Raw genomic sequence first — 72,089 nt, 5'->3', positions numbered from 1 at the left:
AACTTTTGTGTACCAAATAGCTAGCGTTTTCTCTGTCCCTACTCCACACAGGATCCTTTCCCTACAGTGACAGAAGAAAGAATGTAAAATGGCCACCGGATCGGGTGTATTTATAGGTTAGGGGGAATGTCCAAGTGTCCATGAGCTGTCATGTCTCAATTGGTTGTCCTGTAACACATGATAAACGTGTCACGAAAGGTTAAAGTTCTTGTATACATTAAACACGTAAGTCCGCCGGGGCGAACGACGGAAAAAGGCGTTCGAACCCGCGGACGGCGAAAGTCGGAAATTCGCCGCGAAACGACCGCCGGGCGAACCGTTCGGCCATCACTATCAAGGAAGGGGTTTCACCCACAAAACACGTATATTGATCCCCCATGATGGGAGATAGCATATGTTGACACACTGTGTGCATCTTCCAAATTTGGCTTTTCTAAAAATATAAAAGTGTTTTTGAAAATTTAAAAACGATGCTAGCTAGTTTGGGGTGTTTCAGACTCTCCCCAAAACATCAATGATTTTTTGTTGATGTTGATGTTTTTCTGTATATTCTCTAAATCGCGATTGCATCCCATTGTCTCCCCAATGAGGATCTGGGCACTTTCACTGGTAAAATGCGATTCTTCTTCCACATCACCTAAAAAAAATAAAATAATAAAAAACATCATGTATAATTATGCAGACATACATTGATTAGCTTATCTGAAGCTGTGGTCTCCGACACTCATCTGTTGTGGTGACAATTTTGCCAATTTCAACAATCTCTCCTTCCTCCTCCTCTGCTTTTGGTGTTGGTATTTCCCCTTCTTTGGGAGGTGTGGGGTCCCTGGTGTCCTCAGACATCCCAAGTCTTCTCTCCCCCTTACATGAGAATGTAAAAAAGGAATACTTAGCATACAGAGGGCAGAAATAGGAATATAAAACATTGCTTGGAAGTGTCGTACAATTGTGTTTTTTGGCAGAGTTCAAAGGTGAAAACATTATTTTTGACACTGTCTAAAGCTGGGATACTTACCTGTAGTGTGAACAAATGTAGTCAAGTGCAAGTTGGCAAAACATCGTTTTTGGAGTGGACTAACGAACAATGTTTATTACGAACGATTGAACCCATGAACATGAAAGTGGCCATTTTAAACTGTACATTAAATTAAAGCACATGGAGCAGTATGCAAGCAATAATAATAATATGAACAATAATTACTTACTTTTTTGAAGAACTCGCTTGATCCTTCTGTACTGATCATGCTCCCTCAGTTTCAGGTCTGACCAGCGTTTTCTCAGTTGATCCTTGGATCGTCGTACCCCAAAATCCTTCTGAAGACTCTTCACAACTTTAGTCATGATTTTGGCCTTTCTGATATTTGGGTTTGGGTAAGGTCCATACTTCCCATAAGAGACGACGAACTTCCGATGGGATGTTTCGCGAACGTGAACTGCGAACGTGGCCAAAAGTTTGTGAACCGCAAAGTTTGACTTCAATGTCAGGAGAACTTTAAAAACCTACAGGCCATATTTTCAGCCACAAAATACTTACTAGCTGTGCACACATAGTCCCACCACATGGCCACTGTCATAACACATGTATGAAGTGAATCTAGGATCGACAACTACAAGCATTCTTTTTTTATTTGTGAAATTTTGACAATTCAGGACTCAGGAGTGCATGAAGGCAATGGAGGAGAGGAAAGGTCAGGGTAGGCTAAGAAGTGGGTGCAGGAGATGATCACCAGCACTGTGATATAGAGCACTGACACCAGCACCGTGATAGAGTGCACTGACACCAGCACTGTGATATAAAGCACTGACACCAGCACCGTGATAGAGTGCACTGACACCATCTCCAAGATAGAGAGCACTAAACACCAGCACCGTGATAGAGTGCACTGACACCAGCACTGTGATAGAGAGCACTCACAAAAGCACCGTGATAGAGTGCACTGATACCAGCACCGAGATAGAGAGCACTGACACCAGCACCGAGATAGAGATCACTGACATTAGCACTGTGATAGAGTGCACTGACACCAGCACCGTAATATAGAGGACTGACACCAGCACCGTGATAGAGAGCATTGACAACAGCACCATGATATAGAGCACTGACACCAGCACCGTGATAAAGAGCACTAACACCAGCACCATGATAGAGTGCACTGACACCAGCACCGTGAGAGCACTGACACCAGCACCGTGATAGAGTGCACTGGCACCAGCACTGTGATATAGAGCACTGACACCAGCACCGTGATAGTGTGCACTGACACCAGCACCGTGATAGAGTGCACTGTAACCAGCACCGAGATAGAGAGCACTGACACCTGCGCCATGATAGAGTGCACTGACACCGCCCGGTGATAAAGAGCACTGACACTAGCACCGTGATAGAGTGTACTGACACCATCACGAGATAGAGAGCACTGACAACAGCACCGTGATAGAGTGCACTGACACCAGCACCGTGATATAGAGCACTGACACCAGCACCGTGATATAGAACACTGACACCAGCACAGTGATAGAGAGCACTGACACCAGCACCGTGATAGAGTGCACTGATGCCAGCACTGTGATAGAGTGCACTGACACCAGCACCGTGATAGAGTGCACTGACACCAGCACCAAGATAGAGAGCACTGACACCAGAACCGTGATAGAGTGCACTGACTCCAGCACCGTGATATAGAGCGCTGACACCAGCACCGTGATATAGAACACTGACACCAGCACAGTGATAGAGAGCACTGACACCAGCACCGTGATAGAGTGCACTGTAACCAGCACCGTGATAGAGAGCACTGACACCAGCACCGTGATATAGAGCACTGACACCAGCACTGTGATAGAGTGCACTGACACCAGCACCGTGATAGAGTGCACTGTAACCAGCAAAGAGATAGAGAGCACTGACACCTGCACCATGATAGAGTGCACTGACACCGCCCGGTGATAGAGAGCACTGACACTAGCACCGTGATAGAATGTACTGACACCATCACGAGATAGAGAGCACTGACAACAGCACCGTGATAGAGTGCACTGACACCAGCACCGTGATATAGAGCACTGACACCAGCACCGTGATAGAGAGCACTGACACCAGCACTGTGAGAGCACTGGCACCAGCACCGTGAGAGCACTGACACCAGCACCGTGATAGAGAGCACTGACACCAGCACCGTGATATAGAGCACTGACACCAGCACCGTGATAGAGAGCACTGATGCCAGCACTGTGATAGAGTGCACTGACACCAGCACCGTGATAGAGTGCACTGACACCAGCACCAAGATAGAGAGCACTGACACCAGCACCGTGATAGAGTGCACTGACACCAGCACCGTGATATAGAGCACTGACACCAGCACCGTGATATAGAACACTGACACCAGCACAGTGATAGAGAGCACTGACACCAGCACCGTGATAGAGAGCACTGACACCAGCACCATGAGAGCACTGACACCAGTGCCGTGATAGAGTGCACTGACACCAGCACCGTGATATAGAGCACTGACACCAACACCGTGATAGAGTGCACTGACACCAGCACCGTGATATAGAGCACTGACACCAGCACCAAGATAGAGAGCACTGAGACCAACACCGTGATAGAGTGCACTGACACCAGCACAGTGATATAGAGCACTGACACCAGCACCGTGATATTGAGCACTGACACCAGCACCAAGATATAGAGCACTGACACCAGCACCATGATATAGAGCACTGACACCAGCATCGACATAGAGAGCACTGACACCAGAACCGTGATAGAGGGCACTGACACCAGCACCGTGATAGAGTGCACTGACACCAGCACCGTGATATAGAGCACTGACACCAGCACCATGATATAGAGCACTGACACCAGCATCGACATAGAGAGCACTGACACCAGAACCGTGATAGAGGGCACTGACACCAGAACCGTGATAGAGTGCACTGACACCAGCACCGTGATAGAGTGCACTGTAACCAGCACCGAGATAGAGAGCACTGACACCTGCACCATGATAGAGTGCACTGACACCGCCCAGTGATAGAGAGCACTGATGCCAGCACTGTGATAGAGTGCACTGACACCAGCACCGTGATAGAGTGCACTGACACCAGCACCAAGATAGAGAGCACTGACACCAGCACCGTGATAGAGTGCACTGACACCAGCACCGTGATATAGAGCACTGACACCAGCACCGTGATATAGAACACTGACACCAGCACAGTGATAGAGAGCACTGACACCAGCACCGTGATAGAGTGCACTGTAACCAGCACCGAGATAGAGAGCACTGACACCTGCACCATGATAGAGTGCACTGACACGCCTGGTGATAGAGATCACTGACACTAGCACCTTGATAGAGTGTACTGACACCAGCACGAGATAGAGAGCACTGACAACAGCACCGTGATAGAGTGCACTGACACCAGCACTGTGATATATAGCACTGACACCAGCACCGTGATATAGAGCACTGACACCAGCACCCTGATAGAGAGCACTGACACCAGCACCGTGAGAGCACTGACACCAGCACCGTGATAGAGAGCACTGACACCAGCACCGTGATATAGAGCACTGACACCAGCACCGTGATAGAGTGCACTGACACCAGCACCGTGATAGAGTGCACTGTAATCAGCACCGAGATAGAGAGCACTGACACCTGCACCATGATAGAGTGCACTGACACCGCCCGGTGATAGAGAGCACTGACACTAGCACCGTGATAGAGTGTACTGACACCATCACGAGATAGAGAGCACTGACAACAGCACCGTGATAGAGTGCACTGACACCAGCACCGTGATATAGAGCACTGACACCAGCACCGTGATAGAGAGCACTGACACCAGCACTGTGAGAGCACTGACACCAGCACCGTGAGAGCACTGACACCAGCACCGTGATAGAGAGCACTGACACCAGCACCGTGATATAGAGCACTGACACCAGCACCGTGATAGAGAGCACTGATGCCAGCACTGTGATAGAGTTCACTGACACCAGCACCGTGATAGAGTGCACTGACACCAGCACCAAGATAGAGAGCACTGACACCAGCCCCGTGATAGAGTGCACTGACACCAGCACCAAGATAGAGAGCACTGACACCAGCACCGTGATAGAGTGCACTGACACCAGCACCGTGATATAGAGCACTGACACCAGCACCGTGATATAGAACACTGACACCCGCACAGTGATAGAGAGCACTGACACCAGCACCGTGATAGAGAGCACTGACACCAGCACCATGAGAGCACTGACACCAGTGCCGTGATAGAGTGCACTGACACCAGCACCGTGATATAGATCACTGACACCAACACCGTGATAGAGTGCACTGACACCAGCACCGTGATATAGAGCACTGACACCAGCACCAAGATAGAGAGCACTGAGACCAACACCGTGATAGAGTGCACTGACACCAGCACAGTGATATAGAGCACTGGCACCAGCACCGTGATATTGAGCACTGACACCAGTGCCAAGATATAGAGCACTGACACCAGCACCATGATATAGAGCACTGACACCAGCATCGACATAGAGAGCACTGACACCAGAACCGTGATAGAGGGCACTGACACCAGCACCGTGATATAGAGCACTGACACCAGCACCGAGATAGAGTGCACTGACACCAGCACTGATACCAGCAACTCGCTGCTGGGCACCAATAATATGACACCGCTCAATCTCTTCAAACAGGATGGTATGGACATATAGTACGGTGTGCTTTTTTTGTACAGGGAAGTGAGTCAAATGTAAAAAGGTCTGTGTGCTTGATTAAATAAATCGTTTTTATAGAGATATACATGGTCTACTGATCACATGTGTTGAATTTCTCCGAGATCCATGCCTCATTCATTTTAATAAATGTGAGGTAGTCAACGCTGTCCTGAGCTAGGGGAGTGCGCTTATCGGTCACGATCCCCTCTGCTGTACTGAACATCCTTTCGGACAGGACACTGGACGAGGGGCAAGCCAACAGTTCCATTGTAAAATTGGGCAAGCTCTGGCCAGAGGTCAAGCCTGCATACCCAGTAGTCCAGGGGTTCATCACTCCTCAGAGCGTCCACATCGGCCGTTAACCCGATGTAGTGGGACACCTGTCGGTCTAGGCGTTCCCTGATGCTGGATCCAGGTGAGACCTGTCGATGGGTCGGCTAAAAGAGTGACCTCATATCAGAAGTCACCAACACATCTTCAAACCGCCCTCTTCTTGCAAGCGCTGTTGGATTGGTACCCACAACTCTTTCTCTGGGAGTGGGAATTCCTCCTCTGCCAGTGCATGCAAAAGCAGAATGCAGCATTTCTCGAAGCAAGGCCTGGAAGTGCTCCATTCTGACAGCCCTCTGTGAAGGTGGTAACATTTCCACCATTTTGTGTTTGTACCGGGTCTAAGTACGTTGCCACCCAGTACTGGTCCTTGACCTTTATGCTTTTTATACGGGGGTCCCTGTTAAAACACTGGAGCATGAAGGCCCCCATTTGCACTAAACTGGAAGCGGTGTGGTGGCCTGGCTCCTGCTCATTATCCAGGATAATGTCGTCCTCCTCGTTCTCCTCTCTCCATCCATGCACAACAACAGGGATCCCAGAAAGGTTTAAAGCATGCTCTTCTTGCTCCTCCTCATCCACCCTGGCACCTTCCTCTGACTCCTCTTCAGACTCCTGTTGTTGACTTGTCTCAGATAGATTAGCTCCCCCTGGGAATTTATCCAGCATTGCGACTTCCTCATCTTCCTGCTCCTGCTCCTCCATGGCTTGATCAATTACGCAATGCACACTCCATAAAGAAGGCATAAGGTACCATGTCACCACTGGTGCGGTGAAAAAAAAGCAAGCTCCTCAGAACCTGTTCTGCCGCAGAGTTCGTACAGGTAGTCGTTAACTGCACATTTCTGCTGGAGCAGTCTATGAAGCATATAGAAGGTTGAGTTCCATCGCGTTGGGCAATCGCAAATAAGATGTCTGACCGGCAGATTGTGTCGCCACTGAATGTCAGCAAGGTGAGCCATGGCCATGTAAGTTCTTCTGAAATGGGCCGAGATTTTCCTTGCCTACCGCAAGATGTCCGGGACCCCAGGGTATTTGACAACGAATCGCTGCACGGCCAAGTTTAAGACGTGTGCCATGCATGGCACGTGTGTAAATTTGCCCTGTTTAAATGCGCTAAGCAGATTGGCACCGTTGTCACACACCACTTTACCAACTGTCAAATTGAGCGGTGTTAGCCACTGATCTGCCTGTGAACACAAAGCTGAAAGGAGTGCAGGGCCAGTGTGGCTCTTGGCTTCCAGGCACAACAGATGCAGCACAGCATGGCAACGTCTTACCTGGCATGTCGAATAGGTTCTGGGGAGCTTGGGCGGCGCAGTGGAAGAGACGCTAGCAGCGGAAAAGGAGGAGTCAGCCGAGGAGGAGAGGGAGGAGGATGGAGTAGGAGGAGGAGAAGAAGAGCCAGACCTGCATGCAATCCGTGGCGGTAAAACAAAATCAACATGGGTGCCACGGGTTACATGCTTGATGGCTTTCAGAAGGTTCACCCAGTGGGCAGTTGAAGTTATATACCTTCTCTGGCCGTGTTTGTGAGGTAGTCAACACTGTCCTGAGCTAGGCGAGTGCGTTTATCGGTCACGATCCCCCCTGCTGCACTGAACGTCCTTTCTGACAGGACACTGGATGAGGGGCAAGCCAATAGTTCCATTGCAAATTGGGAAAGCTCTGGCCAGAGGTCAAGCCTGCCCACCCAGTAGTCCAGGGGTTCATCACTTCTCAGAGCGTCCACATCGGCTGTTAACCCAATGTAGTCGGACACCTGTCGGTCTAGACCTTCCCTGATGCTGGATCCGGATGAGACCTGTCGATGGGTCGGCTGAAAGAACGACCTCATATCAGAAGTCACCAACACTTCTTCAAACCGCCCTTTTCTTGCAGGTGCTGTTGGATTGGTACCCGCAACTCTTTCTCTGGGAGTGGGAATTCCTCCTCTGCCAGTGCACGCAAAAGCAGAATGCAGAATTTCTCGAAGCAAGGCCTGGAAGTGCTCTATTCTGACACCCCTCTGTGACGGTGGTAAAATTTCTGCCATTTTGTGTTTGTACCGGGGTCTAAGTACGTTGCCACCCAGTACTAGTCCTTGATCCTTATGCTTTTTATATGAGGGTCCCTGTTAAAACACTGGAGCATGAAGGCCCCCATTTGCACTAAACTGGAAGCGGTGTGGGGCCTGGCTCCTGCTCATCATCCAGGATAATGTCGTCCTCCTCGTTCTCCTCTCCCCACCAACGCACAACAACAGGGATCCCAGAAAGGTTTAAAGCATGCTCTTCTTGCTCCTCCTCATCCGCCCCGGCACCATCCTCCTCTGACTCCTCTTCAGACTCCTGTTGTTGACTTGTCTCACATAGAGTAGCCCACCTGGGAATTCATCCAGCATTACGACTTCCGCAACTTCCTGCTCCTCCACGGCTTGATCAATGACATGACGCAATGCACGCTCCATAAAGAAGGCATAAGGTACCATGTCACTGATGGCGCCATGGCTGCGACTGACCAGTTTGGTGATCTCATCAAATGGCTGCAGAAGTCTGCATGCGTCGCGCATGAGCAGCCACTAGCGCGGTGGAAAAAAACAAGCTCCCAGAACCTGTTCTGCCACAGAGTTCATACAGGTAGATGTTAACTGCACATTTCTGCTGGAGCAGCCTATCAAGCATATAGAAGGTTGAATGCCATCGTGTCGGGCAATCGCAAATAAGACGTCTGATCGGCAGATTGTGTCACCGCTGAATGTCAGCAAGGCGAGCCATGGCTGTGTAAGATCTTCTGAAATGGGCTGAGATTTCCTTGCCTGCCGCAAGATGTCCTGGACATTTACATACATTGACTTGCCACTGAACATGGCATATAGCTCTGGGATGCCTTTCTGTGAGAAATACTTCCTTGCTGGGACCTTCCATTGTGGTGTTCCAATGGCTTTAGGGTTTGTCTTGTGTCGTGTCTTGCAGAGAATATCCATAGTTTCCTCCCTCTGTTCATCGATAAGTACAGGGAGCTGCCCTGTCTGTGGCAAGCTACGCATCCACACTACAATAACAAATTAAAGAGGCAGGCAGCGATGGAGAAACTGGTTGAGTTTGTGAAGCTGGTGGTCCCCAGAGCAGATATCAACTATTTAAAAACTAAAATTGGTGGCCTCAAGAGTACATATCTGAGGGAGCGCAAGAAGGTGCTGCAGTCCATGCAAACTGGAGTTGCAGCAGATGATGTTTATGTCCCCAGGCTGTGGTATTATTACAGGCTGCATTTTCTGTCAGACCAGGCCGGTGTCAGGGAATCCCTCTCTACCCTTCCTTCCACGCGTCCTTCTACGCTACATTCCACCCCTGCTGAGTCTTCCGACGCCCAAACTAGGCCTTCCACTCAGCAAGAACTTGAGGAGCCCAGCTTGAGCCAGGTATAGTATTGTTCTACATATTTTGGGAGTAAAAATGAATGATGTTAATTCGATTTTTCCTCACTAATTGCTGATTTTATAAAGTGTTTCACATATCAATAGAAAGTAGTGGCCAAAACCTTTGGGCCAAGAATGAAAAATGCTGGGCTCAGAATGATAGTCTTTTGTATTTGTTAACAATTTGCAACAGTCTTGAGCTTAAAATTGTGTGCGTGTTTGATGATCCAAAAACTAAAACAATGTCCCTTTTTCGTACACAGGAACACATCTGCCAGGAGGAGGGTGTGGAATTCAGCAGCCAGGAGGTGGCTGTGGAATGTGGCAGCCAGAAGGAGGTAGGGGTAAGCGACAGCCAAGCAGTGGGCAGGCGGAGGAGCCTTACTGAATCCCAAGTCCCTCCCCTCCGCCTTCCACACAAAAGGGCCAAAAAGGGGGGGAATGTGGAGGAGTCGGCTCTGAAGCTCATCGGGGAGGCTTCAGCGGCCCTCAAAGCCACCCCCACATATCAAGAGGTGTTTGCCGCCTTGGCTGCTTGCAAACTCCAGCAAATGGAGGAGGGGCAACACCTCTTGTGTGAGGAGCTCATCATACACACCCTCAACAAGAGGTTGTTGGGCCAAATCACACAAGCAACACACTTGTGTGATTTGGATCATGCTCCTCCTCCTCCTTCTGCCACACCTCCAGCATCAGAGCCACAGCCTGGAAGGAAGTGTGGAAGGAAGACCAGAGAGTGATAACGTGAGGTTCAGTCTGGTCTGACAGAAGATGCAGCCTCTTGTAGAACCACAGCCCGGATTTCTTGGACTTCAGGACCAGACTGCTCTCCCTCAGAGAGCCCTCTGCCCACCAATTTTTGCGTTTAAATAGTTGATGTGTGCCCTGGGGGCCAAAGGCTTCACTAATCTCCCCAGTTTCTCCAGCGCTGCCTCCCTCTTTGTTACGGACACCTAAATAAAGGTTTTTTTTGGTTGAAGAAATACTTGCGTATGTGTTTTACTTCAAAAAGGACAGTTTATTTGTGAGTAGGCAGGTACATTTCAAAAATACAAAGTCAAATTAATAACAAGGGGCACCAACACCAAACAACCTCATCTAGATTAAAAAAGAAAACAATAAAATAAAAAGATAATAATGGTGTTGTGGTAAACTGACACACAAAATACAACAAAAAAACTGCGAAGATGAGCAAACTGTCAAAAAAGGAGATGTTGATTAAAAAAAAAACAACCACCAAATTTAAAAACAACAAAAAATAAAACATGATTGGGGAGATGTGACAAATTAAAATATTGTATTCATGAAATGAGTGAAAAGAATAAAGAAACAAGTTTGGGAGAAGTGTGTGTGAATATGAGCAGCAAAACAACTTCATTCTTGTAGCATTGTAAAGAAAAAGAGAATGTGCTGCATTAAAGAATTTTTAACATTGCAGCGTGACGAATGTGTTATATTGATTATGAGCGGTAGTTTTGCCTGACCGAGCGCTTCCGTCTCAGAATTTTTATTATGAGCATGCGTGGCACCTTGTCCGTCGGACTAGGCTACACACGATTGGAACTGACGCTATCAGATCATGTTGTCAGAATTTTTTTTAGCCAAGCTCTCAAACTTGGTCCATCGGATATTCCGACGGAAACAGTCCGATGGAGCCCACACACTGTCGAATAATCCGACAAACACAGTCCGATCGGACATTTTCCATCGGAATATCTGACCGTGTGTACAAGGGCTAACACACACTTTATTTCCCCTTAAAATCAGGGGAAAATCGTGGGTGCGTGTTGTGCCGCATACACATGATCAGACCTCCGCTTCAAAGACTGGCGGATTGTCCTCCGGACTAAGTCCGCCGGTCTTTGCAGCGGAGGTCGGCCGGACTTTCCGAACGAGTGGACTTGCCCACACACGTCCAGACTTTTCCCGCGGACTAGGTCCGGCAGACAATCCACCAGACTTTTGAAATGAACGGACTTGCCCACACACGGAGTAAAGTCCATTCATTTTGAACGTGACTCCAGGTAGACGGGACTAGCGAAGGAAGTCAATATCGCCACCTCCATCGGCGAGATTGACACCTTGCTAGCCCGTCTCCTGGTATGGATTTTAAGGGGAACCCCTACGCCAAAAAAATGGCGTGGTGTCCCCCCAAGGTCTATACCAGACCCTTATCCGAGCACGCAAACCGGCCGGTCAGGAAAGCGGGTAGGGACGAGCGAGCGCTCCCCCTCCTGAACTGTACTAGGTCGTGTACCCTCAACATGGGGTGTGCTTTGGGGAAGGGGGGCCCTGTGGCCGGGGGGCCCCCACCCCAAAGCACCTTGTCCCCATGTTGATGAGGACAAGGGCCTCTTCCCGACAATCCTGGCCGTTGGTAGTCGGGGTCTGCGGGCGGGGGGCTTATTGGAATCCGGGAGCCACCTTTAATAAGGGGGCCCCCAGATGCTGGCCCCCCACCCTATGTGAACGAGTATGGGGTACGAAGTACCCGTACCCATTCACCTGGGGAAAATGTGTTAATAAAAAAACACAACACAGGTTTTTAAAGTAGTTTATTAGACAGCTCCGAGGGTCTTCTTCCTTCTTCGGGGGCCTTCTCACCGGGCTCCTCCGCTATCTTCTGCTCTTTTGCTGCTCTTTTGCTAGAGGAGGAGCCCGGCTTTCTTCTTTGTCGCCGCCGTCCGGGGGTCTTCTTCCAACTTCGGGGGTCTCCTTCCGGTTTCAAAATTGTGGCCATTGGAACCCCACAATGGCAGGTCCCACAGAAGGGCATCCCAGAGCTATATGGCCATGTTCAGCAGCAAGTGAATGTATCTCTTGCACACAGTGTCGGTGCCAAGATACATCTGACCACAGACACGTGGTCTAGCAAACACGGCCAGAGAAGGTATATAACTTCAACTGCCCACTGGGTGAACCTTCTGACAGCCATCAAGCATGTAACCCGTGGCACCCATGTTGATTTTGTTTTACCGCCACGGATTGCATGCAGGCCTGGCTCTTCTTCTCCTCCTCCTACTCCATCCTCCTCCCTCTCCTCCTCGGCTGACTCCTCCTTTTCCGCTGCTAGCGTCTCTTCCACTGCGCCGCCCAAGCTCCCCAGAACCTATTCGACATGCCAGGTAAGACGTTGCCATGCTGTGCTGCATCTGTTGTGCCTGGAAGCCAAGAGCCACACTGGCCCTGCACTCCTTTCAGCTTTGTGTTCACAGGCAGATCAGTGGCTAACACCGCTCAATTTGACAGTTGGTAAAGTGGTGTGTGACAATGGTGCCAATCTGCTTAGCGCATTTAAACAGGGCAAATTTACACACGTGCCATGCATGGCACACATCTTAAACTTGGCCGTGCAGCGATTCGTTGTCAAATACCCTGGGGTCCCGGACATCTTGCGGTAGGCAAGGAAAATCTCGGCCCATTTCAGAAGAACTTACATGGCCATGGCTCACCTTGCTGACATTCAGTGGCGACACAATCTGCCGGTCAGACATCTTATTTGCGATTGCCCAACGCGATGGAACTCAACCTTCTATATGCTTCATAGACTGCTCCAGCAGAAATGTGCAGTTAACGACTACCTGTACGAACTCTGCGGCAGAACAGGTTCTGGGGAGCTTGCTTTTTTTTCACCGCACCAGTGGTGACATGGTACCTTATGCCTTCTTTATGGAGTGTGCATTGCGTAATTGATCAAGCCATGGAGGAGCAGGAGCAGGAAGATGAGGAAGTCGCAATGCTGGATAAATTCCCAGGGGGAGCTAATCTATCTGAGACAAGTCAACAACAGGAGTCTGAAGAGGAGTCAGAGGAAGGTGCCAGGGTGGATGAGGAGGAGCAAGAAGAGCATGTTTTAAACCTTTCTGGGATCCCTGTTGTTGTGCATGGATGGAGAGAGGAGAACGAGGAGGACGACATTATCCTGGATAATGAGCAGGAGCCAGGCCACCACACCGCTTCCAGTTTAGTGCAAATGGGGGCCTTCATGCTCCAGTGTTTTAACAGGGACCCCCGTATAAAAAGTATAAAGGTCAAGGACCAGTACTGGGTGGCAACGTACTTAGACCCCGGTACAAACACAAAATGGTGGAAATGTTACCACCTTCACAGAGGGCTGTCAGAATGGAGCACTTCCAGGCCTTGCTTCGAGAAATGCTGCATTCTGCTTTTGCATGCACTGGCAGAGGAGGAATTCCCACTCCCAGAGAAAGAGTTGCGGGTACCAATCCAACAGCGCCTGCAAGAGAAGGGCGGTTTGAAGAAGTGTTGGTGACTTCTGATATGAGGTCGTTCTTTCAGCCGACCCATCGACAGGTCTCACCCGGATCCAGCATCAGGGAAGTTCTAGACCGACAGGTGTCTGACTACATTGGGTTAACAGCCGATGTGGACGCTCTAAAAAGTGATGAACCCCTGGACTTCTGGGTGGGCAGGCTTGACCTCTGGCCAGAGCTTTCCCAATTTGCAACGGAACTGTTGGCTTGCCCCTCATCCAGTGTCCTGTCCAAAAGGGGCCTTCATGCTCCAGTGTTTTAACAGGGACCCCCGTATAAAAAGCATAAAGGTCAAGGACCAGTACTGGGTGGCAACGTACTTAGACCCCGGTACAAACACAAAATGGTGGAAATGTTACCACCTTCACAGAGGGCTGTCAGAATGGAGCACTTCCAGGCCTTGCTTCGAGAAATGCTGCATTCTGCTTTTGCATGCACTGGCAGAGGAGGAATTCCCACTCCCAGAGAAAGAGTTGCGGGTACCAATCCAACAGCACCTGCAAGAAAAGGGCGGTTTGAAGAAGTGTTGGTGACTTCTGATATGAGGTCGTTCTTTCAGCCGACCCATCGACAGGTCTCATCCGGATCCAGCATCAGGGAAGGTCTAGACCGACAGGTGTCCGACTACATTGGGTTAACAGCCGATGTGGACGCTCTGAGAAGTGATGAACCCCTGGACTACTGGGTGGGCAGGCTTGACCTCTGGCCAGAGCTTTCCCAATTTGCAATGGAACTATTGGCTTGCCCCTCATCCAGTGTCCTGTCAGAAAGGACGTTCAGTGCAGCAGGGGGGATCGTGACCGATAAACGCACTCGCCTAGCTCAGGACAGTGTTGACTACCTCACATTTATAAAAATGAATGAGGCATGGATCTCGGAGGAATTCAACACATGTGACCAGTAGACCATGTATATGCATAACTCTATAAACTATTTATTTAATCGAGCACACATAACTTTTTTCTACCTTTGGCTCACTTCCCTTGTACAAAAAACGCACACCGTACTATATGCCCGTACCCTCCTGTTTGAAGAGGTTGACCGGTGTCATATTTTTGGGTCCCACAGCGAGTTGCTGGTATCAGTGCTGCTGTCAGTGCTCTCTATTTTGGTGCTGATGTCAGTGCTCTCTCTCTATCTCGGTGCTGGTGTCAGTGCTCTCTATCACGGTGCTGTTGTCAGTGCTCTCTATCACGGTGCTGGTGTGGTGTCAGTGCTCTCTATCATGGTGCTGGTGTGGTGTCAGTGCTCTCTATCTGGATGCTGGCGTCAGTGCTCAGTCTCTATCATGGTGCTGCTGTCAGTGCTCAGTCTCTATCACGGTGCTGGTGTCAGTGCTCAGTCTCTATCACGGTGCTGGTGTCAGTGCTCAGTCTCTATCACAGTGCTGGTGTCAGTGCTCTATCTCTATCATGGTGCTGCTGTCAGTGCTTAGTCTCTATCACGGTGCTGGTTTCAGTGAGGGAGATAGCAGCGGAGAACCTCCGGACCACCGCAGTGGAGCCCTGCATAGGTGGGGGTAAGGGCCGGACAGAGGGAGGGGCTCAAGCACAGGTTGGCACACTGGGACACTGTCACAGGACTGTGCTGCCCTGACTGTGGGACTGATCATTTCCTGCACCCACTTCATGGCCTGCCCTGACCTTGTCTCTCCTCCATGGCCTTCATGCGCTCCTGAATTGTCAAAATGTCACAGATAAAAAAAGAATGCTTGTCGTTGTCAATTCGAGATTCACTTAATACTTTTGTTATATCAGTGTCCATGTGGGACTATGTGTGCACAGCTAGTAAGTATTTTGTGGCTGAAAATATGACCTGGAGGTTTTTAAGGTTCACCTGCCATTAAAGTCAATGAGGTCCGCCGCAAACTTTGCACTTAGTGAACTTTTGGCCACCTTCACGGTTCGAATTACGTCCCGTCAGAAGTTCGTCCATCACTACAGAAGACACAGGCTGTTGTAGTACCACAGCCTGGGGACATAGATGTCATCTGCTACTGTTCCTGCTCTGTGGGATTCCTGGACCATGTTGTGCTCTCTTATTTTATTGACTACGCAAGATCCCAATTTTGTTGGCCACTGACCTGATGTGTGTCCTGGGGGACAAAAGGCTTCACAAACTCCAAAGTGTCTCCAGTGTTGCCTTCCTCTTTATTTTGTTTTAACCATAATAAATGGACATTTAATTTTCCCCAAAAGATGTAATATGTGTTTTTATTCCAAAACGACAGTTTGTTTGTGAGTAGGCAGGTACATATCAAAAGACTATGGAGGTTATTTACAAAAGGCACATTCATTTTGCAATACAAGTGCTAACTACAAGTGCAAAGTGCACTTGAAATTGCACTGCAAGTGCACTTGGAAGTGCAGTCGCTGTAAATCTGACGGTAATATATGAAATGAGGGGAAGCTCTGCTGATTTTATCATCTAATCATGTGTAAGCTAAAATGCTGTTTTTTGACATTTCATTGCATGTGCCCCTCGGATCCACAGCGAATGCACTTCCAAGTGATCTTTCTGAGCAATTTCAAGTGCACTTTGCAGTTGTAGTACTAAATGAATTTGCCTTTTGTAAATAACCCCCCTATGTCAATTTAACAAGGGACACCAACCTCATTAATGTTCATAAAAAATACAATGTTATTGTGGTAACTTGAAACTCCATAAAAAAATATTTAAAAAAATGGAAAGCCCTAGATTTTTGTGTTTTTTTTTTTTGGTATTTGAAAAAAAATATATTGTTGGAATCTAAAATGATAAGGGCCGGTTCACACTGCGAGCCGCGGCGAGGCGTCTCCGACTTCCTCGCCGCGACTTGCAGGGGGGGTCAGCGGCGACTTGCAGAGGACTTCTGCATAGAAGTCAATGCAAGTCGCCCCCGAAGTCGCCCCGAAGTAGTACAGGAACCTTTTTTCTGAGTCGGAGCGACTCGAGTCGCTCCTCTCAGAACGGTTCCATAGCACTGTATGGGGGCGACTTGCGGGAGCGAGGCGAGGCGAGCCGTGTCGCCTCGCCTCGCGTCGCAGTGTGAACCGGCCCTAAAAGATGAGTCTAAAAAAGAATTGTAAACATTATTTATGGAGATGTGACTTTGAAAAACTAGAATATTAGTCATGAGATGAGGATAAATAATAAAGAAAGACGTCTGTGATAACTCTGTGTGAATATAAGCAGCAAAGCAACTTCATTCTTCTAGCATTATAAAGAAAAGAATGCACTGTATTAAAAGATCAAAGATCACAGAATTAGCAGCGTGAGGAATGTGCTAGCTTCAATACGAACAATAGTTTTACCAGACCGAGCGCTTCTGTCCTGTACTTGCTTCTGAGCATGTGTCATTCCGCTAGAAAGCCAAGTCCGGCGGATAATTTTGAGTCAAGTCTTCTTTCAAAGTCGCCGGACTTTTGGGAAGAAAAAGTCTGCTCGAGCCCACACACGATCGAATTGTCCGCCGGATAGTCCGATCGTATGTATGCGGCATTACTCAAAGCCCTTGTACACACGATCAGACATTCCGATCACTAAATCCGTTGGATAATTTCCGACGGATTTAGTCTGGAACTGGTGTTGCATACACACGATCGGACACAAAGGGTACGTTACATCAGAGGGGGGCGGGGTCACCCATACGTCACTGGGGAACCCCATGGCTTCCCTCACCAGCGTCAGAGGGGGTGGGGTCAGGTGACGGTTGGCACGCCCTCCTAATATAAGAAACGTCAGCGCTGAGATCCCCGCAGTGTCTCCGCAGTGGATACAGAAGACAGATGCATGTATGGACAGCGCTGGACTGTGAGATCCCCATTCGCTGGATCAGATCAGCCATCGCGGGGGCGTGGCATGGCCGAGCACTGAGATGGATGCGTGAGAGTACCGCTCCTGCTGCTGACTCTCTTTTATCAGCTTTGTCAGTGAGATTCCGTAAAAATTACGGGCCAGAACGATGGGGACAGCATCCCGGAATGCCTCGACGTCGAGGTCCCGGTCACCTCGAGGACATTCGGGTGGAAATACTGAAAATATCCCCGAAATGTTCCCATCACAGAGAGGAAACATAGCGCCTTCCCGCCACGTCCACTCCCAGCCAGCTTCATCACCTCAGCCGGATACGATCCTAGTTTCACGGGAGACTTCACAGACGATCTCCGTAAATCGAGATTTGTCCCCACAACAACCGGTTAGTATACAAGACTTGAGGTGCATAGCGGCGGACATTAAGGACACGCTGTCGGCCGCCATAGCAGACCTACGTGTCGACATCTATGCGCTCACGGATAGAGTCCTGGAAGTGGAAAAAATCTCCGCACAACATGACAACGTGCTCCGCAAAGCCACCAGAAAGATCGATCACCACACACTGCAGCTGCGGGAGACTCAACGCCACATAGAGGACCTCGATAATCGTAGCCGCCGCCACAACATTAGAATCAGAGGATTGCCGAAAAGCATTGACCCGGACATCTTAGAACAGGAGGTAACGTCTCTCTGTAACTCCCTACTGAACAGGCCTAGAGAAACTCGTATCGAAATGGAGAGAATACATAGGGCCTTATGCCCCAAAGGCAAGGAGACTGACCCCCTTAGAGATATCATTTGCTGTATTGTTGACTACAGGCTGAAAGAGGAGATCCTACGACAAGCGAGAGGCCAACCACAAATACAGCACAGAGGTGTACCTATTCAGATCTTCCAGGATTTATCTTCCATTATGTTACAAAATCGCAGAGACCTGAAACCCCTGTTGGAAGTCCTACGTACACATGGCATACAGTATAGATGGAAATTCCCCTTTGGACTTTCTGCCACACATAGGGGGAAATCAGCGATACTGAGATTGCCCGAAGACTTACGACAATTCTGCCGTACGCTTGACATTCCACTAGTGGAGGTGCCTAATTGGTACGCAGACTTCCGCATCTATTCGACAAGAAGATCACCTCCGCCACCAGAAGAACAAATGGACGTGCATGAACCGAGACCTCGTAGACGGCGATCAACTTCGGGTAACGGAACCCACTCCTCTCGCCACAGGGACAGGCCTGATTATAGTCCGGAAGAATCTCCACGCTCTCCAAGGGCTCGTAGAGACTACTGATCAGGACTCTGACGGCACTTATTCCAGGAGTCAGGTTTAGATTCTTTTGACACTGTGCTATCGAATGGAGTTCTCAGGTTCTCTGTGTCCTACGCTGGTTTGTATCGCTAGTTAAAAGAGGGAACGTTTCACTTTCTATGGTTGGCTTGTTTGCCCAAAGTTAACTAACAATTTTACTGGACTTTCGGGAATGGCTACACGGAAATATTAACCGCTTGTCGAGCACTACGAAAAAAAAGATAAATCGATTCACTGTCCCATAGAAGCCCTACTCCTCCGTACTCAAACGACCTACTGAATGGCTTACCATGGAAACGCTGGCGACATTTTGAACACTGCACGGATTCCCTCATGCCCAGCATAGGCGGACTTGGATTCGATGTAAGTTGCACGGACTTTCCTAAGGTCTACGTACAGGTTAAACAGACTTGCCTTTCGTCCCATCCCCGAGAGGTTCGGACGCCGAGACTCATCGTAGCAAATATTTGGAAACCTTTCCGAAGTCAATCACATGCCACCTGGTTTGTCGTCCTGTTAGTTTTGTCGACATCCCTTCTCCATTGAACTGGTTCATAGGCTACAACTAGACTTTATAGAAATAGATGATAAGTGTGAGAAGGCGTTCAACAGGGTGGCCTGGGACTACTTATCCGCTACATTACAAATGTTGGGGTTCCCAACACACTTCCAACAGATGGTAGAGACACTATATTCCTTTCCCACAGCAAAAGTAAGGGTTAATGGTTGCCTGTCGGACGCCTTCTCCGTGTCGAACTGAACTCGTCAGGGGTGCCCACTATCGCCGCTAATTTTCATTCTTACCCTCGAACCCCTCTTACGAAAGCTTAGAGAGAATGCTGATATAAAAGGCATCAATATTGTACATAAACAATACAAAATAGCGGCATATGCCGATGATATCCTCCTGTTCCTTTCAGACCCGATCGTTACTCTACCAAACATATTAAAAGATTTCGCACTTTTCAACAAATTATCCAATCTGCAAATTAAATTTTCAAAATCAAAGGCTCTTAACATTTCCCTCCACTTGTCCACAGTAGATCAATGTAAACTGAATTTTCCATTTAGCTGGGAAACCAAAGCACTCACATACCTAGGAATCCAATTACCTTCCTCATTGGATAATCTTTACGACTTTAACTACAAACCGGTCCTACAGTCCCTACAAAGTGATCTTAACAACTGGACGAATGGCAAGTTCTCCTGGTTTGGCCGTATAGCCATTATAAAAATGAATATTCTACCTCACATTCTATACATAATGCAGACTGTGCCGATTAAACTTCCCACATCATTTTTCATGGCATTCAAAAGATTATGCAGGAATTTTATTTGGGCCTCGAAATCCCCAAGAATAAGTTGGGACACACTGGTGCTACCTAAAGCTCTAGGAGCTCTTAGTTTACCAGACATTCGTAGATATTATTCGGCATGCCACCTCACAAGAATTATCGACTGGCACGTACACAAAGATTCGAAAGATTGGATAAATTTGGAGGGCTCATTCGACTCCACGCCAGTAGTACACTTACCATGGATCCCAATAGGAAACATACCAAAAACCTATTCCACGCACCCGCTGACGGGAGCATCTATATGAGTGTTTAGAGACGTAGCTAAACAGCTGCGATGGAATCCATCCCCAGGTCCGATGACCCCATTGACTGACAATCCAGATTTCCCACCGGGGCTCTCTCTGAGAAATACATTGGGAGATTCCTCTAGGCAGATCATGAGAGCCTCACTATTAGTTAAAAACGACAACATCCTCTCATTTCTAGAGATGTGCGAGTCCCTCCCTGACCATGCTATCCCATTCTTTAAATGTTTGCAACTTAGACACTTCTTTCATAGTGCTGTTCACTTATCACATTTGGAGTAGAAATCTGAACCCATTCGAAACTTTGTGTATGGGTACACCACCCCTCCGGCATCTCATTTCAGAGGTATACTCACTACTGTTTAGAGACCACAACCCCAAAGACCTGCTAGCAGTTTGCCACTGCAAAGAGACCTAAACATAGATCTCACGACCGGGAAGTGGGAAATGCTCTTTCGTAATATCCATAAGAGCTTGGTTAATGTATCTGCTCAAGAAAACTCTTTTAAAATTTATGCAAGATGGTACCGAACACCAGACATTCTACATAAATTCTTTCCTTCAGTTTCTCCACTGTGTTGGTGATGCGGCCAAGCACCAGGAACATTTCTGCACATTTGGTGGGAGTGTACGCTAATTAAATCTTTGTGGGAAAAAATTCACAAAATTATCTCAGAAATTTCTTCGAGACCGCTCGACTTTACGCCAACGCAATTTCTACTAAATTATGCTTCCACACCATGCACAAGTTTCAAGAAAACGATCGTACCACATCTGTTAAATGCAGCTAAACAATGTAACCCAATACTCTGGAGGTCTACAACACCTCCAACGGTGACAGACTGGGTTACACGGGTAGAAAAAATTTCTGAGATGGAACAATTAATTCATCAGGCTCACGACACCCCTTCTAAATATACCACACTATGGATGTGTTGGATACACTTTAGAACCTCACCGCAACTCGGTGACCATATCCTAACAACTTGAGCTTTCTCTAACCTTCACCTCCTATTAGGGTAGTACTTGTTCAACGTTTTGAAATGAAATACACTGGGAAATGCATTTCTGGTTATCAGTTCAGGACTGTATTTCTTAGGGTTTGACTGTATGTATCCGAGCACCTAGGGGAACTTCTATATCAGGCGAATGATCTGGGATGAAAGTGTGCCCGCCATTAACGTTTGAGACCACGTAGGAACTCGTACTATAACTCAGACCGTAACATGTAACTCGAATAGCTGTATCTCGGCTCCCTCTGTACAGCAAGCTCCCGTAAGGGGTGCAGAGGTCGAGTTGGGAATATCTGATTATGCACTTTCACATAGGTAGTCTCACATTCTATAGTTATATTACCCGTTCCAAGCAGTATTCGCTTTTGTCCTCCCGTATCTATTAATAAGCTTCAGTCCCCTTCGATAGGACGTTCTAATAAATAAAGGTTTATTAGAACAATATTATAGGACTTGCTATTGTTTTCTTTTCTCTAGGTCTCTCGCTCCTACACAGTGTTTAAGGTTATGATGGCAATATACAGAGTGCTATTGTGATATGTTTAATGTATGTACACAAATGTAATCTCAAAACCTGTTAATTGTACTGATTTATTGCACTGGTTTTTGTTACTGAAATTATCTAATAAAATTATATTGGAAAAAAAAAAGATCAGCCATCGCTGGACCCCGGAGAGATGATCATCCGTCGCTGGATAGCAAGAGTGGATTACCACCACTGGAATCTTTTTTTTTATTTTTAATAAAGGAATTTTTCAAAAGTGTGTTTGTCTTATTTAAACATTTTTACACTTTCTTTGTGAAATGGTAGGGGTACATTTGTACCCCCTTACCATTTCAAACAGGGGGGGGGGGCGGGATCTGGGGGTCCCCTTGTTAAAGGGGGCTTTCAGATTCTGATAAACCCTCCACCCGCAGACCCCCACAACCACCGACCAAGGTTGTGGGGATGAGGCCCTTGTCCACACCAACATGGGGACATGGTGCTTTGAGGGGTCACAGACCCCCAAAGCATCCTGCCAATGTTGAGGGCATGTGGCCTGGTATGGTTCAGGAGGGGGGGCGCTCTCTCATCCCCCCCTCTTTTCCTGCGGCCTGCCAGGTTGCATGCTCGGATAAAGGGTCTGGTATGGATTTTTAGGGGGACCCCACGTCAATTTTTTTTTTTTGACACGGGGTTCCCCTTAATATCCATACCAGACCTGAAGGGCCTGGTAATTGAATTTAGGGGAACACCCATGCTTTTTTTTTTATCAATGAATGAATTGTTGGCTAATACAGAGAACACTCATTGAGTGTTCTCTGTATTACGGGAGCCGACAATGGAAAGTGATTTTAAAAGACTTTTTTTCCTTGCGAAATGACACTTTGTGCAGGGACAGTTCTAAGCACGGAAAACATGCGCCCCTTCACAGGCATACTATAGATACCCCCCAGGTACGAAATTTAAAGGATTACTACACTTTTACTGTTTCACTTTAATCATTATTAAAATCACTGCTCCTGAAAAAACTGACGTTTTTAAAACTTTTTTTTGCATTGATCCATGTCCCCTGGGGCAGGACCCGGGTCCCCAAACACTTTTTAGGACAGTAACTTGCATATTAGCCTTTAAAATTAGCAGTTTAGATTTCTCCCATAGACTTGTACATGGTGTTCTGGCTTTTCGAATTTGCCGCGAACAGTCCAAATTGTTCCCTGTTCGCTGAAAAGGCGAACAGGCAATGTTTGAGTCGAACATGAGTTTGACTTGAAGCTCATCCCTACTTATACACACTGAATTAACGCATGACCTGCCAAATTTGACAAATGTTTGTGATATCTCAAAAAGTGGCACTGGGACATGTCCAAAGAAAAGAAGATGACCTCCACCTACCCAACTACCAAATAATAAGGGCTGGGGCCCCCTGGCACAAAGTCACAGAAGCTATTCCTGTCCTGAAAGAAATAGCCAAAATATGCTTAAAAGGTCCAGACCCTGTTTGGCCAACAAGGGGGCGGCAATGAAGTATGCATTTGTGTCACAGTCTGGAGTCAGGCCCAGATGCCAATAGCTATAGCAGCAGAGCAGGTATTCGCACAGGTCACCCTGGCTGATGACAAGGGTTCACCTGAGGTGCGGGGTCTAAGCACTAACTGGTATTCACCAGAGCTCCTGAAGGTGGAGATGGGCTTTGCTGCGTGTTAGTGCCAGGTCGCGGTCCTCAGGATAGCCCCACCAGGAGGTGAGCAAGCCGGGGTCTGGTAGCATATATAGCAGGTAGGGATCAAGCAGAAGCGTAGTTGAGAAACAAGGCAAAAGTCGGTAACAAATAGTTGCAGGTTGGGATTCAGCAGAAGCGTAGTCCAGGAACAAGCCAAATGTCTGTAACGAATGGTAGCGAGGATACAGTCGCCAGCAGGAGAGACAGGAGCAAGATATTGGCTGGTGAAGGCACAATATTCTGGCAACCAGGAAGTACAGAGACATGGCTTAAATCAGGAAGTTCATGGGAGGAGCAAAGGGTGCAAGGTTCAAGGAAAACAAGATTCAAGACAAAGTCATTCAAGGAATTGTCCAAGGAGCTGTCCAAGGAGCTGTCCAGCATTCCAGGTGGCTCAGTGTGACGGACTGGGGTTTATATGGTCACAAAACAGACACCCCAAAGCAAAGTACATATTCATTTTTTTTTATAGTTCTAAGTATGTCCCTTCTATTCTATTAATAACCAGTAGATGGCAGAGAAGGTACACAAACAGAGTCTATATAAGGCCACACACCATGTGACTGGAAATTAAACTACTTCCAGCCATAAAGTCAGTGGTCATATCTCATGCTGTTTGTGTGATTCTTTGCAGGTATGTACTCTAAATTGTTCCTAATCTGTATTAACCTGTCATAGAAAGATTCCTAAACATCTTGAGCAGATGCAGAAAAAGTCTCAGCAGATTTTATGCTATAGTTTTGCTGTAATTAGAAGTTTAGAACAGCATGTGTCAGAAACAAGTGAAAAGTGCATAAGAACATGAAAATACTGCATTAGTCAGAACAAATGTCTATGATAAACACTAAACCTTTCTAAATAGGTATATTTAAACCTGATTTATTGGAAATTGCATAGATTTATAGAAGCACATGTTTTCTGTTATTTAATATAGAAAAAAACCTATTGTATGTAAAGCTTATGTATTGCATCATACAGACATGCAATGTGCACCATCTAGTGGTTAAAAAAGAGTACTACCATGATAATATTTGTATTAAAGCAATACATTGCTAGTATGATTATTGCACACTTAAAGTGTACCAGAGAGATAAAGATAATTATCTATAACACTGAATAACAGGGATATATATGTTATTAAATTTAGTAATGTTCATTGTTATAACTACGTTTTAAAATACTTTAGTTAAAATCGGTATTATATATATTGTTAATGGTTATAAACATGTGACTATAAAAATGTAAAAGATGTATTGTTATGTAAAAATTAAACTACTTCCAGCCATAAAGTCAGTGGTCATATCTCATGCTGTTTGTGTGATTCTTTGCAGTCCATGCCAAGCTGATCACCTTATCTCATCGCGTCTACAATCATCGGCTCTCTTAATTCACATTTTGAGGCCGGTAACATTTTGGGGGCTCGTGTGCCGGGATTCGTTGTGTTACCAGTGAGAGGGAAGCGCGAGACAAGCGTGAGCCTGCTACAGAGCTACAAGGAGAGTCGTGAGAGTCGTCTGCCTCGTGAGTGCAAGTCTTCAGATTGCAACAGAGATGGCGTCTCCTCATCGTGCGCTGATGTGGGATATCCGGAAACAAATTCATCTGCTTAATGAAGAACAGCTGCATAGCCTCGCTATTACGCTGGGAGATGAAAGAGACGTGGACGTTCCATCAGTGACTGGTACCAACGAAATGGAACTTGTTGAATTTATTAAAGACTACTTGAGAAGTGATCAGCTGGAAAAGTTGGAAGATCAAGGTATGTCTTACCTACTCATCATCCAAGACAAGATCAATGAACTAAAACTTAACAGAGGAAAGTACACCAACTGTGGACATTGCAACCGCTGCAAAAAAAATAAGTAGTGGGACTGCAAGGACTGAACAGGTATCGGAGGTGGTGAGATTAACTGATGTTGTTGCTTTATTGCCACGTAGAGAATTTAAAATGCATGGTGGTGTAATTTCAGATCATGGTTCGGACATGAGTTACAGTAGCGTGTGCAGACAAATTGACGAGGGTCTAACAGAAAAATTCCCTGAATCTGAAATTATACGCACAGTGTTGAGAATAATCAAACCTGGTAATTTTAAAGATATGTTGACTGACAAAGATGATCTTACTGTTGCTGAATTGAAAAGGTTTTTGAAGTCACATATGAGAGAACGAAGTGGTAATGAGTTATTTCAGGACCTTAGCAATGCTACCCAGCAAGAAAGAGAAACAGCACAACAATTTGTTTACAGGCTAGTGGGGTAAAAACAAAAAGTTCTGTCTACATCACAACATGATAGGCGAGAGCTTAGCTATGACAAAAAACTGGTGCAAGGCATATTCCTTCATACACTCTATCAGGGACTAAATGAGAAAAATTCTAATGTTAGACGAGATATCAAGCCTTATGTGTCTGATTTGACAGTAACGGATGACTTTATCATAGAGCAAGTCACCAGATCAGTTGATGAGGAAACAGAAAGGCAGAGACGCTTAAACAGTGCTCCTAAACATAAACCTCTTACTGTTCATTCATCACAGACACCAGGGAATAGTGAAAAAGACACCTTGCAAAAGAGAGTTGAGGGAGATGTTAGAGTAAATCACACTGCATTAATGGAACTAACAACACAGGTCTCTGCTCTCACAAAGAACCTGGAAAAGATGATGAAGCTAACTCCTATTGTTGGAAACCAAATGACTAAGCCACTAACCAATGTTCAAGTTCCAGATACAACTCACTGCAAGCCCAGGTGTGATGTTTGCATTAAATGAGAGAGTCAGAACTGCTACCATTGTTTCTACTGTGGTTGGACAGGACACAGAGCGGTTGATTGCTTGAAGAAAAGAAGGCAGTCAGGAAACGGCAGACGGTCACTGGGAAAGGGACAACCAGTGACCACCTCAAATGATCTGTCCCATGCTAAGGTAAACAGGGTATTCACCCACCGGTCAACTAGAACACTCCCAAAAGAGAATGGATTCTCCAAACAACACGTAGCACAATTAATTGGAGGAAAATGCCTACTGTCATGTCGGATGAATGGTGTACCGGTTGACATGTTGATGGATACAGGAGCTCAGGTCAGCATTGTCGGGAAGGCATGGTTAGAAAAGTTTCTACCCAGCGTCTCCATTAGGCTCATACAAGATTTACTTTGTGATGACAACTTATCCATTACAGCTGCAAATGGTTCTATCATTCCATTCAACGGGTGGATTGAAGTCTGCCTGGAATTCGAAAGTAGTGGACATGGAAACTCAGCCATTTATGTGCCAATGCTGGTGAGTGACTGCTGTAATGACAATCCAATTCTTGGGTTTAATGTTATCGAAGAATTGATCAGAGAAAACCGTGACCGACCAAACAGCACCCAAAACCTGACTATCTTGCTGAGTGAAGCTATGAAAGTAAGACAGAATGTAGCGAATAACATTGTCAATGCTGTCAGTCAAGCAACTGACCCAGGAGAAATATTCGATAGTCGTATGGTCAAAGTGGGGAAGAAGGGACTCCAGATTAAAGGAGGCGAGCTCTGTGAAGTCAAATGTAGAATTAGAGCGTGGCCGAAAGGAGGAATCATGCCATTTGAACCACTTCCCGAATATCCAGTTGAGGAAGGACTTGAACTATTTCCTTCAGTGGTAGATGTGCCAAATGGGTTCTCTAAACTGGTGAAGATACCTATACTGAACCGTGCTCAACATGACATCTACCTTCCACCCAGAACAGTATTGGGTACCATTTCTCCAGCAGCTGAGATTCTACCATTGTCTCCAAACAAAGACGATGGAAAGGGAATTGACCAGAAGAAAAGGGTGTTTCATGTAAACCAGTTGAATCAAGTGGACACTGGAAATCAGCTACCCACTAACAAATCTGTTAAGTGGCACCCACCTGTCAATTTGGAAGATCTCTCAGAAGAAGAACAGGAGATAGCGAGACAAATGTTATATGATGAGTCAGATGTCTTTGCTCGAGATGAGGGAGACATAGGATGCATCCCTAACCTGAAACTGAGGATAAATCTGAAAGATGAAACTCCTGTCCAGAAACGCTACAATTCGATACCGAAACCCCTATACAAAGAAGTGAAAGAATATATCCAAAACCTTCTTGACCGAGGTTGGGTAACAAAATCTTCTTCCGCATACTCATCACCAGTTGTTTGTGTTCGAAAGAAGGACAGTAGCCTACGACTATGTGTTGACTTTAGGGAGTTAAACCGAAAGACTATCCCAGATAGACATCCACTACCCAGAATACAAGATCTGCTGGATAGCTTAGGAGGATTTACGTGGTTCTCAATCCTGGACCAGGGTAGTGCGTATCATCAAGGCTTTGTGCATGAAGACTCCAGACATCTGACGGCTTTCAGCACCCCCTGGGGACTCCTGGAGTGGAACCGTATTCCATTTGGATTAACAAATGCCCCAGCAGCTTTTCAGAGATGCATGGAGAATGTATTAGAGGGCATCAGAGACAAATGTTGTTCTCCATACTTGGATGACGTACTTTGCTACTCCAAAACTTTTCAGGAGCATGTCAATGATATTAGGCAAGTGCTTAGTCGAATGCGTGAGCATGGTATCAAACTTAGACCGAAGAAGTGTGAACTCTTTAAACGACAGATTCGATACCTTGGACGAATGGTGTCAGAAGAAGGCATAAAAATTGACCCAAAAGATCTTGAAGCGGTATTACATTTGAAAAGGAAAGAACCAAAAACAGTGGGAGGAGTCAGATCTTTGTTAGGATTCCTGAGCTACTACAGGTCCTTCATTCAAGATTTCTCTCGACTTGCTAAACCACTGTATGAACTTTTGCAGAACACTGAGAAAGAATCTGCTACATCCATCCCCAAAAACAATCGGAGGGAATCTACAAAGAAAAACGGGAACAAAGCACAAGTGCCATCTAAAACACTGATTCAATGGACACCCAAACATCAAGCTGTAGTATCCAGACTGGTGGACATGCTAACCAATCCACCAATTCTAGCATACCCTGATTTTGATTTACCCTTCGTCTTACACACTGATGCTTCCAATGAAGGCCTAGGTGCTGTACTATACCAACGACAAGGAGAAAAACTTCGTGTTATTGGGTTTGGCTCCAGAACATTGACTCCAGCAGAGCACAATTACCATCTTCACTCTGGTAAACTTGAGTTTTTAGCTCTCAAGTGGGCAGTCTGTGACAAATTCAGAGATTACTTGTACTACGCTCCAACATTCACCATTTACACAGACAACAACCCATTGACATATGTATTGAGTACTGCCAGACTGAATGCGGTGGGTCATCGCTGGGTTGGCGAGTTGGCTGATTTCCACTTCGATATCAAGTACAGGCCAGGTAAACAGAATGCAGACGCAGATACACTGTCACGATTTCCGGTGGAACTCACGAAGAATCTGAGTGAGTACACAGAGCTTGTACCATCTGAGGTTGTGTCAGCTATGTGGCAAGGGAGCAAAGCTGTTGACGAAGAAGAGGCATTATGGGTGGCTTCATTGACTCTTCACTCAGAAAGTGATGTGGCCGAAGAATTGCTGAAAGGACAGACAATCTGCCCAATGACTCAGGAGAATATCAGAGCATTACAACAAGATGATACCAACATTAGAGAAGTGGTCTGGCTTAAGGAGAACGACTGGATTCCAAACCACAAAGAAAAGGAGAGTATGCCCAGCAAAACAAGACGTTTGATACATGAATGGAATAAACTCAGAGTCGATGAAGGAATCCTCTACCGACACTCTGGAACCCGAAAACAGCTAGTTCTACCAGAAAAGTTAAAACCATTGGTCTTAAAAAATCTTCATGATGACATGGGTCACATTGGTACTGACAAGGTAACCCACCTAGCACGTGAACGATTTTACTGGCCATTTATGCAAAAAGACATTGATGAATATGTGCTGAAGAAGTGCAGCTGCATCAAACAAAAGCGTCCAAATATCACCGAAAGAGCACCTATGGGTTCGATTACTACCAGTTCACCTTTGGAGTTAGTATCCATTGATTATCTTCACTTGGAGAAAAGCAAAGGAGGATATGAGTATATACTTGTAATAGTTGACCATTTCACACGCTTTGCACAAGCGTATCCAACTAAGAACAAATCTGGAAAAACGACGGCAGAAAAGATCTTTCAAGATTTCATACCACGTTTTGGCTATCCAGAGAAACTCCACCATGACCAAGGAAGAGAATTTGAAAACAACTTATTTCAGACATTGCAACGATTGGCAGGGATTTCTCATTCAAGAACTACTCCATACCATCCACAGGGTAACCCAGTGGAGAGACTGAACCGTACTTTGTTACAGATGCTTCGCACCTTAGAGGAAGAGAAAAAGTCAGATTGGAAATAACATCTTCCACATATGGTTCATGCATACAATTGCACCAGGCATGAAGCCACAGGATACTCGCCATTCTTTCTATTGTATGGAAGATCTCCTCGTTTGCCAATTGACCTAATGCTCAACCTAAATTTGGAAAAGGAATCAGAAAGTCAACCAATATTTACTCAGAAATGGGCATCTAGAATGCAAGAAGCTTACAAAATCGCATCCGAGAATAGCAAAAAATCATCTGCTAAAGGGAAGAAGTACTATGACAAACAGATAAAAGGAGCACCTCTTCAACCGGGTGATCGGGTCTTAGTACGAAATCTCTCTGAAAGAGGAGGACCTGGTAAACTTTGTTCATACTGGGAAGAATCAGTACACAAAGTGGTAGAAAGAATCAAAGATGGGCCTGTGTACAAAATTCAGCCTGAAAGTGGTAAAAAGACTATTCGAGTACTGCACAGAAATCTTTTACTACCAGTAAATGACCTACCAATTGAAGGACACATTCCAAGAGTACCGATGAAACAAAGACAATCAAGTAACAGAAAGGATACCAGAATGGATGTGGACCAGGAGGAGGAATGTTCAGATGAAGAAAGATGGTATTATCCTTATATACCAAAGACTACAGAAAGTCATGATTGTGTTGTGTCTCAACCAAACTCTCAAAACGTACAGAAAATCCCATTAAGAGTTTCTGCTGAAGAGTTCTATCCTACAACTACCACACCCAATCTTGAACAAGAACAAAATGATGGAACAGTAGTTGGCGACCAAATCTGGGCTACAGATATGGTGGGACTAGACACTGCAGAATTACCCTCATTAAGTCAAGACTTACCTGTGAACCAAGATATGCAAATGGAAAATGATGTTGATGGAGAAGACTCAACTCCTGTCAGAAGATCTACCAGACAACCTAAGCCTAAAGAGATCTTTACATATGACACACTAGGTCAGCCAAGATACATACCAAGTCAGATTCACACCATACAAACTCACACAATGCTAGCTACTCCCAGGACATGCCAGGTAGTTAACGTAGCTCCTTGGTGGCAACAAGTAGCTATTTGGGTTACTTAAATCACTAAATAGTGTTCAGATACCAATTGAGTTTAATGTCGGGAGCCATTAACTGAAGGAGGGGAGAGTGTGAGGGACTGGGGTTTATATGGTCACAAAACAGATACCCCAAAGCAAAGTACATATTCATTTTTTTTTATAGTTCTAAGTATGTCCCTTCTATTCTATTAATAACCAGTAGATGGCAGAGAAGGTACACAAACAGAGTCTATATAAGGCCACACACCATGTGACTGGAAATTAAACTACTTCCAGCCATAAAGTCAGTGGTCATATCTCATGCTGTTTGTGTGATTCTTTGCAGGTATGTACTCTAAATTGTTCCTAATCTGTATTAACCTGTCATAGAAAGATTCCTAAACATCTTGAGCAGATGCAGAAAAAGTCTCAGCAGATTTTATGCTATAGTTTTGCTGTAATTAGAAGTTTAGAACAGCATGTGTCAGAAACAAGTGAAAAGTGCATAAGAACATGAAAATACTGCATTAGTCAGAACAAATGTCTATGATAAACACTAAACCTTTCTAAATAGGTATATTTAAACCTGATTTATTGGAAATTGCATAGATTTATAGAAGCACATGTTTTCTGTTATTTAATATAGAAAAAAACCTATTGTATGTAAAGCTTATGTATTGCATCATACAGACATGCAATGTACACCATCTAGTGGTTAAAAAAGAGTACTACCATGATAATATTTGTATTAAAGCAATACATTGCTAGTATGATTATTGCACACTTAAAGTGTACCAGAGAGATAAAGATAATTATCTATAACACTGAATAACAGGGATATATATGTTATTAAATTTAGTAATGTTCATTGTTATAACTACGTTTTAAAATACTTTAGTTAAAATCGGTATTATATATATTGTTAATGGTTATAAACATGTGACTATAAAAATGTAAAAGATGTATTGTTATGTAAAAATTAAACTACTTCCAGCCATAAAGTCAGTGGTCATATCTCATGCTGTTTGTGTGATTCTTTGCAGTCCACGCCAAGCTGATCACCTTATCTCATCGCGTCTACAATCATCGGCTCTCTTAATTCACATTTTGAGGCCGGTAACATCAGCAAGCAGAGTCACTGCCAGACACACCAGAGGTCCCAGGTTGAAGCCCAGGTCCTAACAATTTGGCTTCAGAGAGGGGAGCATCAGGAAAAGGCAACAGAAGAGTATGCCAGGGTTTGACGAATGTGGTACTGACCAGCTGGTTTAAACCAACACCAGGCACCATGCCTTGCCAGGCTCCAAGAATCTGATGCTGGTGCCGACCCCTGATTGCTGTGTCTTGTGAGAATACAGATGTAACAGAAAAGGCTGGGGGAGCCAAACCAGTTGATTGGCCAGAAATAACCGAAACCCTGGGCCAGAAGCGCAACTCCCCTACCTTGGGAACCGCAAAAGGCCAGCTATAGCACTGCCGTGAACTCCAAGCTGATAACCAATGCAAAAGGAGACCTGAGAGCATGTAAGATATGTCACAAAGAATATGACCCACAATGGGAAGACTGTTGAGCACAGCAGGAGGGCTACTCTTCTGGATCACCTGAGGATGGCTTAAAAGAGTGCACAGAAAATAAAGAAAAGCCTGTCAGAGGCCTTCAACGAACATGAAATGCTGAGCCGGATACCCCCTCAAAGTACTATGGGCCAATACAATCTGGAAGAGGCAAAAAACAAAAACAAAAGCAAATAGGGACTGGATAAAACCCGACAGGACTTTGCAAACCTAACTCGTAAAGCCTGGAAAACATCCCAAGCAGTATCATGAGCCTACCTGGTATTCAAAATAAAAACTAGATGATCAAGGCTGCTGCGTCAGCCAAATGGGAACCCAATGCCTCACAAACGCTGGAACTGAAGAGAAGGTGTGACGCCGGGATCTGCAATTGAGACCTGGCCTAGACACTGAGAGGTTTCCAGAATCCACCAAAAACCCCTGAGCCAGTAGCAGCTGCTGGAGCTGCAATGGCTGACTAACCAATGCTACCATACTATTACGTGCGAGGTAACAGTAACCTAAATAGCTGGTTTACTGAGCCAAAGCTGGAAAAAAGAACCCCCTGCGTTGAAACTGCCAGAGCAAAGAGTTGAAGCTAGCTACGTGTGAACAATGAAGCCTTGGGATGGTCCCGGTTCTTAGAGAGGGTGAGCTACCGAGCTCAGACACCCCCCCCCCCCCCAGAGAAGAAGGGATAGAAGCGAAGTCTCCTATATCCGCTGCTAGAGACATAGGGAAAGACAATTAAAACAAACACCTCAATCTATTAACCCATAGATGCGATGGTTAACCTGCAGTGGAAGAACATAGATAACCCTACTATGAAAACAATCAGAGAACATAACGGACGACCAGCTCATGACATAACAACACCCCTGGTACCTGACAAGTATGAGGATGTGGGTATAGACCAAGCTCCGACCCCCCCAGCTGGAGAAGGAGGGATAGAAGCGAGGTCCCCAACATCTGTCACTTGAGACATGGGAAACGAGAGTAACATGGGAAAATTGGAGAAGCATGGAAAACTACAGAAACCTGGGAAAATGAGAGAAACATGAAACGTGAGCTGGCATAGAAAACAAAAAATTGCATGAGAAACGTTAATTGCATGAGAAGTGTGGAATTGTACAAAATATTTAAGCAGCGTAAGAACAGATGAGGAGAGTTTCCACTGAACAAGCCAATTAAAAACGATCACCTCAATCTGTTACACCCATAGACGTGATGGGTAACCTGCAGTGGAAGAACATAGACGACCCAGCTGTGTAAAAATGACCAGAGAAAATAACAGACAACCAGCTCATGATAAAACACCCCTTTGTACCTGACAACTATGAGGATGTGAGTGCAGACATGACAAGACCAACAGCGCATGAAAGTGAACCTAATGACAACACCCCCTACTGTATGCAGTAAGGGAGCCCGAGCAACCTGCAGCACTAAGACAGGAAATTGAAAACGAAGATCTCAGGGCTAGGATACCCACAGACCGTGGTGGGTAGTAGTAAAGGTGTAATGGTGAACGTGTGACGTATGGAAAACAGGCGAGAAGATTGTGAGACAACAATCAATTAAAAACGTAACCTCAGCCCAAATGGATCTGTAGACGTGACAGATCATGGATGTGAGCACTAGCTAACGGAAATGTAGCGAACGAAAGGCAATAACATGAAATGTGAGCAACATGGGAAACTAAAAAAATCTAAGAAAGGTAAGAAAACACGGTAAATGGCAGAAATATGAGGAAAGGTAAGAAACAAGGGAAAACATAAGAAACAGGGGAAAACACAACAAACGGGGGAAAACGCGACAAACAGGGGAAAACACAACAAACAAGGGGAAACATAAGACATAAGAGAAACATGAAAATACGGGAAACTTAAGAAACACGGGAAACATAAGAAATGGCATGAGAAGCGAAAACATTGCATGAGAAACCAAAAACTGCATGGGATACCAGAAATATAAATTGCATGAGAAAGTACCTTGCATGAAAAATATAAATAACGTGAGAAACCGTCAATTACATGAGAACACCAATTGCATGAGAATTGTACCTTGCCTGAAAATGGCACCCTGCCTGAGAATCATACCTTGCATGAGAAACATGAATACCTGAGAAACATAAATAACATGAGAAACGTAAATTGCATGAGAGGTGTAAATAGCACAAGAACCGTAAATTGCATGAGACGTAAATGACATGAGAACCGTAAATTGCCTGAGAAACCTTAAACTGTCTGAGAAAACCGTAACCTGCTTGAGAAAACATAAACCTGCCTGAGAAAACTGTAAACCTGCCTGAGAAACTGAAAACTGAGCAAGAACCGCAACAGAACCCCAAATACTTCCCCTCTGAAGCCCAGCGTGAGCACTGGGAGGAGTGAGTGGGGCGAGCGGACGCCCCCCCCACGCTGCCCGGTGAGCAGGAGGAGCAATCGTGCGGCCCTCCCACGGATGAAAAACAGACGATGCGACAAACCCTGGCGGGCCTGGTCATCTCCACTGTACACACGTGTACACATGGCCGGACAGGACAGAGAGCCACCAGACACAGAGGGACAGCGCAAGTAGATGCATTGGCTGGTTCTGTGTGTGGATCCAAGTTGGGCTACAAGTCAGGTAGGGAGTCCAGAAAAGGGGGGTCTCATGCCTGAGGACTCACATGGGCCATGAGGCAACATCTGAGTACACAATGTTGCTAATTCCTACCCGCTACATGTATATATGATAGCGGTTTTGGGTGTGGGGTTTCAGGTCGTGTAAAGCCAGGTAGGGAGTCTGGAAAAGCAAGAAATACCAATGAGCCGTCCTCAGAGAGAAGAACCCTGAAAGCCCCATTCTTAAGGACTCTAATGGGTCTCCACTTGAGCCAGGCTGAAAGAGATTAACAAGCTTGCATGCTCCACTGCTACACTATGTTGCTAATCCCTACCTTTTACATGTTTGTACTCGGAGCAGGCGACCAAATCCTTCCCCTCCCCCTGGCAGCAACACCGGGAGAAGGAGGCGGGAGGGAGAAGTGGCTCCCCCAGATCCACCAGGCAGACAAACCCCCCCTCCTCTGGCAGAAGCAGGGGACCGAATCCTCCCCCCGGGAGAAACACCTGGAGAAGGAAACGAGTGGGAGAAGTGGCTCCCTCGAGGAGACAGGAGCCGCCAGGCAGTCAAACCCCCCCTCCCCCCAGCAGCACGCCGGGAGAAGCGGGCGGGTGGCAGAAACAAGCGGGTGCCCTCTCGTGGAGGCAGACGAGTCGTCACGAGAGCCAGCAACCACGATGGGAGGAGGCAAAGGAGGGCAGGCTTTATGCAGCCTGACTCCTCCTACAAACACAGGCGGACCTGTGGTCAGCCTTACACTTGTCACTTTAAACAAGCTCCGAGTAGGAGTCTCAAGTAGTGCTGAATCCTGCTAGCAGCTTGTTTAAAGAGAATCAACATTCCCATTAGGATCAATTTCAACAAATTGGAGCTGAATGAATAAAAGCTTCAACAAAGCTTAGGTGTACCAGATCGCAAGCAATCCAGCTACAAGTTTGAAAATGACTTGCTAAGCTATTGCCAGGCTTCAAAAGTTTGTTGCACAATTGCAGCAAGTCCACATTGCATAACTCTAGATCAACTTTTTTTGCAAACATTCTGCAAGTTCTATTTCCGATATGTTGTGCAATCAGGGCAGCCATCAGAAATTTTTGGGCCCCTTACACAGCTTTAAGCCTGCCCCCCCCCCGACCCTGACCACCAACATTCCCCAGGGCTTGCCCACGGGCCATCCTACTGAATCTGGCACACCGGTCATGTCACCTGTATGCCCTCACTCCCTTCGCAATCCTGTATATATATCAGCATCCCACCCCCCACACACCTGTATATATGTCAGCCCCCCCACACACTTGTATATATGCCAGACTCCCCACACACAAATCTGTATATATGACAGCCCCTCACATACACAAACCTGTATATATGGCAGCCCCTCACATACACAAACCTATAAACACATAAGGCTTTGGCCCCCTCCCTGTACACAAACAGCCCCCTCCTTTTCCCTCACAGCCCCTACTTGTAAAGAAGGTCTTCCTACCTAGTCCCAGCCCCTTTTCACAAAGCTGACATGTTGCTGAAAAGCATAGTACAAATCATACGAGGGGTGCACATACACATAGTAGCCAGAGGTGGCAGTAAAGAGCTCAATGTCTGAGCTCAGTGACACGAGAACAGCAAAAGCTTTGGAATTGTTTGTGTAATGCACGGCTCCCCTTCACCCATCCTGCCTTCTTCTGGTCCGGACGGGCCCCTTGGATCCCAGGGGCCCCTTACATTTGTGACTGCTGTAGCCCCCTGATGGTGTGCAATAGTCATCTTACCACAGGGGTCACAGTGACTTGCAGAGCACTTGCTGTAGACTCACTACTGCAAGTTTGCTCATGCTAAACACTTGATATGCAATTTTGCTACAAATTGAAAAAGTGGCAACTAGAATTTGTGCTTCACGAGTTCTGCAAGTGCACAACTTGCCAGTGAGAATGTACAGCAAGTTAACAAGACTTACAATTCAACACTGCCACACATTTGTGCAAGTTACCCTTGCTATCTGGGGTTTTGACAGTCTTTTTAACACACAGAGATTTATATTTGTTGACGCACCAACTAGAAATAAAGCGTTACTACAGTGTACGCAAGTGGCCTTGGGATAACGCAGCCAAAGATTTGAACAAGCACCTAAAGAAAACGACACAGTTAAAATTGGAGGATATTGGTGGGGGCGTGGCCGGATGTGTGACGCAAGAGAGCGAGATGTGAGTGGAGGAGCGTGCGTATCTCCTCTATCCCATCTTCGGTGCAACCTACCGGACCAGAGGCTGCCGGAGATTGCTGGAGCAGCTGGAGCAGGCTGCAGCCCAGGCAGCACGGCACGGCACTTGGAGCACCTGGAAAGGCTGTTTTTCATCCCCCCTTTCCTCTGCTTTGTGGGCAGCCGCCTTGGGTGGTCTGACGGGATGAGCAGGGAGCTGGAGGGAAGACCCTGAGAAGCTAAGCGAAGCTATAAGGGATGTCAAGCTACTCATGTGCTGGCAGCGGCAGTGGCAAAGATAAGCAGTGAGAGCAAATTTGGAGGAAAAGGCTATGGACACAGGTGATATGAGAGAGGGAACAACCGGAGTTCATTTGACCGGTGAGTGACTTTTCATACATCTAAAAAGCATATATCTGCTACCCAGAGAAAGGGATGAGAGCTGGTGCTACAGGAAAGCTCTAAGCTGTTTGATATCAGGATAAATCAAATATAAATGTGCATTCTCTGTGGACATTCTGCTGATAGTATGCTGGAAGCCTTTTTTATTTTTTCCTCCTGGGTATGCAGATAAGTTTCTCTGCCTTGCTCCTCTTTCTAAGTGGAATATTTAGAAAAAGCTGAGTAATAATTGTATCCTGGACAATGTACACCCATTTTTAAATCCGGTTCAGTGTTCTGTCATAAAAGCAAATAATATGACTTGAAAGAAGGGAGAGGAGCAGTCACACCAGGAAAATACTGATTCATAAACAACACGATCGATAAGTAGAAGGAAAAAGGAAATCAGGCTGCAGCGGCCGCAGCAGCTAAACTTGAGAGGTTTGCCCATACCTCTGAGAAATCTCCTAATAAATGGCCTCAGCAGTCAACTGTAAAGGCGCAATCCTCTCAGGATAGAAAAAGTCAAGGCAAAGCTCGAGGCCAGAAAGTTATTGCATCAGCGGGGATAAAAATGGCAGGCAATAGCAAGACACAAAGTGGGATTCCAGAGCTTGTAGCTGAACCGAATTCTTATACTTCTTTAGTAGTACCATCATTAAAGGATATACTTATTGCTGTTAATGCATGTAAAAGTTTACTGAATAGTCTTTGCGAACAAATTGGGGGAATTAAGGAGGAACTACTCTTGATGGGCCAAGAATTGCAGAAAACTACTGAAAGGACTATGGCCTTACAAGAAAGATTGAGTTTAATGGAAGATGACTTTTTCCCCTTAAAACAGGAAATCAAAGCAATGAGAGAACACATGGGTCTTCAGACCTTAAAACTGGATGAAATGGAGAACAGAGCATTTAGGAGTAATGTGCGAGTGGTAGGACTCCCTGAAGGGTGTGAAGACCCCCATCCTGTTGAGTTTCTAGAGAAGTGGATTAAAGAGGAGTTCGGGGAGGCTATTTTTTCACCGCTGTTCGCTATAGAGAGTGCGCACAGAGTTCCAGCCAGAGCTCCACCATCTGGTGGACACCCCTGGTCAATGCTTTTAAAATGTTTAAATTATAAGGATAAAGAAACTCTTGAGAAAAGCCAGGGAAATGGGGAACATTTTTTTCAAAGGTGTTAAGATATCATTTTACCAGATTATTCTCCAATGTTACAAAAACGAAAAGCAGAGTTCATAGGGATTAAACGTTCTTTGCAGAAATATAAAATCATGTATGCTCTATTGTACCCAGCCCAGGTGCACTGGGCACTGGGGTGGCAAAAGGGGATGGATGGAGGGGTAGGCTGGAGAAAGGTCATGCATAAAACCCTTGGGGTGAGCCTAGGTAGGCAAGGGTATAGGGGGGAGAGGGGATTGAGAGTGGGGGGTAAGGATGGGTAGGGCAAAGGGGGGGGTGGGAGAGGGAGATGGGGAGGCACTTTAATTATATTAATATGTATATACAGGATTGGCACAAAAATATAAGTAAAAACTTTGATGAAGTATCACAAAATAGGATATGCACAATAATATATCTTGTTGGTCAATTATTGGTGAATAATATTCAGGTTAATGGGGAAATACTTTCAAGTGGATATATTTTGTTAGTAAGTGATGTGTGCTGCTCTCCAACCCTTGGCTATCGCAGTCTGCCAAGTCAGGAATATAAGACATTCCCCGTGGATGAAAACTAGTAGTTTGAATATAGCCTCCTGGAATATCAGGGGGCTTGGGAATCCGGTTAAAAAAATTGCTGTTTTTTTTCATTTTGGAAAAAAGTTGGGTGGACCTGGTTTGTTTACAGGAGACAGATTTAACAAAAGATACTATGGTGGGTCTTTATAGTAAGACATTTTTTCAGAGAGTCATGATAGATAAAGAAGGGCATTATGTGTTTTTATACTGCCAAATAGAAAATAAATCCTATGTTCTGGTAAATCTTTATATTCCACCACCTTTTAAGATGGAAATCTTATATAAATTGGCAACATTTTTGGAAGATAAAGAAAGTATACCTGTTATAGTGGTGGGGGAATTTAATGAAGTCCGTAATAAGAGAAAATATAGTTTTCCACCCGGGATACAATCAGATAAGATCCCTGAGTGCCGTTTGGCCCAATTTATGGAATAGGTGGGTATGTGTGATATTTGGAGAACTCAGAATCCAACCACGCATCAGTATTCATGTTTTTCTAGCTCATATAAAACACTAGAACACTAGATCTAGAATTGATATGGCGTTTGGAAATGGGGAGGCGCTATGGTTAGTAAGAAACAGTTTATGCCCCAAGAGGAGTGTTGGATCATTCACCATTAATATTAACGATTCAAGCTGAGGGTCAAAATTTTCAAAAAGAGTTGAAAATAAGTCCATTTTGGTTGGAGCTAATGGGGAACCAACTGAGGTAAATGTAAAACTAAAAGAATGTGAATGAGGGGTGAAGTAAATGAGTAAATGAGGGGTGAAGCATCAACTGGGGTAGTATGGGATACTTTAAAGGCATTCCTCAGAGGGTTAATAATACAGCAGGTTGCAAGGATTAAGAGGAGATCCAGGAAATGGGAGGAGAGCATTAGAGGTGAAGTTGTTGAGACTGAAAAACAATATGTGGAAGACCCAACCCCAAAAAAACAAGAGAGGGGGTTTAGAAGTCAGCAGAGTTATAGAAATGTTGTCACGAAAAAGGTTGAGAATAAGCGCCTCTTTCAGAGACAACTGGCTTTCACTGATGGGGAGAGTGCAGGCCGTATGCTTGCTAGGTTGATTAAAACTCCCCATCGGGGATCGCAGCGATCAGGATGATTTTGAATTCATTCAGGCAATATTATGTAAAGTTATATAAATTTAGGCTGAGAGAGGAGGCTGGAGAGATGGACCGATTCTTTGGGGAAATCGAGGTATCGACACTTTCAGAACAAGAGAAAGAGGAATTAGAGATCCCCATAACTTTGGAGGAACTACAAAGTCATAAGTCCCCGGGACCAGATGGTCTTCCAACTGAGATTTACAGGTGGTACGGGGAGGTGTTACTCCCAGAATATTGAAGGTGTTGGGGGATGTGGCAACAGGAGGGAGGATGCCCACTTCGATGTCAGAGGCCACAATAGTAGTATTGCCAAAAGAGGGGAAAGACCATATGGACACTTCATCTTATAGACCAATATCATTGCTGTGCTCCAATGCCAAAATACTCGCAAGAATGTTGGAAGCTAGGGTGAATAAACATACAAAAACGTATACACCCAGACCAATCTGGGTTTATCCCGAATAGGTCAACTAGTGCTAATATTAGGAGAGTGTATCTGAATTTGCAGATCCCGATGTTAAATATGGTCTTGCAAGCTATAGTATCTTTGGACGCCGCTAAAGCTTTTGATAGCTTGGAGTGGGGTTATGTATGGTGGGTTCTGGAGATATTTGAGTTCAGATCTACCTTTGTGGGTTGAGTAAAAGCACTTTATAGGGCCCCAAAAGCCAGAATAAAGATCAATAATGCATACTCCAATCCAATTCAGCTCGAGAGGGGAGCACGACAGGGCTGCCCCTTGTCACCCCTACTGTTCGCTTTGGCAATAGAACTATTAGTAATTGCTATTAGAGAAGCAGGGGGGGATACAGGGATTTAAAAGAGAAACAGGGGAGGACAGGATTACATTATATGCAGATGATATCCTGTTCTTCCTTGGTGATAAAGATTCATATTTAGTGACAGCCATGAACATTGTGTAGGACTTTGGAAGGTTGTCAGGTTTGGTAATAAACTAGGAGAAATCTGTCCTGATGCCGGTAGACCCAATAAATTCTCTACCACCCTCAGTTACGTAACTGCGGGTGGTAGATAGGATGAAGTACTTAGGAATATGGCTAACAAGAGATCCAAATCAATACATAGATGATAATCTCGTCCCTCTCCTGCTTAGATTTAGATGGAAGTGTGACATCGGGAGCCGCTTACCCTTGTCAGCAGCTGGAAGAATTAATTTAATTAATACAACAACTGGGGCACCCAGACCATTTTATTTACATTATTCTCCAGTCTGGATTAGAATGGAATGGTTTAAAAAGATTGAAACCTTGTTTAGGGAACTAATTTGGAAGAAAGGACAATCCCGTATAGGTCTACAGACATTGCAGTTACCAACAAAAGAAGGGGCGTGGCAGTTTCCGCAGTTATTTCCTAGCTGCTCAGTTGCAGCACTTGAGGGCATATGATATGGCGGGTGTGGGGAATAAAAGGGAGCAATTGATGTTGCAGGGAACTAAACATGGTAAACTATTGGAAGCTTTGGAAGCCGATTCCCTCCTCTCTGGGAGCCCCACATTAAGAATAATTACAAAGGTTTGGCAGGTGGTTAAAAAAGTAATGGGATATATAGGACCAAAAGGACCAACAGAATATACCCCATTATGGGATAATAAATATGTTCCAGACCTGATTCCTATGGGTAAAGTAAGGAAATGGGAAGAGCGTGGTGTCAAAAGATTTGCCCAAGTATATGGGGGAATTAGGTTGAAGTCCTTTGAGGAGTTGAGGAGGGAGTATGGTATTCCAAATCATTCCTTTTATCATTACTTTCAAATCAGGCATGCTTTGAGCTCTCATTTTAACCACTTTCAGACCGGACCATTTTGCTGGTAAATGACCAGAGGTCTTTTTACAATTTGGCACTGCGCTGCTTTAACTGGTAATTGCGCGGTCATGCAATGTTGTACCCAAACGAAATTTGCGTCCTTTTCTTCCCACAAATAGAGCTTTCTTTTAAAGGTATTTGACTGACTCTGCGATTTTTATTTTTTGCGATATAAACGTAAAAAGACCGCAAATTTTGAAAAAAAATGATATTTTCTACTTTTTGTTATTAGAAAAATCCAATAAACTCAATTTTAGTCATACATTTAGGCCAAAATGTATTCAGCCACATGTCTTTGGTAAAAAAAAAAGTCAATAACTGTATATTTATTGGTTTGCGCAAAAAGTTGTCACATCTACAAACTAAGGTACATTTTCTGGAATTTACGCAGCTTTTAGTTTATGACTGCCTATCTCATTTCTTGAGGTGCTAAAATGGCAGGGCAGTACAAAACCCTCCCCAAATGACCCCATTTTGGAAAGTAGACACCCTAAGGAAATTGATAAGAGGCATGTTGAGCCCATTGAATATTTTATTTTTTTGCCGCAAGCGATTGAATACATTGATATATAATTGAATATTTTACACAAAGTTGTCACTAAATGAAATATTGCTCACACATGCCATGGTTATATGTGGAATTGTACCCCAAAATACATTCTGCTGCTTCTCCTGAGTACGGGGATACCACATGTGGTCGACTTTTTGGAAGCCTAGCCGCGTACGGGGCCCCGAAAGCCAAGCACCGCCTTCAGGATTTCTAAGGGCATACATATGTCATTTTACTCCTCACTACCTATCACAGTTTTGAAGGCCATAAAATGCCAAGATGGCACAAAACCCCCACAAATGACCCCATTTTAGAAAGTAGACACCCCAAGCTATTTGCTGAGAGGCATGTTGAGTCCATGGAATATTTTATATTTTGCCACAAGTTGCGGGAAAATTACAAACTTTATAGATTTTTCACAAAGTTGTCACTAAATGATATATTGCTCACACATGCTATGGGCATATGTGAAATTACACCCCAAAATAAATTCTGCTGCTTCTCCTGAGTACGGGGATACCACATGTGTGGGATTTTTTGGGAGCCTAGCCGCGTACGGGGCCCCGAAAACCAAGCACCGCCTTCAGGCTTTCTAAGGGCGTAAATTTTTCATTTCACGCCTCACTACCTATTACAGTTTTGAAGGCCATAAAATGCCAAGATGGCACAAAACCCTCCCAAATGACCCCATTTTAGAAAGTAGACACCCCAAGCTATTTGCTGAGAGGCATGTTGAGTCCATGGAATATTTTATATTTTGCCGCAAGTTGTGGGAAAATTACAAACTTTTTTTTTTTTTTTCACAAAGTTGTCACTAAATGATATATTGCTCACGCATGCCATGGGCATATGTGAAATGACACCCCAAAATAAATTCTGCTGCTTCTCCTGAGTACGGGGATACCACATGTGTGGGATTTTTTGGTCTAAGCTTTTCGCCATCCACTGGACCAAATAAATTTGGCCTCTTCAAAGATTTAAATAAATTTATTCGATCTCTTACCCTGAAAAGACATTTTGCAAAAACAATTATTAATAACAACAAAAAAGGAGATTCAACACCTGAAATCGATAATATTGATATGAATGTCACCCCTCAGGATGACATTTTGAGAATTCTTGAAGACTTGTGGAGCGAGTGTCATATCTCAAGCCAAACACAATATCCCTTTACAGAACCAGCGATAATTGAGTCCATGGAATATTTTATATTTTGCCGCAAGTTGCGGGAAAATTACAAACTTTTTTTTTTTTTTTTTCACAAAGTTGTCACTAAATGATATATTGCTCACGCTTGCCATGGGCATATGTGAAATGACACCCCAAAATAAATTCTGCTACTTCTCCTGAGTACGGGGATACCACATGTGTGGGATTTTTTGGGAGCCTAGCCGCGTACGGGGCCCCGAAAGCCAAGAACCGCCTTCAGGCTTTCTAAGGGCGTACATTTTTGATTTCACGCCTCACTACCTATTACAGTTTTGAAGGCCATAAAATGCCAAGATGGCACAAAACCCCCCCAAATGACCCAATTTTAGAAAGTAGACACCCCAAGCTATTTGCTGAGAGGCATGTTGAGTCCATGGAATATTTTATATTTTGCCGCAAGTTGCGGGAAAATTACAAACTTTTTTTTTTTTTTTTCACAAAGTTGTCACTAAATGATATATTGCTCACGCATGCCATGGGCATATGTGAAATGACCCCCCAAAATAAATTCTGCTGCTTCTCCTGAGTACGGGGATACCACATGTGTGGGATTTTTTGGGAGCCTAGCCGCGTACGGGGCCCCGAAAGCCAAGAACGCCTTCAGGCTTTCTAAGGGCGTACATTTTTGATTTCACGCCTCACTACCTATTACAGTTTTGAAGGCCATAAAATGCCAAGATGGCACAAAACCCCCCCAAATGACCCCATTTTAGAAAGTAGACACCCCAAGCTATTTGCTGAGAGGCATGTTGAGTCCATGGAATATTTTATATTTTGCCGCAAGTTGCGGGAAAATTACAAACTTTTTTTTTTTTTTTTCACAAAGTTGTCACTAAATGATATATTGCTCACGCATGCCATGGGCATATGTGAAATGACACCCCAAAATAAATTCTGCTGCTTCTCCTGAGTACGGGGATACCACATGTGTGGGATTTTTTGGGAGCCTAGCCGCGTACGGGGCCCCGAAAGCCAAGAACCGCCTTCAGGCTTTCTAAGGGCGTACATTTTTGATTTCACGCCTCACTACCTATTACAGTTTTGAAGGCCATAAAATGCCAAGATGGCACAAAACCCCCCCAAATGACCCCATTTTAGAAAGTAGACACCCCAAGCTATTTGCTGAGAGGCATGTTGAGTCCATGGAATATTTTATATTTTGCCGCAAGTTGCGGGAAAATTACAAACTTTTTTTTTTTTTTTTTTACAAAGTTGTCACTAAATGATATATTGCTCACGCATGCCATGGGCATATGTGAAATGACACCCCAAAATAAATTCTGCTGCTTCTCCTGAGTACGGGGATACCACATGTGTGGGATTTTTTGGGAGCCTAGCCGCGTACGGGGCCCCGAAAGCCAAGAACCGCCTTCAGGCTTTCTAAGGGCGTACATTTTTGATTTCACGCCTCACTACCTATTACAGTTTTGAAGGCCATAAAATGCCAAGATGGCACAAAACCCCCACAAATGACCCCATTTTAGAAAGTAGACACCCCAAGCTATTTGCTGAGAGGCATGTTGAGTCCATGAAATATTTTATATTTTGCCACAAGTTGCGGGAAAATTACAAACTTTATAGATTTTTCACAAAGTTGTCACTAAATGATATATTGCTCACACATGCCAGGGGCATATGTGAAATGACACCCCAAAATAAATTCTGCTGCTTCTCCTGAGTACGGGGATACCACATGTGTGGGACTTTTTGGGAGCCTAGTCGCATACGGGGTGTAAATTTTTGATTTCACACCTCACTACCTATCACAGTTTTGAAGGCCATAAAATGCCAAAATAGCACAAAACCCCCCAAAATGACCCCATTTTGGAAAGTAGACACCCCAAGCTATTTGCCGAGAGGCATGGTGAGTATTTTGCAGCTCTCATTTGTTTTTTAAAATGAAGAAAAAAAAAATAATGTATATTTATTTTCTTTTTTTCAATTTTCAAAACTTTGTGACAAAAATGAAGGTCTGCAAAATACTAACCATACCTCTCGGCAAATAGCTTGGGGTGTCTCCTTTCCAAAATGGGGTCACTTGGGGGGATTTTGTGCTATCTGGGCATTCCATGGCCTCCGAAACTGTGATAGGCAGTCAGGAATGAAATAAAAAATTTACACCCTTAGAAATCCTGAAGGTGGTGCTTGGATTTTGGGGTACCGTACACGGTTAGGCTCCCAAAAGGTCTCACACTTGTGGTATCCCCGTACTCAGGAGAAGCAACAGAATGTATTTTGGGGTGTAATTTTACATATAACCATGGCATGTTTGAGCAATATATCATTTAATGACAACTTTGTGCAAAAAAAAAAAAAAATCATAATGTATTTTTTCCACAACTTTTGTCAAAATATAAAATATTCCATGGACTCGACATGCCTCTCAGCAAATAGCTTGGGGTGTCTACTTTCTAAAATGGGGTCATTTGGGGAGGTTTTGAACTGTCCTGGCATTTTATGCACAACATTTAGAAGCTTATGTCACACATCACCCACTCTTCTAACCACTTGAAGAAAAAGCCCTTTCTGACACTTTTTGTTTACATGAAAAAAAATTTTTTTTTGCAAGAAAATTACTTTGAACCCCCAAACATGAAGTGTTTTTTTAAAGCAAAAGCCCTACCGATTCAAATGGTGGGTGTTTCATTTTTTTTTTTCACACGGTATTTGCGCAGCGATTTTTCAAACGCATTTTTTGGGAAAAAAACACACTTTTTTTTATTTTAATGCACTAAAAATCACTATATTGCCCAAATGTTTGATGAAATAAAAAATATGATCTTAGGCCGAGTACATGGATACCAAACATGACATTCTTTAAAATTGCGCAGAAACGTGCAGCGGCGACAAACTACGTACATTTTTAAAAGCCTTTAAATGCCTTTACAGGTGACCACTTTAGATTTACGGAGGACGTCTACTGCTAAAATGAGTACCCTCGATCTGACCTTCGTGGTGATACCTCACATGCATGGTGCAATTGCTGTTTACATATGACACCAGACCAACGCTTGCGTTCGACGTTGCGCCTTAGCAGGGGGGGACAGGGGTGTTTTTTTTTTTTTTTTTATTATTATTTATTTTGCTTTTTTATTTTATTTTTAAACTGTTCCTTTCATTTATATATATTTTTTTATGATTTTTATTGTTATCTCAGGGAATGTAAATATCCCCTATGATTGCAATAGGTAGTGACAGGCACTCTTTTTTAAAAAAAATTAGGGTCTATCAGACCCTAGATCTCTCCTCTGTCCTCAAAGCATCTGACCACACCAAGATCGGTGTGATAAAATGCTTTCCCAATTTCCCAATGGCGCTGTTTACATCCCGCAAAATCGAAGTCATGAAATGCTCGTAGCTTCCGGTGTCTTATGCCATAGAGATGATTGGAGCCATTCTGGTCTCTGATCAGCTCTATGGTCAGCTAGCGGAACCACCGGCTGCATTCTCAGGTTCCCTGTTGGGACAGGAGAGCCTGAGAAAACCATGGAAGATGGTGCGGGGGGGGGGGACATTCCCTCCCACTGCTTGTAAAAGTAGTCTGGAGGCTAATTAGCCACTAGGATTGCTTTTACATAAAAGCCGACCGCTGGCTGAAAAGAATGATACCAAGATGATACCTAAACCTGCAGGCATCATTCTGGTATAAGCACTCAAAGTCCCGCAACATACCAGTATGTTGCTGGAACTGGTTGGGCATATATTGTAATTTTTTTTTCATGCAGCCTGTGGGCTGAACGAAAAAAAAATATTGATCGGTGGGTATGCCCACCATTAGATACCACCCTTCATCCACCCACTTTTAATGGTGGGCATACATGCACCATTTATATATGCCGAAGCATGGGGGCATCCTCCCGCAAAAGGTAGGAGCAGATCGCTCCTCCACCCCTTATGCCCCCATGCTTCGGCATATATGCTCTTTTTTAACTGTGGTGGTGAAATCACCCCCGACAGTGCTGGAGTCGCGGCTTTATGTATCGTGGGAGCAAACGCTGTTGCTGTCAAGATAAATAAATCCGCGCTGCAACTGAATGGCGTACCTGCTAAGCAAATGATGGTTAACAATAAAACAAAGTAACATTACAGTATAACAGTAAGACGTACCATACCTGCAAAGCAAATACAAAAAAAAAAATAGCAAAAAAATAACACATTTAACACAATCTGTGCCTAAAATATATATATGCCGAAGCATGGGGGCATCCTCCCGCAAAAGGTAGGAGCAGATCGCTCCTCCACCCCTTATGCCCCCATGCTTCGGCATATATGCTCTTTTTTAACTGTGGTGGTGAAATCACCTCCGACAGTGCTGGAGTCGCAGCTTTACGTATCGTGGGAGCAAACGCTGTTGCTGTCAAGATAAATAAATCCACGCTACAGCTGAATGGCGTACCTGAAAACAAAAAATGGTTAACAATAAAACATTGCAGAATAGAATACAGTACAAAGGAGCAGAACAATAGAGAGAGAATAGAGAGAGAGAGAACAATAAAACGACAACTATTTTTGGTTTTTTTATTTTATATTTTTTTTTGTTTTTTTTTTTTTTTTTACTTTTTTTTTTTTTTAAACACTTTTTTATGTAACTTTAACACTTCTGTTGTAACGGTTCCAGCGGTTTGGGTCTCTCAAAATGCGATGGCATCTTGGGAGACCCTGTGAACGTGTGCCTAGCCTGTGCAATGCTGTACCCTACGCTAATACTCAACTAGTTCATGGTAGCGTTCAAAACATTCACCAATGCAAAGACCAGGATTGTCAGGACAGCGGGGACAACAATAACGGGTGTCACGCCTATATCCGTGCTTTCTGCAGACACAGCATTTTTTTTGGGGGGCTTGTTGGGTAGGGGTACTCGGGATGACATAAGAATAATGCCTCTCATGCAGCCGGCTTACTGCATCTGGTAGGGGAAGGTGAGGTGGAGCACCGTCTGGATACAGAAGGGCTCTGACGATATCCTCCTGGAATTTAAGGAAGGATCCAGTCCGTCCTGAAGCTTTGTGTAGTACATAAGCATTCAGTATAGCCAATTGGAATAAATAAACAGACACTTTTTTGTACCAGCGTCTGGCCTTACGGGCAACTAGATACGGCGCCAACAACTGGTCATTGAGGTCCACCCCTCCCATGTTAAGGTTATATTTGTGGACACAGAGGGGTTTCTCCACAATACCAGGAATTTGGACCGTCATGTCTGCATGAAGGGAGGTAAGAACGAAAACATTCTTATTATCCCTCCACTTCATAGCGAGCAAATTATTACTGCGCAAGCAGGCTCTCTCCCCCAGCCTAAGACGGGACTCTACAAGCCGCTGGGGAAAGCCCCGGTGATTAGGTCGCACGGTGCCACATGCTCCAATCTGCTGATCAAACAAGTGACTAAACAGTGGCACGCTTGTGTAATAATTGTCCACGTACAAGTGGTACCCCTTTCCGAATAAGGGTGACACCATGTCCCACACTATCTTGCCAGCGCTTCCTATGTAGTCAGGGCAGTTCTCCGGCTCTACGTGACTATCTTTACCCTCATAAACCATGAAACTACGTGTATAGCCTGTGGCCCTGTCACAGAGCTTATACATCTTGACCCCGTATCTGGAACGCTTGTTGGGGACGTATTGTTTGAATGACAAGCGACCAGAAAAATTAATCAGGGACTCATCAACGCAGACAACTTGATGGGGAGTAAACAAGTTTGCAAAACGTTGGTTGAAGTGGTTTATGAGGGGCAGAATTTTGTAGAGCCGATCATATTCAGGGTCTCCACGAGGACGACAGAGTTCATTGTCGCTGAAGTGCATGAACCGCAAAATCATCTCGTATCGTGCCCTGGACATGGAAGCAGAGAACACGCGCATATGGTGAATTGGGTCAGTGGACCAATATGACCGCAACTCACTCTTTTTGGTTATGCCCATGTTGAGGGAGAGGCCCAGAAAGATTTTAAATTCGGAAACCGTAACTGGTTTCCATTGTCTGGCAAGGGCGGACTGGGGAATAGTGGCGATGTGTTGACCAGCGTACAAATTGGTTTGGTCCACAATAGATCTATAGAGATCTTCGGTGAAAAACAGTGAGTAAAAGTCAAGTGTCGTAAAATCAACTGTTTCCACGTTAATGCCAGGTTGGCCAGTGAATGGGGGAAGTACGGGTTCTGCAGAAGTGGTGGGCACCCAATTAGGATTGGCAAATTCTGCAGGAAGGGCACTATGGGTACGACGGGCCTGTCTTTGTCTTCTTCTTGGTGGCAGCGGGACACTACTTATGCTTGCCACCTCGCCAGCTTGAACTGCACTTATGGGACTCGCCACGTCACCACGTGTTACTGCAGTGCTGGATGTACGTCCAGGGTGTACTAGGCTGCTGGTGCTTGCCAGTTCACCAGAAGGATGAGCGGCTCTAGTACGTCTCTGCTCCATACGAGTGACCTGCGGTTCCTGCACCTGAACAACAGAATACATTCGGGATTGGGCACACCTGTTCTTAACAGGGGCCTCATCTCCGTCGTCAGAGCTATCTGTCATGGAGCCGCTGTCCTCTACAGGATCGTATTCTGAGCCTGAATCTGACAGATGAGTGACGTCCTCTTCACTATCTGTCATGCTCAGAAACGTGTAGGCCTCTTCACTAGTGTACCTTCGCTTTGCCATTTTGGGCTCTAAATTTAGGGGTACACTAGTGAGACTCACAGGTAAAAAAGCACCTAGCCTGTCAGCGACTGTTTCAAAACGCTACAAAAAAAACTGTTAGCGATCGCAGGGATCAAGCCTGACTCTGCGAACGCTGCAGTTATGTGTGTTGTGTTTTGTAAGTGACAGTGATCGATCGATACTGCACTTGGGTGGGCTGGGCTGGGCTTGGCGGAGGGGCTAAACGCAGGTGCTAGCAGGTATCTGGGCTGATCCCGCTAACAATGCGTTTTGGGAAACCTAAAATGCTGGCAACGCTAATATAGATCTGATCAGATACTATATTACTAAGGGAGGTGTATGCTTTGCGCGTGGGTGTTAGCGGTACTGGCACTAACCTGACGCTGGGGCGACGCAGACCTTATCTGACCCTCAAACTTATATCACCCGCCGGGTGATCAGGGGGTTAAACCTTTATTAGGTAATAAATGGCGGGTGCCCTGAAACAAAAAAAAAATAACTAACCAACCAGCGTCACCTGTAACAGTTATATGGTGATCACTGGTGAAAGGGTTAACTGGGGGGCAATCAGGGGGCTATGCGGTAGTATATGGGGGTCCCTGACGCTATAAAAAGCTGCGGCGAACCTAAATACTTACCTGCCTAACTAGCGTCACCTGTGACACTAATACAGCGATCAGAAAAACGATCGCTTATTAGTGACACTGGCGACGGGGGGTGATCACGGGGTTAAACCTTTATTGGGGGGGTTAGGGGGGCACCCTAGAGCTAAAGGGGGCTAACCCTAACTGCCCTAACAGTTATTGCAGTCACAAATGACACCAATGCAAAAAAAAAAAAAAATGCAATTGGTGTCACTGTGACTGGGGGGGCAGGGGTGATTGGGGGGGTGATTGGGGGGTGATCGGGGGGGTGAAAAGTGTGCCTGGCGTGTTCTACTGTATGTGTAGTGTTGGGTGCAACTCACCGATCCTCTCTCCTCGGTGCCGGAACGAAAAAGACCGACACGAGGAGAGATTACATCACTTCCTCTGCCTGTGTTTACATTACAGGAGAGGAAGTGATGTCACGGAGCATTTCCATTCGTCGGGAGCGATCGCGAGGGGGTGGCCATGAATGAATGGCCGCCCCCTCATCCCGGATCGCTCCCGAACGAATACCGACCGCCGCAGGCACCAGGGGGGGCCCTGTCGGGCCCCCCACCCGCGGGAAGGCAGGGACGTATATATACGCCCATATGCCTGCCCGTGCCATTCTGTCGACGTATATCGTCATGCGGCGGTCGGCAAGTGGTTAAAATGCAAATAGTAGAATGGTGTAAAATCCCTTTGGATAATTGAGTTATCCAAATGGTTATATCTGAGATATATGAACAGCTTTGCAGCAAAACCATCACTAGGGTAGGACTGGTTCAAAATAAAAACAGATGGGAAGAGGACCTTGGAGAAAGAATAATAGAAGAGCAGTGGAGGAGGATACTGGAGGGTAGTTCCCAGGTGTCAGCGTCTCCTTCACAAAAAATGTCCCAGCTATTTCTTTTACACAGGGTTTACTACACCCCGAAGAAGCTTTTTCGGTTTGGCTGCAGAGTGGGTGCTAAGTGCCCAAGGTGTCAAGAAATAGGGGACTTGATTGATATGATATGGAAGTGTCCAAAATTACTTAGGTATTGGACAGGGATATTGTAAGCTATTAGTGTAAGGCTGATCGCAGGTCAGTCTGTGTTTGTAGGAGGAGTCAGGCTGCTTAAAGCCTGCCCTCCTTTTCCTCTCTCCCCTCGTGGTCACTAGATATTGTATCCCACCCACCCATTACCCCCTTTTTTCTTTCATTTCTTTCATTATATCTCATTCTTGGGTATGCCCCCTTTTAGGCATACTGACCACGAGACCCCAGCACACTTCAGGTCTATGTTCCTTGTTGCCCTTTGTTCCTTTCCTTCACTATCCACAGATTGACTCAGAGTACAAATAGCACTTTTGGGATTAAGTTAGAACTGGACAGTGTGGTGTCTTTGTTGAGAAAAATAGAGGGAATCAACGTGTCTGTAAATGTTAAAATGGCAGTAATAAGGTGTCTATTTCAGGCACGAAAGATAATAGCCCAGAACTGGCAATCGGCAAGAACTCCCACATGTGAATAATGGGTTAAGGTGATGGATGATACCATATGGAGGGAAAAAGTGGTATATACTAGATGAAGGAACTTTGATAAAATCCTAAAACTGTGGAGGCTGTGGATGCCATGGTTAGGCAAAATGGACTGCCCGCCATAGAGGGGGCTACTGTGTTGGTTGTAAGAGTGAACTAAAGGATGAGGGGTAGGGATGAGCTTGGTGTTCGAGTTGAACGCATGTTCGACTCGAACACAGGCTTTAACAGGTTTAACAGGTTTAACAGGGGCGTGTAATTCAAATTTTTGATGCAATGCTTTGCAGCAGGGCTCGTTCCTGCACTACAAATAGAGTATATGGGAGAGGTTGCAGTGTCGTGGCACCAGCACCAGTGCATAAGGCCCAATTTTTCATCCCCTGTTTAACAGGGGTGTGTAATTACAGTTTTTGATGCAATGCTTTGCAGCAGGGCTCGTTCCGGCACTACAAATAGAGTATATGGGAGAGGTTGCAGTGTCATGGCACCAGCACCAGTGCCATCAGCCCAATTTTTCAGACCCTGTTTAACAGGGGCGTGTAATTACAATTTTTGATGCAATGCTTTGCAGCATGGCTCATTCCTGCCCCCACCAAGAATAACTGTGAGGACTTACAGTGTTGTGGCACCAGCACCACTACCACCACCACCACAACCACCAAAGGCTCTATTTTTCTATTCTTCTCTTGTTTAGAACAGTCCCTGTACAAAATGACATCTAATGGAAAAAAAGTCATTTAAAACTGCTTTTGAACTGGTACATTTTTAAAGTGTAACTCCAGTCAAAAAAATCTATTTTTAAGATTTTTAGAAAACATAGGGAGGGGTTATCACCCCTGTATAATTTGTTTTGCCGTCCATCTTTTTTCATCTCACTTCCTGTTGTCTCTTTCCGTTTGCAAGTAGGAGACGTTTGTAAGTTGGATGTTTGAAAGTAGGGGCCTGCCCTATATGCTCTGCAGAAATGGCGGAACAAGGTGTTGGTGTTGCCACAACATTGTAAGCCCTCAAATTGACTCTTGGTGGGCGCTGGAGCACCCTGCTGTGAACGATTATATCAAGAATTGTAATTACATGCCATTGTTGAACAGTGGTAGAAAAACTGGGCCTTTGGTGGTTGTGGTGCTGGTGCCACAAAAATAAGTCCTCACAGTTACTCTTGGTGGGCACAGGAATGGGCCCTGTTGTGAAATATTATATCAAGAATTGTAATTACATGCCCCTGTTAAACAGGGGCTGAAAAGTTTGGCCCTTAGCACTAGTGCTGGTGCCACAACAATGCAACCTCTCCCATATACTCTAGTTGTAGTGCAGGAATGAGCCCTGCTGCAAAGCAATGCTTCAAAAATTGTAATTAAATGCCCCTGTTAAACAGGGGCTGAAAAATTGGGCTGATGGCACTGGTGCTGGTGCCACGACACTGCAACCTCTCCCATATATTCTAGTTGTAGTGCAGGAATGAGCCCTGCTGCAAAGCATTGCATCAAGAATTTGAATTACATGCCCCTGTTAAACAGGGGCTGAAAAATTGGGCCTTAGGCACTGGTGCTGGTGCCACGACACTGCAACCTCTCCCATATACTCTAGTTGTAGTGCAGGAATGAGCCCTGCTGCAAAGCATTGCATCAAAAATTTGAATTACATGCCCCTGTTAAACAGGGGCAGAAAAATTGGGCTGGTGGCATCACCCAGAACCAAAAATGTTCTTGCAAGATATCAGCAGAGGAGGAAGAGGACAGACAGTCAACATAACAGGACAGTCACTCAGCATCAGCATAGGCAGTCTTGAAGGGATGTGATATTTCCCCAAAAATTATTTGGTTACATCAGCTTCAGGTGCTTGGTAGCTGTGGGTGATCCAAGACTCATTCATCTTTATGAAGGTCAGTCGATCAACCGAGTCGGTGGACAGGCGCACCCCGTGATCAGTCACAAAGCCACCAGCAGCACTGAAGGTGCGTTCCCGAAAGAACACTGGATGCAGGACAGGCCAGTAGCTCAATTGCATACTGTGCAAGCTCTGGCCAGTGATCCATCCTCAAGACCCAGTAAGCCAGAGGATTTTCGGTGGCAAAGGTGTCCAAGTCTGACCTTGCCCCTAGGTATTCCTGCACAATGTAAATCAGACGCTGGCGATGGTTGCTAGAACCGATAATACCTTGGGGCTGCAGACTAAAAATTGTCTGAACGCATCGGTCAGACGGCCACCTTCTCCACAGCTCTATCTGATTGAAGCCTCAGCAACACGTTGTCTAGGACCAGGAGTTTGTAACCTCCCAGTCTCTGGGAAAGCATTGCACAGACCTTTCTGCAAGGCCTCCCGGAGATGTCTCATCCTCTGCTTCCTCTGCGATGGTAAGATAAGGTCGGTAACCTTACCCTTGTACCGTGGATCAAGGAGAGTGGCCAGCCAGTAATGGTCCCTCTCCTTGATCCGAAGAATACAAGGATCCTTCCGCAGGCTTTGCAGGATCAGGGAGGCCATGCAGTGTAGGTTAGCTGAGGCATTCGGTCCGGAGTCCTCTGGGTCACTAAGGACAACATGATCCACAGCTACCTCCTCCCAGCCTCGTACAAGTCCACGGTTTCTTGGGACTGTAAATCATCCTTACAAGACTGCTGCTGCTGATGCTGAGTGCCAGCCTCCACCTCCATGCTGACACAATCATCCTCCTCCTCTTTCTCCTGCACGTCCTCTTCCTGTGTGATGGGTGGGACAGCAGGGACCCTGTCTGGATAAAGGGAGCCTTGAGAGGAAAGGAATTCCTCCTCTTCCTGCCTCTGTTCTGCCTCAAGTGCCCTGTCCATTATTCCACTCAGCGTATGCGCCAACAGGTGGACAAGAGGTACAGTGTCACTGATGCATGCACTGTCACTGCTCATCATCCTTGTGGCCTCCTCAAACGGTGACAGGACAGTGCATGCATCCCTGATCATGCCCCACTGGCGTGGTGAGAAAAAAACGAGCTCCCCTGACCCTGTCCTGGTGCCGTAGTCACACAGGTACTCATTGATGGCCCTCTGCTGCATGTGCAGCCGCTGCAGCATGGCAAACGTTGAGTTCCACCTGGTGGACATGTCACATATAAGGCGGTTCTTGGGCAAGTTCAACTCCTTTTGGAGCTCAGCCAGCCGAGCACTGGCATTAAATGATCTGCAGAAATGCACACAGACTTTCCTGGCCTACTTCAGGACATCCTGAAGGCCCGGGTACCTGCCCAAGAACCGCTGCACCACCAGGTTAAGGACGTGAGCCACACAGGGCACATGGGTCAGTTGTCCCTTTCGGAGAGCAGAGAGGAGGTTGGTGCCATTGTTGCAAACCACCAATCCTGGCTTAAGCTGGCGTGGCCTCAACCACATCTCGGCCTGCCCCTGCAGAGCTGACAAAACATCCGCCCCAGTGTGGCTCCTGTCCCCCAAACAAACCAGCGCAAGCACGGCATGGCATCGCTTTGCCTGCGTACTTGCATAGCCCCTTCAACGCCTACGGAGCACCGCATGGTTCCGAGGACAGAGCACTGGAAGAGGCCATGGAGAAAGAAGAATAGGAGGGGGTGGAGGAGAGAGGTGTGTCACATCCAGTAGTAGCATTTTGGAGGCGTGGTAGCGGAACAACCTCCAACACTAAAGCACCTTGTCCTGCATCCTTCCCAGCTGCCAAAAGAGTGACCCAATGGGCCGTGAAAGACAGGTAAACGTCCCTGTCCATGCCTGCTGGACCATGAGTCAGCGGTAATATGCGCCTTACCGCTGACCGCCCTGTCCAGCGAGGCAAGAACATTGCCTTCCACATGCTGCTAGAGAGCCGGAATCGCCTTCCGTGAGAAAAAGTGGCGTTTGGGGACCTGCCACTGAGGAACCACACATTACACAAACTCACAGAAGGGGGCCGAGTCTACCAACTGAAAAGGCAGCAGTTGAAGTGCTAGCAATTTAGCCAAGCTAGCATTCAGCCGCTGGGCATTTGGATGGCTGGGAGTGAACTTCTTTTGATGGTCCAGCAGCTGGGGCAGGGAAATTTGCCTGCTATAATTAGACATGGGTGTACTGCTACCAGAGGGCCCCCCAAGCACTTGGCTGTGACACACCTAATTCTACACCTTCATTCCTCTCAGCACAGGTTTTAGAGAGGACTGAAGGTCTAGTGGGGTTGGAGATCCCAGTGAATGAGGAGCAAGGAGAGGTCCGCTTTGTTCTTTGGTGTGGGTCTTTGAGGTACGCTTGCCAACGAGCTGAATGGCAGGTCAACATATGTCTGGTCAAGCATGTGGTGCCCTTGCGGCTGATGTTTTGGCCATGAGAGATACGCTTGAGACATATGTTGCAAATAGCAGTGGTGCGATCTGATGCACTCATCTCAAAAAAGGCCCACACCAAAGAACTTTTAGAATAACGAGCAGAGGCAGCGCCCTGCACAGACGGAGCACTGCGGTGTGATTCAGTTGGTGTGCTGTACCTAAGCTGGCCCCCGGAGGGCATCCTGCCTCGTTGGAGATGTGCCTCCTCCTCCTCCTCCTCCTCTCTCCTACCAGGCACCCATGTGGAGTCAGTGCCCTCCTCATCCCCTCCCTCTTCATCGCTGGAGCAAACCTGGCACTATGCTGCAGCTTGTGGAACATGACTGCCAGATTGCTGTCCTTCTTGAGCATCCCCTCTCTCTGTGCTCACGCTACTGCCATCCTCTAGTTGAGTATCATCATCAGAGCCTACAAAACACTGGGTATCCTCCTGGAGCATGTACCCAACACTGTGCTCAAAGAGTTCAGGGGACTCCTCAGGAGGACGTGGTGGGTCTAGGGAAGGAGTCACTGATGATGACATTGAGACGAGGGAAGAGGATGCGTTGGCAGCTGCTTTGCTAGTACCCTGAGTCTGGGTGAGAGAGGATGAGGAGGATGAAGATGGCTTGGTCATCCACTCTACTAAGTCTTTGGCATGATGTGGCTCAACATGTCCAGCTGCCAAAAATAAGGACAAGCGTGTCCAATGGCCACGTGCTAATGGCGATGCACCGCGTCCACGACCAGCACTGTTGTCTCTAGACACAGAGCCTGCTTGCCCTCTTTTATCGACTCATGCCTGTCTGCCTCTACTTGTTGGCCTTCCAGACATGGTAATGGCCTGAAGGGAGATGAGAAAATCAGCAATTGGGTAGTGTATATTGTGCTGGAGGCACACAACACCCACTAACTCCTGCAGATGCCTTTATTATAGAACAACAGGAATTAAAGGGTAGATACCGGTGTATACTGTGCTGTGCTGGAGGCACACAACACCAAATAACTCCTGCAGATGGCAGATGGCTCAATTAGAGAAGAGCAATATAGCTATATAGGTGGATAATGGTGTATACTGTGCTCAGGACACACAGACAACACCCACAAACTCCTGCAGCTGGCTGAAAGCTCAATTATAGAAGAGCAACATAGCTATATAGGTGGATAATGGTTTATACTGCGATCAGGGCACACAGACAACACCCACAAACTCCTGCAGATGGCTGAAAGCTCAATTACAGAAGAGCAATATAGCTATATAAGTGGATAATGGTTTCTACTGCGCTCAGGGCATACAGACAACACCCACAAACTCCTGCAGATGGCTGAAAGCTCAATTACAGAAGATCAAGAATGCTAAATCGGTGGATAACAGACGGTGTATACTGCGTTGAAGGTACACAGAGAACACCCACTAACTCCTACAGATGCCAACACACTACACAAGGCCGCCGCGCTGGGCGTCTTATATAGTGATTGGCCAAGCATGCAGGGTGACAGTGCATGCTTGGCCAATCATGAGCCAGCAACGCACTGCTATGGCGCAGTGCATTGTGGGCCGTGAGCGCCACACGAATTTGGCGCAAATGGCCCACAGAGTTCTGGCTTCACTGAACGGTGCGAACAGCTGGTGTTCGAGTTGAACATGCGTTCAACACGAACACCAAGCTCATCCCTACTAACATCAATAGTATGTAAACTCTTGGAAGGAATGATAAGGGACTATATACAAGATTTTAGTAATGAGAACAGTATCATTAGCAGTAATCAGCATGGATTCATGAAGAATCATTCTTGCCAAATCTATTAACCTTCTATGAGGAGGTGAGTTGCCATCTAGATAAAGGAAGGCCCTTAGATGTGGTGTTTCTGGGTTTTGCAAAAGCATTTGACACAATATTCTGTTCCCCATAAACGTTTAATATACAAAATAAGTTCCATTGGCCTGGACCATAGGGTGAGTACATGGATTGAAAACTGGCTACAAGGCCGAGTTCAGAGGGTGGTGATAAATGGTGAGTACTCAGAATGGTCAGGGGTGGGTAGTGGGGTCCCCCAGGGTTTTGTGCTAGGACCAATCCTATTTAATTTGTTCATAAACGACCTGGAGGATGGTTTAAACAGTTTGATCTCTGTATTTGCGGATGATACTAAGCTAAGCAGGGCAATAACTTCTCCGACGGATGTGAAAACCTTGCAAAAGATCTGAACAAATTAATGGGATGGGCAACTACATGTCAAATTAGGTTAAATGTAGTAAAATTTAAAATAATGCATTTGGGTGGCAAAATATAAATGCAATCTATACACTGGAAGGAGAACCTCTGGGGGAATCTAGGATGGAAAAGGACCTGGGGGTCCTAGTAGATGTTAGGCTCAGCAATGGCATGCAATGCCAAGCTGCTGCTAACAAAGAAAACAAAATATTGGCATGCATTAAAAAGGGAATTAATTCCAGAGATAAAACGATAATTCTCCCACTCTACAAGACTCTGGTCTGGCCGCACCTAGAGTATGCTGTCCAGTTCTGGGCACCAGTTTTCAGGAAGAATGTACTGGAAATGGAGCGAGTACAAAGAAGGGCAACAAAGCTAATAAAGGGTCTGGAGGATATTAATTATGAGGAAAGGTTGCGAGCACTGAACTTATTCTCTCTGGAGAAGAAATGCTTGAGAGGGTTTATGATTTCAATATAAAAATACCGTACTGGTGACCCCACAATAGGGATACAAACTTTAACAAGACTCGTGGCCACTCATTAAAATTATAAGAAACTAGATTTAACCTTTAACTACTTAGTGGGTTCTTTACTGCAAGAGCGGCAAGGATGTGGAATTCCCTTCCACAGTCGGTGGTCTCATCGATAGGGCATCAATGGTTTCAAGAAACTATTAGATACGCACCTGAATGAGCACAACATACAGGGATATACAATGTAATACTGACATATACAGACTTTACTGCGGGCTCTAGGCATAATAATCCGAAAAATAAAACAGAAGTAAAGTGAATAGGGATTGTGGAATATCAGGTACACAAATGTTTTTTTTTTTTTTCAGAATACCCAAAGTAAGCATTAATATCAAGAATTTCCAAAGGCTATAGCTTTTCTTTTGACATATCATGCCTAGCAAAGGCCTGAGCAGGAAAAGTATTTTTTTTTTTTTTTTTCAAATTGTGCAGCAATGTACACACTTGGCAATTCTTAAAAAAAATAAAATAAAATCATAGTTGAAAAGGTTAACAGTTGGGAAAAATGTTAAACCTGTAACATCAACATTAGCTCCAGGCACAAATTCAGGAATAAATGGAGTGCAAATAATATAGGGTTAGTCTATTCTGTTCTACCATGTGCCCCTGCGCTAAAACTTGGAATCTCAACCTGATTTTGTGCATGAGAATTTGTCCACAGGAGCTTTATATACTTTCTGAGTTGTCAGTGTTACTTTTAGAGAATCCCTAAAATAATTTGAACCCTGACGGCATGGTCAAAGAACTAGGAGTATGTACAGCTACACTCTACTAGTTTTCATGTGGCTGCAGGTCCCATTTCTGACAAGTTGCATGGAAAGTGAAGAAGAGTGGGTGACTCCAAACTGCTCACTCTGCTGTGGCCCCCAGCTCCTAGTGCGGTCCCTTCCTCTCCCAGTCTGAATACTCAGCACAGGGGTTAGAAGGTCAAAATCAAGTCTTTACACTATACAAATGCATGTAATGCATTCTGAATGAATACATGGCTTCAGTAATTAGGGTTATATCTTCCTGGAATTTAGCTACTGCAGGATAAAATAATATGATCTACAAGGATGAGCTTGGTGTTTGAGTCAAACACATGTTCGACTCGAACACCAGCTGTTCGCTCGTTCGGCGAAGCCAGAACTCTGTTGGCCGTTCGCACCAAATTCGTGTGGCGCTCACAGCCCACAATGCACTGCGTCATCGCAGTGCATTGCTGGCTCATGATCGGCCAAGCATGCACTCTAACCCCGCATGCTTGGCCAATCACAGCGCCAGCAGCGAAGACAGCCATAATTGGCCACAGGCAGGATGCCTGTGGCCAATTATAGCTCAGGGTGTTTAGTACACGCCCCACACTATATAAGACCACCAGCGCGGCAGCCTTGTGTAGTGTTCCGGCGTCTGCAGGAGTTAGTGGGTGTTCTGTGCCTTCAGCGCAGTATATACCTGTATATACCCTTTATTGCTGTTCTCTAATAGAGCCATCTGCAGGAGTTAGTGGGTGTTGTGTGCCTCCAGCACAGTATACACCTGTATCTACACTTTATTGCTGTTCTCTAGCCATCTGCAGGAGTTAGTGGGTGTTCTGTGCCTCCAGCGCAGTATACACCTGTGTCTACCCTTTATTGCTGTTCCTCTAATAGAGCCATCTGCAGGAGTTAGTGGGTGTTGTGTGCCTCCAGCACAGCACAATATATACCTGTATCTACCCTTTATTGCTGTTCTCTAATACAGTCATCTGCAGGAGTTAGTGGGTGTTGTGTGCCTCCAGCACAGCACAATATACACCTGTATCTACCCTTTATTGCTGGTGATCTCAAATACAGCCATCTCCAGGAGTTAGTGGGTGTTGTGTGCCTCCAATTCAGTATACACCTGTATCTACCCTTTATTGCTGCTTTTCTCTAATACAGCTATCTGCAGGGGTTAATGGGTGTTGTGTGCCTCCAGCACAGCACAGTATACACCTGTATCTACCCTTTATTGCTGTTGTTCTATAATGAAGGCATCTGCAGGAGTTAGTGGGTGTTGTGTGCCTCCAGCACAGCACAATATACACCTATATCTACCCTTTATTGCTGTTCTCTAATAGAGCCATCTGCAGGAGTTACTGGGTGTTGTGTGCCTCCAGTTCAGTATACACCTGTATCTACCCTTTATTGCTTTTGTTCTCTAATACAGCCATCTGCAGGAGTAAGTGGGTGTTGTGTGCCTCCAGTACAGTACAGTATACACCTGTATCTACCCTTTATTGCTGGTGTTATATAAAAAAGGCATCTGCAGGAGTTAGTGGGTGTTGTGTGCCTCCAGTACACAATACACCTGTATCTACCCTTTATTGCTGTAGTTCTCTAATACAGCCATCTGCAGGAGTTAGTGGGTGTTGTGTGCCTCCAGCGCAGTATACACCTGTATCTACCCTTTATTGCTGTTGCTCTCTAATACAGCCATCTGCAGGAGTTAATGGGTGTTGTGTGCCTCCAGCACAGTATGCACTTTTATCTACCCTTTATTGCTGTAGTTCTATAATACAGCCATCTGCAGGAGTTAGTGGGTGTTGTTTGCCTCCAGCGCATTATACACCTGTATCTACCCTTTATTGCTGCTGTTCTCTAATACAGCTATCTGCAGGAGTTAATGTGTGTTGTGTGCCTCCAGCACAGCACAGTATACACCTGTATCTACCCTTTATTGCGGGAGTTCTCTAATAGAGCCATCTGCAGGAGTTAGTGGGTGTTGTGTGCCTCCAGCACAGTATACACTTTTATCTACCCTTTATTGCTGGTGTTCTATAATAAAGCCATCTGCAGGAGTTAGTGGGTGTTGTGTGCCTTCAGCGCATTATACACCTATATCTACCCTTTATTGCTGCTGTTCTCTAATACAGCTATCTGCAGGAGTTAATGTGTGTTGTGTGCCTCCAGCACAGCACAGTATACACCTGTATCTACCCTTTATTGCTGTTGCTCTCTAATACAGCCATCTGTAGGAGTTAGTGGGTGTTGTGTGCCTCCAGTTCAGTATACACCTGTATCTACCCTTTATTGCTGCTGTTCTCTAATACAGATATCTGCAGGGGTTAATGGGTGTTGTGAGCCTCCAGCACAGCACAGTATACACCTGTATCTACCCTTTATTGCTGGTGTTCTAAAATAAAGGCATCTGCAGAAGTTAGTGGGTGTTGTGTGCATCCAGCACAGCACAGTATACACCTGTATCTACCCTTTATTGCAGGTGTTCTATAATACAGCCATCTGGAGGAGTTAGTGGGTGTTGTTTGCCTCCAACACAGCACAATATACACCTGTATCTTCCCCCTTATTGCTGGAGTTCTCGAAAATAGCCATCTGCAGGAGTTAGTAGGTGTTGTGTGCCTCCAGCGCATTATACACCTGTATCTACCCTTTATTGCTGTTGTTCTTTAATCGATCGGCCGACTATTGCCGCTGTTCGCCCGGCAGACTTACGTGTTTACTGTGTAAAAGAACTTTGACCCTTGATGATACATCCATCATGTTGTACAGGACAGCCAATTGAGACATTACAGCACATGGACACTTGGACATTCCCCCTAACTTATAAATAGACCCGATCCGGCGGCCATTTTACATTCTTTCGTATGTCACTATAGGGAGAGGTTGCTGTGTGGAGCAGGGAGAGACTGCAGTGACCCAAATCGCTAGCTATTAGGTCCACAAAAGTTCTTTTAAGGACTGGTATGGTATAGGTGTAGTTCAGGATATAGGTTTGAGGCACTGCTATTCAAGTCATTGTTGCAGCAGCCTGTCTTTTGTCTTTTGTGGGTGTTGTGTGCCTCCAATTCAGTATACACCTGTATCTACCCTTTATTGCTGTTGTTCTATAATGAAGGCATCTGCAGGAGTTAGTGGGTGTTGTGTGCTTCCAGCACAGCATAATATACACCTATATCTACCCTTTATTGCTGTTCTCTAATAGAGCCATCTGCAGGAGTTAGTGTGTGTTGTGTGCCTCCAGTTCAGTATACACCTGTATCTACCCTTTATTGCTTTTGTTCTCTAATACAGCCATCTGCAGGAGTAAGTGGGTGTTGTGTGCCTCCAGTACAGTACAGTATACACCTGTATCTACCCTTTATTGCTGGTGTTATATAAAAAAGGCATCTGCAGGAGTTAGTGGGTATTGTGTGCCTCCAGCACAGCACAGTATACATGTGTATCTACCCTTTATTGTTGGAGTTCTCTAATACAGCCATCTGCAGGAGTTAGTGTATGTTGTGTGCCTCCAGTTCAGTATACACCTGTATCTACCCTTTATTGCTTTTGTTCTCTAATACAGCCATCTGCAGGAGTAAGTGGGTGTTGTGTGCCTCCAGTACAGTACAGTATACACCTGTATCTATCCTTTATTGCTGGTGTTATATAAAAAAGGCATCTGCAGGAGTTAGTGGGTGTTGTGTGCCTCCAGCACAGTACAGCATACACCTGTATCTACCCTTTATTGCTGGAGTTCTCTAATAGAGCCATCTGCAGGAGTTAGTGGGTGTTATGTACCTCCAGTTCACTATACACCTGTATCTACCCTTTATTGCTGTAGTTCTCTAATACAGACATTTGCAGGAGTTAGTGGGTGTTGTGTGCCTCCAGCACAGCACAGTATACACCTGTATCTACCCTTTATTGCTGGTGTTCTATAATAAAGGCATCTGCAGGAGTTAGTGGGTGTTGTGTGCCTCCAGCACAGCACAGTATACATGTGTATCTACCCTTTATTGTTGGAGTTCTCTAATACAGCCATCTGCAGGAGTTAGTGGATGTTGTGTGCCTCCAGCGCAGTATACACCTGTATCTACCCTTTATTGCTATTGCTCTCTAATACAGCCATCTGCAGGAGTTAATGGGTGTTGTGTGCCTCCAGCACAGTATACACTTTTATCTACCCTTTATTGCTGCTTTTCTATAATACAGCCATCTGCAGGAGTTAGTGGGTGTTGTTTGCCTCCAGCGCATTATATACCTGTATCTACCCTTTATTGCTGCTGTTCTCTAATACAGCTATCTGCAGGAGTTAATGTGTGTTGTGTGCCTCCAGCACAGCACAGTATACACCTGTATCTACCCTTTATTGCGGGAGTTCTCTAATAGAGCCATCTGCAGGAGTTAGTGGGTGTTGTGTGCCTCCAGCACAGTATAAACTTTTATCTACCCTTTATTACTGGTGTTCTATAATAAAGCCATCTGCAGGAGTTAGTGGGTGTTGTGTGCCTTCAGCGCATTATACACCTATATCTACCCTTTATTGCTGCTGTTCTCTAATACAGGTATCTGCAGGAGTTAATGTGTGTTGTGTGCCTCCAGTACACAATACACCTGTATCTACCCTTTATTGCTGTAGTTCTCTAATACAGCCATCTGCAGGAGTTAGTGGGTGTTGTGTGCCTCCAGCGCAGTATACACCTGTATCTACCCTTTATTGCTGTTGCTCTCTAATACAGCCATCTGCAGGAGTTAATGGGTGTTGTGTGCCTCCAGCACAGTATGCACTTTTATCTACCCTTTATTGCTGCTGTTCTATAATACAGCCATCTGCAGGAGTTAGTGGGTGTTGTTTGCCTCCAGCGCATTATACACCTGTATCTACCCTTTATTGCTGCTGTTCTCTAATACAGCTATCTGCAGGAGTTAATGTGTGTTGTGTGCCTCCAGCACAGCACAGTATACACCTGTATCTACCCTTTATTGCGGGAGTTCTCTAATAGAGCCATCTGCAGGAGTTAGTGGGTGTTGTGTGCCTCCAGCACAGTATACACTTTTATCTACCCTTTATTGCTGGTGTTCTATAATAAAGCCATCTGCAGGAGTTAGTGGGTGTTGTGTGCCTTCAGCGCATTATACACCTATATCTACCCTTTATTGCTGCTGTTCTCTAATACAGCTATCTGCAGGAGTTAATGTGTGTTGTGTGCCTCCAGCACAGCACAGTATACACCTGTATCTACCCTTTATTGCTGTTGCTCTCTAATACAGCCATCTGTAGGAGTTAGTGGGTGTTGTGTGCCTCCAGTTCAGTATACACCTGTATCTACCCTTTATTGCTGCTGTTCTCTAATACAGATATCTGCAGGGGTTAATGGGTGTTGTGAGCCTCCAGCACAGCACAGTATACACCTGTATCTACCCTTTATTGCTGGTGTTCTAAAATAAAGGCATCTGCAGAAGTTAGTGGGTGTTGTGTGCATCCAGCACAGCACAGTATACACCTGTATCTACCCTTTATTGCAGGTGTTCTATAATACAGCCATCTGGAGGAGTTAGTGGGTGTTGTTTGCCTCCAACACAGCACAATATACACCTGTATCTACCCTTTATTGCTGGAGTTCTCGAAAATAGCCTTCTGCAGGAGATAGTAGGTGTTATGTGCCTCCAGCGCATTATACACCTGTATCTACCCTTTATTGCTGTTGTTCTTTAATCGATCGGCCGACTATTGCCGCTGTTCGCCCGGCAGACTTACGTGTTTACTGTGGAAAAGAACTTTGACCCTTGATGATACTTCCATCATGTTGTACAGGACAGCCAATTGAGACATTACAGCACATGGACACTTGGACATTCCCCCTAACTTATAAATAGACCCGATCCAGCGGCCATTTTACATTCTTTCGTATGTCACTATAGGGAGAGGTTGCTGTGTGTGCAGTGACCCAAATCGCTAGCTATTAGGTCCACAATTAGGTCCACAAAAGTTCTATTAAGGACTAGTATGGTATAGGTGTAGTTCAGGATATAGGTTTGAGGCACTGCTATTCAAGTCATTGTTGCAGCAGCCTGTCTTTTGTCAGTGCAGAGAGGGACAGGACGCTGTGTGCAGCAGGGACAGTCAGTTTAATCATTAGCTGTTACTATTAGGTCCAAAAAAGTCCTTTTCAGGACTGGTATGGTAAAGTAGTACAGGATATAGTTTTGAGTTCTAATCAAGTTATTGTTGCAGCTGCCTGTGTTTTGTCAGTTTAAATAGGGACAGACAGGAAGCTGTGTGTGGCAGTGAGGAACAGTCAGTTTAATCAGTAGCTGTTACTATTAGGTCCACAAAGGTTCTTTTCAGGACTGGTATGGTAATAGGCTTGTACACGTATAATATTCTTTCTTCCAAATATAGAAAGAATATTATACTTGACTGCTGCCCTTCTGCTGCAGTAATCCTTTATGAGTATAGGGACTGAGGTACAGTCTGCTAATCACAACCTACTAGTTGCACAAAGGTCCTTCTAAGGACTGGTAAGGTATAGCGTACTAGAGAATATAGGGTTGAGTGAGGTACAGTCTGCTAATCCTTAAGGACTGGTATAGATCCACAATATATAGGGTTGAGTTGCACTACTGCTGACTGCTGCCCTATTCTGCAGCAGTCCTTTATGAGTATAGGAACTGAGGTACAGTCTGCTAATCACAACCTACTAGTTGCCCAAAGGTCCTTCTAAGGACTGGAAAGGTATAGTGTACTACAGTATATAAGGTTGAGTGAGGTACAGTCTGCTAATCCTTAAAGAGGAAGCAAACCCTGATAAGTTTACTTCCTCTTTCATTCCCTGCAAAGGCAAAGCATAATGGACTACTATTCATCGCATAGTAGCCCATTATGTGTCACTTACCTGACACAGGAGCCAACGAAGTCACCGCTGTCCCCTGTAGTTCCGAGCGTCCATCTTCTTGGTGGGTCTCCATGGGTCTCGCTGCTCCAGCGCTATGATTCGCCGGAGCAGCGATGACGTCACTCCTGCGCATGCGCACGGGAGCCGAGACACGCGGCATTGCGCGGCACCTTCGTCATCGACGATGCCATGCTCAGTGCGCCTGCGTGCCGCTGTCTACGGCGCATGCACCGTAGACAGCGCTGCCCGTCTTCGGGTAAATATCTCCTAAACCGTATAGGTTTGGGAGATATTTCTTGGACCTACAGGTAAGCCTTAATCTAGGCTTACCTGTAGGTCAAAGTTGTTTGTAAGGGTTTACAACCACTTTAAGGACTGGTATAGGTCCACATTATTTAGGGTTGAGGTGCACGACTGCTGACTGCTACCCTATTCTGCAGCAGTCCTTTATCAGTATAGGGACTGAGGTACTGTCTGCTAATCACAACCTACTAGTTGCACAAAGGTCCTTCTAAGGACTGGTAAGGTATAGCGTACTAGAGTATATAGGGTTGAGTGAGGTACAGTCTGCTAATCCTTAAGGACTGGTATAGGTCCACAATATATAGGGTTGAGGTGCACTACTGCTGACTGCTGCCCTATTCTGCAGCAGTCCTTTATGAGTATAGGGACTGAGGTACAGTCTGCTAATCACAACCTACTAGTTGCACAAAGGTCCTTCTAAGGACTGGTAAGGTATAGCATACTAGAGTATATAGGGTTGAGTGAGGTACAGTCTGCTAATCCTTAAGGACTGGTATAGGTCCACAATATATAGGGTTGAGGTTCACTACTGCTGACTGTTGTCCAATTCTGCAGCAGTCCTTTATCAGTATAGGGACTGAGGTACAGTCTGCTAATCACAACCTACTAGTTGCACAAAGGTCTTTCTAAGGACTGGTAAGGTATAGCGTACTAGAGTATATAGGGTTGAGTGAGGTACAGTCTGCTAATCCTTAAGGACTGGTATAGGTCCACAATATATAGGGTTGAGGTGCACTACTGCTGACTGCTGCCCTATTCTGCAGCAGTCCTTTATCAGTATAGGGACTGAGGTACAGTCTGCTAATCACAAACTACTAGTTCCACAAAGGTCCTTCTAAGGACTGGTAAGGTATAGTGTACTACAGTATATAGGGTTGAGTGAGGTACAGTCTGCTAATCACAATCTACTATTTGCACAAAGGTCCTTCTAAGGACTGGTAATGTATAGTGTACTAGAGTATATAGGGTTGAGTGAGGTACAGTCTGCTAATCCTTAAGGACTGGTATAGGTCCACAATATATAGGGTTGAGGTGCACTACTGCTGACTGCTGTCCTATTCTGCAGCAGTCCTTTATCAGTATAGGGACTGAGGTACTGTCTGCTAATCACAACCTACTAGTTGCACAAAGGTCCTTCTAAGGACTGGTAAGGTATAGCATGCTAGAGTATATAGGGTTTAGTGAGGTACAGTCTGCTAATCCTTAAGGACTGGTATAGGTCCACAATATATAGGGTTGAGGTGCACTACTGCTGACTGCTGCCCTATTCTGCAGCAGTCCTTTTTGAGTATAGGGACTGAGGTACAGTCTGCTAATCACAACCTACTAGTTCCACAAAGGTCCTTATAAGAACTGGTAAGGTATAGTGTACTACAATATATAGGGTTGAGTGAGGTACAGTCTGCTAATCCTTAAGGACTGGTATAGGTCCACAATATATAGGGTTGAGGTTCACTACTGCTGACTGTTGTCCAATTCTGCAGCAGTCCTTTATCAGTATAGGGACTGAGGTACAGTCTGCTAATCACAACCTACTAGTTGCACAAAGGTCTTTCTAAGGACTGGTAAGGTATAGCGTACTAGAGTATATAGGGTTGAGTGAGGTACAGTCTGCTAATCCTTAAGGACTGGTATAGGTCCACAATATATAGGGTTGAGGTGCACTACTGCTGACTGCTGCCCTATTCTGCAGCAGTCCTTTATCAGTATAGGGACTGAGGTACAGTCTGCTAATCACAAACTACTAGTTCCACAAAGGTCCTTCTAAGGACTGGTAAGGTATAGTGTACTACAGTATATAGGGTTGAGTGAGGTACAGTCTGCTAATCACAATCTACTATTTGCACAAAGGTCCTTCTAAGGACTGGTAATGTATAGTGTACTAGAGTATATAGGGTTGAGTGAGGTACAGTCTGCTAATCCTTAAGGACTGGTATAGGTCCACAATATATAGGGTTGAGGTGCACTACTGCTGACTGCTGCCCTATTCTGCAGCAGTCCTTTATCAGTATAGGGACTGAGGTACTGTCTGCTAATCACAACCTACTAGTTGCACAAAGGTCCTTCTAAGGACTGGTAAGGTATAGCACACTAGAGTATATAGGGTTGAGTGAGGTACAGTCTGCTAATCCTTAAGGACTGGTATAGGTCCACAATATATAGGGTTGAGGTGCAGTACTGCTGACTGCTGCCCTATTCTGCAGCAGTCCTTTATCAGTATAGGGACTGAGGTACAGTCTACTAATCACAACCTACTAGTTGCACAAAGGTCCTTATAAGGACTGGTAAGGTATAGCGTACTAGAGTATATAGGGTTGAGTGAGGTACAGTCTGCTAATCCTTAAGTACTGGTATAGGTCCACAATTTATAGGGTTGAGGTGCACTACTGCTGACTGCTGCCCTATTCTGCAGCAGTCCTTTTTGAGTATAGGGACTGAGGTACAGTCTGCTAATCACAACCTACTAGTTCCACAAATGTCCTTATAAGGACTGGTAAGGTATAGTGTACAACAGTATATAAGGTTGAGTGAGGTACAGTCTGCTAATCCTTAAGGACTGGTATAGGTCCACAATATATAGGGTTGAGTGAGGTACAGTCTGCTAATCCTTAAGGACTGGTATAGGTCCACAATATATAGGGTTTAGATTCACTACTGCTGACTGTTGTCCAATTCTGCAGCAGTCCTTTATCAGTATAGGGACTGAGGTACAGTCTGCTAATCACAACCTACTAGTTGCACAAAGGTCTTTCTAAGGACTGGTAAGGTATAGCGTACTAGAGTATATAGGGTTGAGTGAGGTACAGTCTGCTAATCCTTAAGGACTGGTATAGGTCCACAATATATAGGGTTGAGGTGCACTACTGCTGACTGCTGCCCTATTCTGCAGCAGTCCTTTATCAGTATAGGGACTGAGGTACAGTCTGCTAATCAAAACCTACTAGTTCCACAAAGGTCCTTCTAAGGACTGGTAAGGTATAGTGTACTACAGTATATAGGGTTGAGTGAGGTACAGTCTGCTAATCACAATCTACTATTTGCACAAAGGGCCTTCTAAGGACTGGTAATGTAAAGTGTACTAGAGTATATAGGGTTGAGTGAGGTACAATCTGCTAATCCTTAAGGACTGGTATAGGTCCACAATATATAGGGTTGAGGTGCACTACTGCTGACTGCTGCCCTATTCTGCAGCAGTCCTTTATCAGTATAGGGACTGAGGTACTGTCTGCTAATCACAACCTACTAGTTGCACAAAGGTCCTTCTAAGGACTGGTAAGGTATAGCATACTAGAGTATATAAGGTTTAGTGAGGTACAGTCTGCTAATCCTTAAGGACTGGTATAGGTCCACAATATATAGGGTTGAGGTGCACTACTGCTGACTGCTGCCCTATTCTGCAGCAGTCCTTTTTGAGTATAGGGACTGAGGTACAGTCTGCTAATCACAACCTACTAGTTCCACAAAGGTCCTTATAAGGACTGGTAAGGTATAGTGTACTACAATATATAGGGTTGAGTGAGGTACAGTCTGCTAATCCTTAAGGACTGGTATAGGTCCACAATATATAGGGTTGAGGTTCACTACTGCTGACTGTTGTCCAATTCTGCAGCAGTCCTTTATCAGTATAGGGACTGAGGTACAGTCTGCTAATCACAACCTACTAGTTGCACAAAGGTCTTTCTAAGGACTGGTAAGGTATAGCGTACTAGAGTATATAGGGTTGAGTGAGGTACAGTCTGCTAATCCTTAAGGACTGGTATAGGTCCACAATATATAGGGTTGAGGTGCACTACTGCTGACTGCTGCCCTATTCTGCAGCAGTCCTTTATCAGTATAGGGACTGAGGTACAGTCTGCTAATCACAAACTACTAGTTCCACAAAGGTCCTTCTAAGGACTGGTAAGGTATAGTGTACTACAGTATATAGGGTTGAGTGGGGTACAGTCTGCTAATCACAATCTACTATTTGCACAAAGGTCCTTCTAAGGACTGGTAATGTATAGTGTACTAGAGTATATAGGGTTGAGTGAGGTACAGTCTGCTAATCCTTAAGGACTGGTATAGGTCCACAATATATAGGGTTG

This window comes from Lithobates pipiens, unplaced genomic scaffold, assembly GCF_037356315.1.
Source record: "Lithobates pipiens isolate NorthernLeopardFrog02 unplaced genomic scaffold, aLitPip1_a1.2 Scaffold_19, whole genome shotgun sequence".
Taxonomy (NCBI): domain Eukaryota; kingdom Metazoa; phylum Chordata; class Amphibia; order Anura; family Ranidae; genus Lithobates; species Lithobates pipiens.
This window is presented reverse-complemented; position numbering follows the sequence as displayed.